Raw genomic sequence first — 72,089 nt, forward strand, 5'->3', positions numbered from 1 at the left:
TGGCATTTGTCTTTCTCTGTCTGACTTATTTCACTTAGCATAATTTCCTCAAGGTCCATGCATGTTTTCCCAAATAGCAGGAGTTCCTTCTTTCTTATGGCTAAATAATCTTCCATTGTAAAAAATATATATATATTTTTATATATTATATAAAAATATATTTTATATATATAAATATATATTTATCACATCTTTGCCCATTGACAGACACTTAAGTTTTCACATCTTGGTTTTTGTGAATAATGCTGCAATCAACATGGGAGTACTGATATCTTTTTGACATCCTGTTTTTATTTCATTTAAATAAATGTCCAGGAGTGGGACTTCTGGATTATGATATTTTTAATTTTTTTGAGGAATCTCCATCCTTGTTTCCATCATGGCTGTACCAGCTTACATTTCTACCAACAGTGCACAGTGTTCCCTTGTCTTTACATCATTATCAACACTTGTTATCTCTTGTCTTTTTGATGATAGTCATTCTAACAAGAAGTACATTAAATGAAAAAGCTTCTGCATAAGTAAAAGAAGTAATTAATAAAATGAGAAAGCAACTTACAGAATGGGAGAAAATATTTGCAAATCATACATCTGACAAGGGGTTAATATTCAAAATATATAAAGAACTCATACAACTCATTAACAAAAAAGCTCAAGCAATCAAATTAAAAAATAAGCAGAGGAACTGAATAGGTATTTTTCCAAAGAAGATATATAAATGGCCAAAAGGTATGTGAGAAGATATTTAATATCACAAGTTATCAGGGAAATGAAAATCAAAAGCACAATGAGATACCACCTGTTAGAATGGTTAGCATAATTTTTTATTAATGCAGGCGGATGACAGAGATCTAAATTAGTAGCCAACTGTGTTTAAGGAGTATGGGTCTATTATAATTAATTGTAGAATCATCATTGTTTTCAAATTAAAGGATATCAGAATTTTATTTTATTTTAACTTATTTTATTTCTTAAAGGATATCAGAAACTTAAAATGTAAAATAAACTGAAGATGCTTACAACTCCTAAAAATCAACATATTTTTGTTTTTATGTGTTCCCTTCTAGTACTTGCCCACATTTATATTTATTTTTAAATTTAGTATGGTAATGTTTTCTATTTTTGTATTATTCTATTATCATTTAATGTTTTATCATGAAAACTAACATATATTCCATGGCACTACATTTCCTTTGAAATTATTAGTTTTAATAACTGCATAAGAATCCACTGGCTTTTAAAAACGATTCCCTAATTGTTCAACATTTAGGTTATTGCTATTTTTTGAGTCTAAAAAATTTACGTAATAAAAACTTCATATTATTACTTTTATATCCCAGCAGTGGGATCCCTGAGTCATCGGATATGAACATTCTTATTCCTCTTGATAGGAATTGCCAAATGGCTCTCCAAAAATATTGTACCAATTTATATTGCCATTAGTGATAAATGAGTTTGACTTTAACCACACTAACATTAATATCCCATTATCATTATCTACCTCTCTTGTTTTCTTCTATAATTGTACATGATAGATTTTAGATATATTTTAGCTCATGTATATCAATAAGTTTTGAAAAAAATATGAACAACTCAAAAGAAATGTAGAATGGAAGTGTTATCTTTCAAAATATTAATCCACTTTTATACAACATATTTTACATAATACCCCTTGATGTTGGATCCATTCTCAATTTTTTTCCTCTAAAAAAGAGTTTATCACTATAACTTAGCTTTTTTCCCCACTGGGTATGGAGCTATGCACTTATATATTATTATTATTTACAATTGCTTGTTAACACACAGTTTATTATTTGACAAAAGATAGAATTTGCTAAACTCTTCCTTTATTGAATTGTTCTAAAAGCATCCATGTCCTATTTGAAATTCAAATAATGCTGACTGTATAGAAAAAAAATTGATCTTGCATATATGATATTCCAGGAAGTGTTATAAAGAACTCATAAATACTCCAAATAAAAATTAAATTATTGATTCATAGAGACAGAGAATTCAGGTTCAAATCAGTTAAAATTTCCAAGGAGCAGGAGGCCCTAATGAAGGAATATATTTCAGTCAACATCAATCCTCTTCTATCTGGGAAATTTGACTTCATTTTCTTAACCTGCAACTTTAAGAGGGAATTGTGAGAGAGTAAGGGGGCATCTCTTTAAGCACCCATATCAACCCAAATAAAACTGGAAATTGCTGGTGTTACAGATGTCATACATAGCTAGATTATCCTAACATCTAAGTCATTGTTGTCATTTATTGTTCTGTAATAAATTACCCCAAAACTTACTGGTAAAAACCAACCATGAATTTTATGGGTCAGTAGTTGGAGAGAACACAATGAGACCAGCATTTTTCCTCTTTGTGATGTCTAGGGTCAGCTGGAAGACTCAAAGGCTAGAATCTGCTATAACTTAAGGTTCATTCACTCCCTTATTTGGTGGTGGATAATGGTTTTTGGCTGGTTCAGTCCCCCAGAGCTAACATCCCAAGAAAAACCCATGTGGATGCAAATCCTCATAAATACCTAGACTTGAAGTCATATGGTCTCACTTCCACTGTATTCTAGTGGTCAGAGTGGACACAAGCCCCCAGTCAGTTTCATGGGAACACAGATGACAGCTCGTGGTGGGAGGACTGCTAAAGTCACTTGGAAAATAAAAGAGTACTGAGGGAGGTAATGTTGCAGTCATTTAGGAAAACACGATATGCTACCCAAATGATATGAAAAATGGATTTGACATACACTATTTTTTTTTCTGAGCCTTTAAAAAACTCAATGTGGAGAAAGTTTTGTATCCTACAGATAACAGTTATAAATGGTCTTAAAAGTGTAAAAAACAACTATTTGAAGAAGGGAATGACACTGGTTGATCCCTGGCCTGAGTGCAGACCCCTATCAGCATCATACCAGATAACTGAAACTCTGGTAGAAAGGTACAGTCTTACTGTCTTGAAAAACCAGGGTTTGGATGACCACAGCAGATTGAAAGTAAGAGATTTTAATCCCAGGAAGATTAAGGAGTCTCAGGAGTCCCTGAGAATTGAAGACTTACATTCTACATATAAACACTTTTCAATTCTCTGGCTAACCTCTGAACTATGTATGTATGGGTAGATGATAAAAAAATCCAGCTAAGGATTTAAAACTGAACAAACAAACAAACACAACACAGATTTCAGCTTCCACTCATCAAAGGGAAGACAGATTTTTTTTTGTTTAATCCAGCTAAACTGTTTGCTAACACAAACCAACCAACCAACCAGCCAGCCAGCCAGCCAACCATCATTCTTTTGAGGAAAATAACAGAATCCAGTGACTCTATAGGTCTGGGCTTCATCCTTTGTGAAATGTAGACACATACCTCTGAAGTCAGGCCGATCTTTCTAGCTGAACTGGTAAAAGTTATAGTGACATACTCTTGGCCCAGGTGCCAAGTTTCAGCAAAATTTGTTTGAAAGCTCTAACTGTATAGAAACATAAATATGTACTCTTTACACATCATAGTTATGCTGTAGGACACCATTATGTGAATTTCTAGGGGAGGCAAAATGAATAAAAAGAACTTGTAACAGTGGTTGCCTTTAGAGGTAGGGTTGGGCACTTCTTGGGAAGGGGCATGTGGGAACTATCTGGGAACTATCTTGTTATATGTCTTGATAGAGGTTTGTGTTAAATAGGTGTATGCATTTTTAAAATAATTCACTAAACATTTAGTGAAGATTTATACACTTTACTGTTATATGATCTTACGTAAAAAATGGAACCATAAAAATGGTAAACTCTAAATAATAAAAAAGAAATATTCAGAGATGAGGTATATTTCAAAATACATAAAAAGTTATCATGGATTGTTGGGTGAATAAAAATGTGAAAAACCAAATATAACAAAGTTAGTTGTGGTATCTGAATAGTTGGATTTGTGCCGGGCTGGGACTCACACAGATTGCCAAATTAGAGGCACTTATTTTAGTCTTGTGCAAGTACATGGTGGGCACCTGAGAGCAAGTGCCTCTTTGAATTTTGTACCCTGGGTGCCTCATTTTTCTCTCTAGTCCCAGCCTATTAATACCTATCCACTATGGCCATACTTATCTCCTTGTTAGTAACTGGACCTAACTTAGGTGGCAGCCATGGAGGAGTGTGCTCAGATCTCCCATCAAGAGAGAACTCACTGTGGGGAGTACAGTTAGCTGAAAATCCTTGACTGCAGGTGTCTTCAGGATCTTCCTCTGCTTTGAGTTGAGGTCTTGTGCTTTCAAGGCAATCCTCAATTAATGACTGGCCATGGTGGTGATAAAAGGGCTGACTATTTCTGGCCTGCGAGGGACTCCTCTATGGACAACCTTTGGGCTCAGTGAGACTTTCATAGACTTGCACTACAGTCTGACTCTTTCCTGCCAATCCCCCTTTCCTTTCCCTTTCCCTGTCACCTGTGTCAGACCCACATCATGGTCTGAAGCCCTTCTTTGCCTACCTTACTCCAGTTTTTTCTCATCTTTTACAGGTTTTGCTCCCAGTGTGTGCACTTTTAGGTCTATCTTAATGTCAGACACCGCAGTGTAATACTTGCCCAAGTTCATGCACATGTTTAGTTCCAGGTCTCTGCCTTCTTGTCTATAGAGCTCACACTTTAAAAAGAGCCAACAGAGGTGCCTGGGTGGTGCAGTTGGTTAAGTGTCCAACTGTTGGTTTAGGCTCGGGTCAAGATCTCAGAGTCATGAGATCCAGTCCCATGTTTCCCTGCTCAATGCTCAGTGAGGAGTCTGCTTAGAGTATTATCTCTTTCCCTCTGCATCTACCCCCTGCATGTGCTCTCTCCCTCTTTCTCTCTCTTTAAAATGAACAAATAAATATTAAAAATATTGCCATTAGTTCTCTGGCTCACCTGGACCCTCAGGCAAGTTTCTTCAGAGCTGAATATGCTGTTTCTGTAAACCAGCTCATGGACCTGGCCTCTGGCCATTGTTAGGCTGCATGTTCCTATTGCATTCTGTATTTGCTACTTCTGAACCTCTTATAGTCCTCTTTTCTCCTTTTAATAGCTAACCACCTTTTACTAGTTAATAATTCTTTGTACTAAAATTTCCATGTTCGGGATCCCTGGGTGGCACAGCGGTTTGGCGCGATCCTGGAGACCCGGGATCGAATCCCATGTCGGGCTCCTGGTGCATGGAGCCTGCTTCTCCCTCTGCCTGTGTCTCTGCCTCTCTCTCTCTCTCTCTGTGTGACTATTAGTAAAAAAAAATTTAAAAAAAAATTAAAATTTCCATGTTCTAATAACTATGTGGCTTCTGGTTTTTGATTGGACATGAGCAACCATAGAATTGATGATGGGAATGGTCTTAGAAGAAAAACCTTTAAATATGGGGTTTTGGAGATTGATCTGGTCATGTCCTTGGGCTTCAGTGCAGTGCTGCACTTTTTGTCAGTAGGAAATGGGATGATAATCCATGACATACAGTAGCGTCACAATTAATGAAGCCATCCATTATCTGTCATTGTGATGAAGTGCCAATTTGAACAAAATGCTTTGGGAGTCCAAGTGGCTGCTGTACTTGACTGTTAGGGCAGCAGAGATGACTATGAGAGCTATGGCATTTTTCTTAAAGAAACTGGAGCACTTGCAGAAAGAAGAAAATGATAAGCTCAGGTCTTTAAGTTCTCTGTTTATGTCATGATCTTGGAATCAGAGAAATTTCATGGCCAAAAATCAAACACAAAATTTAATGATAAGCATTGCAGAATTACAATATCAGTTGAACCAATAAACTCAAGACTTTCTTATCTGAAAGTTAGGGAATTAGCTAGGAAAGAACGAGACCCTGTAAATTAAAATGAGGACATCTGGTTGGAATCAGATAAAATAGTCTTGAATTCCTCAAGTGAAGGGTACAAGAATTTCTTTGCTGGAAGACCCATGACAAACTTACCTTGGGTACAGGTCTTGCAAGGGGGATGTTCATGCTTCTTCACTTGACCTATAAATCGGCCAAATCTCAGTATGCTTCAGAAGTCAGGTACGGTACAGAGTATGATTCAAGAAGAAATAGAATTGCAGAGTTTGTTGATTATAATCCATAATCTGGGGAAAGTATGTGGAAGTGGATTCTAAGGGAGTTAGACCAAAGAATATAGAAATAACACTAGAGGGGTGGGACTAAATACATTGATATGAGTGCAAGTACCGAAATTCTGCGACTGTGCTCATGGAGTTGGAAGTGACTCTAACAATTTCTTTGGTCGATTGACTCAATCCTAAATTCAGTGGTGGCCTGCCTTTAATGAGGCTGAAATACCAGCACTTGTGTGGCATAGTATTAAGAAGGAAAAGGCCCAGATTTCAATCCCTTTACCAAGATGATGACACATACATTAAGGAGGGGATTACTTGCATCCTTGAAAAGTTTTGGGGTTGCTCTTTTTTGTAGCCAAGCATGACCATAGGTAATGTCATTGTTAATGTCATTCCTTGATTTTAATAGAGATGATGGGATGTTAGAGTGTCAGAAGCCAAGTTACCAGTTGAAGAAAGACAAGTAGGCACATTCATTAGCAGGGGCATAGCAGGTCAGCAGGGACATAACATAATCAGAATGTATAGAAAATTGATCACAGTGTTCTTAGGAATGGAATAGATAGGAAGCCTATGAGAATATTGCTTAATTACAACTGAAAACCCTGTAGGACCAGTGATTAAATGCTTGACAAGAGTCATGGCCTTTCCCTAGCTTCCCAGACCTAAACCTGTTCAGAGAACCCAGAGCTTCTTGATTGAAGGGAAAGTCAGGTTTTTTTGAGGAAGAATCCGACAACATTGCCATAGGTATAAACTGTGAATCTAGCTTCAAGCCTATATAGATTTACTAGAACGTCCCTGCACTGGGGAAAAATACCCAGACTTTTGGGAATTGCTAAACACTGATTCTAAACTGTTGCTAATTCCTGGTGACCTCAAACACCACTGTGGCTGTGATCAGGTGACACATGGAGTCAACCCAGGTGTGACTCACAGCATACCGGGCTTGTTCATAGGCCCACCTCATTGTCATTTCACTAGTTTCTGAATGTTTAGTTGGATTAGAAATACATGACACTTGGAAGAAACCCCACATTGGCCTTTGACCAATTAAGTTAGGGCCATCATGGTAGGAAGGGCTAATGGAAACTTCGGAACTTTTCTGCTCACCATGATAGTAAACGAGAACCAATACCACATATTTACGGGATCAAAGACAAAAATGAGAGGGAGTAATACCTATCATATTCTTTTCTAGCTTGCTTGTTTGGCCTATGCAAAAGTTGGGTGAATTTTGAAGAATGATTATGGATTATTGCAAATTTTATTAGGTGGAAACTGCAGTTGTTCAAGATATAGTATCTTTACTGAAAAAAATTAGCATAGTTTTTGCACCTGATATGCAGTTATTGACCTGGTCAATGTTTTTTTTTTTTTCTCCATATTGTAAGGACCATCCCAGGTATTTGCTTTACCCCTTCACTCTTTTGGCTGATTGTGTCAACCTGTCTGCTCTCTGCTGCAATATAGTTTTCAGAAGTCATGATTGCTTTGATATTTGACAAAATGTCACTGTGGTCCACTACACTAGGGACATCATGCTGATTGGATATGATGTGCAACATGTAGTAAAGTACCTTTTAATTTTTCCTTCCATTGTCCTCCACCCATTTTGCCCATCTCCCCACCCACTCCTCTCTGGCAACTATCAGTTTGTTCTCTGTAGTTATAGGTCTGATTCTGCCTTAAAAAAAAATTGAGTATAGTTGACACACAATGTTTTGTTAATTTCAAGTATACAACACAGTAATTCAAGAAATTTATACATTATACTATGCTGGCCAAAAGTGTAGCTACCATCTGCTACAGTATGACACTGTTACAATATCATTGACTATATTCCCTATGCTGTGCCTTTTATTCCTGTGACTTTTTCATTCTGTAACTGGAAGCCTGTATCTTCCACTCTCCTTCACCCATTTTGCCTAATCTTCCACCCACTCACCCCTCTGACAACCATCAGTTTGTTCTCTGTAGCTGTAGGTCTGATTCTGCTTTTTGTTTGTTTATGCATTTGTTCTTTTTTTTAAATTTAACTTATGGGTAAAATCATATGGTATTTGTTTTTCTCAATCTGACTTATTTTACCTAGCAAAATCCCCTTTCGGTCTATCCATGTTGCCACAAATTGCACAATCTTGTCCTTTTTATGGCTGTGTAATATTCCAGTGTGTGTGTGTGTGTGTGTGTGTGTGTACACACATAACATCTTCCTTTTTTTTTTTAAAGATTTTACTTATTTATTCATTAGACACACACACACACACACACACACAGAGAGAGAGAGAGAGAGAGAGACAGGCAGAGGGAGAAGCAGGCTCCATGCAGGAAGCCGGATGTGGGACTCGATCCTGGGTCTCCAGGGTCACACCTCAGGCCAAAGGTGGCGCTAAACCGCTGAGCCACCCGGGCTGCCCCCTATAACATCTTCCTAATCCATTTGTCTATTGATGGACACTTGGGCTGCTTCCATATTTTAGCCATTGTAAATAACGCTGCAATAAACATAAGGGTGCATATATCTTTTTGGGTTAGTATTTTTGTTAGTTAAGTGTTTTTTATGCCTTAAGAAGATATATGTGAGCCAGTAAGTGGGAGATAAATTTTTCAGGAGACCATCATCTTAGTGAAGCTTCTAGAAATCCAGTGTTCAGGAACACATTGAGATATTCTCTTTGAGTTGGAGAACAAGTTGCTGCTCAATCTTGTACCACCTATAAAGAAAAAAAAGGGCATATTTGATGGGCCTCCTTCTTTTTTAAAAAAATATTTATTTTATTTTGGAGAAAAAGAGAGAGCTAGAGAGTATGAGTGAATGAAGGCACAGAAGGAAAGGGAGAGAGAGAATCTCAAGCAGACTCCCCAATGAGCATGGAGCCCGATGACCTCAAGATCATGATCAGAGCCAAAATCAAGAGTCAGATACTTAACCAACTGAGATGCTAGAGTACCTGATAGACCTCTTTCTTTTTATTTTTTTATTTTTTAAAGATTTATTTATTTATTCATGAAAGACACAGAGAGAGAGAGAGAGAGAGAGAGGCAGTGACATCGGCAGAGGGAGAAGTGGACTCCATGCAGGGAGCCCGACGTGGGACTTGATCCAGGGACTCCAGGATCACGCCCTGGGCTGAAGGCAGGTTCTAAACCGCTGAGCCACCCAGGCTGCCCCACCTCTTTCTTTTTATTTTTTATTTTTTTACTCTTTCTTTTTAAATTGAAGTTTTAGATTTAGTTTTATAGAAGACATGAACAGATACTACAGAAAATTCCCTTATACTCTCTAACTCTCTATTCTCCACATCAATATCTTGCATTACTCTGGTACATTTGTTACAATTAATGAACCAATATTAATACATTATTATTAACTAAAGTCCATAATTTATTTGGAGTTTCTCAGTTTTAACTTAAAGTCCTTTTTATGTTCCAGGGTCCCATCAAACATAACACATTAAATTTCATTGTCCCATTTCCTTAGGCTTCTCTTGATTGTGACAATTTCTCAGATTTTCCTTGTTTTTGATGATTTTGACAATTTTGAGGGAAACCGTTTAGATGTTTTGTATAATGTCCCTTAACTTGGATTTGTTTGATGTTTTTCTCATAGTTAGACTGGGGTTAGGGGTTTTGGTGTGGAAGACCACAGAGGTAAAATGCTATTCTTATCACATCAATCATATCAAGGGTATACACCATCAACATGACTTAGCACTGTTGATGTTAATCTTGATCACCTGGCTGAGGTGTTATCAGATTTCTCCACTATAAAGTTACTCCTTTCTCCCCCTTTTGTTTCCCACCTATACTCTTTGAAAGGAATTTACTATCCACAGCCCATACTTAATGGGTGGGGAGTTAGGCTTCTTCTTGAGGATGAAATATCTACATGAATTATTTGGAATTGTTCTACACTGGAGGTTTGTTTATTCTCTCCCATTTATTTTTAAATTGTTAATTACACTACAGATTTATAGTTACTTATTCTATAGTTTGGATTCTAATCCAATTCTATTTTATTTATTTTGAAGCTTAGATTGTTGTGGCTTTGGCCATCGGGAGTTGTTTCATCTGGTTCCTGAGTTCCTTTGACATGCTATGTCAGGTCATCGTGGGGTGGTTTTTTGGTTTTGTTTTTGGAGTATGTCTTTACATTCCGGCCTTGGAAGATGCTCCAGCTTCATTTTGAGATTAATTTTGCTTAGAGCTGTATGTTTGACAATGTGCCTGCCCAACACCTATTAGTATTTTAGTTAAAAACTATAATAGCTACTCTGTGCTAAGTACTTTGTTATCATGCAGGGTGTAATGTTATCTATTTTTGTCTAATAAGTGGATAGTGATCATCCTCTTGGTCATCACTTATATATTTATGGTCCTTTGCTTTTTACAAAGCTTCTCCATCTCCCGTGTACCTTGGCTATTTTCTTAAAATGATGAAAATTCCTGTGATATGTATGTTGGAATTATGATTTCTATTTCATGGATAACGAATCTTATCTTGACTTTTCACAGATTTTTTTTTAAAGGAGAAATTAAACTCTAGTGTGTTGTAATGAGTGCAGCCTCTGCTAAATGTATGCAGTCATTTGTTCAGATTCTCCCTCAAACAATTCTACAGAGTTTTCCTGATTATGGCAACATATGACCACAATGGATTTACGTTTTGTTCCTTTACACATTTATTTTCCACTCCCTTTCCCAATTTAAGCCATGAAAATAATAGAAAATTTCAGTTACATAAAACCTTGGCATATTTCAAATCACTTCAGAATGTAATAATGTAAATTGAAGAAAACTCTATGGAATATATTATAATTGCTCCACATCCCTTCTTGAGCATAAAATTTTCCAGGAAGTGAAATAAAATCCCCATATCACAATATGTAAAATATTTGATGTAAACTGAGAATGTGAATAAAATTGTGAGTTATGGCATCAAGTATGCTTTGACACAATTGTATGGACACTTTAAAGATTTTAGTGCAGTCCTCATCTTGCAAAATATAAACACATCACTTTATGGTGAACTAATGATGCTGCAATGATTTCTTTTCAAATGTCTTACTTTGTAAGGTATAAACTGAGCTTGATTTAATTTTATTATCTTTTTTTAGGGGAATATAGATCCTATAACTTTATGCATAGCTCATATATTTTTATAGGGTTATGTTTGATGGCCTTTGAAATTATTGATCATGATCCTTCTTTAATTAGAGAGAAAGCCTCCCTTTATCTACACTGCACTCTAGTGTTTGCTTGTGAACATCAAGAGAGAGCACTGAGGCATGAGTTTTGTGACTGTGACCTGCACAATTAGTAGTTTAAAAGAATCTTTAGGGGATATTCTGGGAAGAGGGCACAGCTCAACTCCTTAAGCCTCAGCTGAGCTGAGCTGTCCCATTGAGCTATGGATAACAGATGATCACAGTTAGACATTTTAATTGAACTGCTTTTGGCTTTCGTCAGGTTTTATGAGCAAAGGGTCTTACAATTCTCAGAAGTAAAAACTATGTTGTCACCATGTTGTCAGAATGCTGGAATTGAGTTTTACTCTCAAGTGGAAATATGTTTAAACTACAGTTAAGGTTGGTTTGTTTGTCACCTCAAATAGGTTCTTTTGGAGTCCATTGTGTTTTGGAGACTCTATTCATTTTCCCATGCTCATTATTGCTGGATTTAAGGTGAATGGCACCTGTATAAAAATCTACCACTTCATTACCACTACTCATTGTTACAGCAGGGATATGTGCCAGGTGGTTCTTCAAGCTATACAATTTTTGAAACGAAGCTGACACTTTATGCTTCAAACAATTTTCTACTGAAGAATCTGTGACACGTTTGTATTACATGTAGGAATTGCCAAACCTGGAGCTATCAGTCATCCCGTAGTTTGTCACATGTCAATAGATTACCCAGGTCACTGTGATGATAAACCTGGACTACAAATTCTACTTTATTTCCTACCTATCACATTTATGGTTTGTTCAGGAAACAATTAGACATTTTCCCCAGGATCTTATATACATTTTACAATATTTAAGTGACATATAGCAACAGCATTTAGTGTCAGTAGATTGCAGGAGATTAATCAGTTTGTGAAGGTAGCATCTAATCTATTTAAGGGATTTAACTCATCAAAATGTATTGATTGCCAACTATGTGTAATATACCTTCCATGAGGTAGAGGATATGAATGATCTCTGTTCACAAGGGGCCCAGAATCTTATTTAAAAAGGTATTAAATAATGATTCAGGGAGAGATTATTGGTACAATAATAATCGAAGTATGTCTATCTGAAGAGTATTTCCAAATGAGAATCAAAATGGCTTCATGGAGGAGAGAAAGTGCTATTTATAGAGTGTCAACTTTACATAGTTCTCATAAAAATGATATAATGCTGGTATGATCCCCATTTTATAAGAAAGAAAATAAGGCTCAGAGAAGCTAAGTACTTGCCTAATGTCATAGAATAATGACATATTTAAATGGGGGTCACCTCTAATTTCCAAACCTCTTCTTTTTTTTCAATGAATAATTATCAAGCTCCAAAATTAGAGATGCCAAACCAATGTATAAAACTACTATTATCATCTACTTTTTTTTTTACATATGAATAAAATGGTGGCTCAGAATGTGTGAGTGGCCTAGGTCATATTAAATAGACAACAAATGGTGGATCCAGGATTTGTACGTAGGTCCTTTTTAATCCTTTTATCATAGATACTTGTTTTCCTCTTCTTTTTTAAAAATTGTGGTATGGGGGTACCTGAGTGGTTGTTAGTCTGCCTCTGGCTCAGGTCACGATCCGCAGGGAGCCTGCTTCTCCCTCTGCCTATGTTTTTGCCTCTCTCTGTGTGTCTCTCATGAATAAACAAATAAAATCTTAAAAAAAATTTGTGCTATGAACATTTAACATGAAATCTATCCTCTTAACAATTTTTAAGGGCACAATATAGTATTTTTAAAATATGGAATGCTTCACAAATTTGTCTGATATCCTTGTGCAGGGGCCATGCTACTCTCTGTGCCATTCCAATTTTAGTATATGTGCTGCTAAAGGAGCACTACAGTATTGTTAACTACAGGCGCCGTGTTGTACAACAGATGCCTAAATCTTGTTCTGATTTTATACCCATTGAGCAGTAACTCCCCATTCCCACTTTCCCTTTTCCCTTGTAATCACCATTCTACTCTCCATTTCCATGAGTTTGACTATTTTAGATACTTCATGTAAGTGGAATCATGCAGTTTTTGTCCTTCTGCAATTGGTTTTGTTCTCTAGCATAATGTCCTCCAGGTTTATCAATACTGTTGCATATATTAGGATTTTTCTTTAAAGTTGAATAATGTTCCATTTTATGTGTATACAACATTTTCTTTATCCATTCATCTATCAATGGGACATTTAGGTTATCTGCATGTTTTGGCTCTTAAATAATGCTACGATGAACATGGGAGTGTACATATCTCTTTGAGATCCTGATTTAAATTCTCTTGGATAAATACCCATAAGTGGGATTGCTGGATCAGATGATAATTCTATTTTTAATTTTTTGGGTAACTTCATAATGTTTTCCATAGCAGCTACATCATATTACATTTCCACCAATAATATATTATGGATAATTTTAAACACCCATTGTGGAGAGAAAAGTACATGGACCCATTATTCAGGCTTAACATTCATTTGCTCTCAGCCACACTTGTGTTCATTTGCACCACCTTTACTGTCTCTGCCCCCAGAATTCTTTTGAAATAAGTTTCTAGATATCATATTCCATCCATAAATATTTGAGTATGTGTCTCTAACAAAAAAAAACTTTTGTTAAATAATGTAGTCATAGTGCCATGTTCATACATAAAAATTCTGGTAATGTCTTTATATATCATCCAATATCCAGTTAGTATTTTTTCATACATGTTTTATTTGTTTGTTTGTTTAAAGATTTTATGTTGCTGGTTTGTTTGAATTGGCATTCCAACAGGCTGCATGCACTGCATTCTGTTGGGGGATCTCTTAAAAGATTTATTTCATAGGTTAACTTAATTTTTATTTTTTAATATTTACTTGAAGTTGGTTTGTTGAAGAAACTAATCCATCTTGTGAACTTTCTTACTTTTCTAGATACTGCTCATTGTATTCTCATTTAAAACTCAACCCCCCCCCCCAAAAAAAAAAAACAAAAAACAATCCGGCTACTCCCCCAATCTGTTTCTCTGTTCTCCGTGTATTTCCTGTCCCATTGGTTAGATCAAGACTCTTGATCATATTTAGGCTATTCTTTTAGTGTGTGTGTGTGTGTGCAATATTACTTAAGTGGTTTTGTAAATTTCTATCAAGAGATGAATGATGTCTAGTTGTCTTCTGCTGTGATGTTAGTTGCCATTAAGAATCATTTCCCAGGTTCTGAGTTTACTTGGGGGAGTGCAAAATAGTAATATTTCAATTATTTTATTACATCTTTATATACTAGCTGGAATATTTCTGTAGGGAGAATTTCTTTCTCATCAACTTTTTCAATATGCTGAGGTGCATTTTTTACTGGAAAAGTAAGTTATCTGTATGATTCTTTCCCTTTGTTTTCTAGTGTTTAGAATAATACATGGGTTTTCCCAGCACCCTCCAAAGGTCATCATCAACTTTTTCAAAATGATCATTGCAAATTCCTGGATTTTTAACAGATTTGGTTCATCCAAATCCACTGATGTTATTCCTTTTATTGGTGCTGCAAATGACTCATCTTTGAACAGTGGGATCTACTTCAAGATGGTTCATGAATTCTTTTGACATTATTTCAATAATTTTTGATAACTTCCTTGCTTTTTGGAATGGCAAAATATTCAGATTCATTTTACAAATTTCCTGCTCCTGACTTTTATATCTATCTGTTCTATTTTCTCTTATCACGTGATAATTTTATGTGATTGTAGCCTAATATTCCATTGTGTGTACATGTATATGCACATATACACACATATCCTGTCTTTCCTAGATAAATGATGATACAGTGTATATGTACATATTGCTTCTACAGCTTGCTGTTTTCATTTAACAGTGTATCCTGGAGATTACATATGAAAAAGTAATATTTTTTTTTACAGTTCTATAGTGTTCCATTGTAAGTATCTCAGAGTTAATCCAGTTCATTTTGTACTGATGAAAATTTAGGCTGTTTCTGGCTTTTTACCACTTTAAATTTTATAATAAATAGCCATGTATATACATATTTTTTACATTTTATTATTTTATCTTTGAGATAGATTCTTAGAGAAGAGGTAAGCATAAATAATACGTAATTTTGCTAAATAGTGCCAAATTGGCTTCCACAGCATTTGTAACATTTTGCATTCTTTTTAGTGATGTATATGTATTTATTGCCCCTTGGCCTTTCCAACCGAGTATTGGGCAAGCTCTTGCTTTTCTGTCAAATTGATAAATAAGATAAATATATCTGTGTGACATTAATTTATATTTCTCTTAATTATGAGCCTCGCATGTTTGAGAGTACTAAACATATTAAGATCATTATATTTTCTTTTTTAGAAGCTATCTGTTCATATCTCTAGACTTGTTTTAAATAGCATTGTTGACCTTTTAATTTTGCTTATGAAATTGTACTTCTCATGCATTTTTAACCATGTCAAATTTATTATTCTCCTTACTGCTTTAAGATTTTGAATCTGAGGAGACTTTTCTTCACTTCTAGTTATAGAGAAATTTACGAATGTTTGTACTTGTGTAATTTCACTTTTTGACAGTTACATTTCTTTTTTTTGGGGGGGGGATTTTCATCAGTTTGGGGTGTAAAGAATAAATTCCATATTTATTATTTTTCTTATTACTGTGCAGTTATTTTGCACCATTTAAAATGCCCATATTTCCCACTTGATTTGTGAGTCCACTTTCTTTGAATACTCCAAGAAACTGTGTGTGTTTCTTGATTCTTTACTCTTTTTTGGTGATCTACTTGGCTAGTCAAATGCCAATACCACACTGTTTTAATTACAGAGGCCTTAGAAAATGTTTCTATCTGGTTGGGTTAGCAACTCCCTTTCCTCACTATTGCTCTTCCTTTTCAAGTGAATCTAGATCTTTAAACTTTGAATTCAAATTTTTTTCACAAGATCCTACTTCCTTTAGTAGGATGTCACAAAAACAGAATATTTAGATTCTTCTAGAAAGGAAAATAAGTAAGTTTGTGAAAGAATTTGGTGGCAAAACAAGGTCAAATATAATTTAATTTTTAGTTTCTGTTTTAATTAAAAGGATAAGAAGAACCAAGCATAATGAGTTCATTTAGCCTTTTCCCCTTCTATAGGTCCCCTTAGAGAAGTGATGTATTATCCTAAATTAGCAGTCAACATTTCCATAATATGGATCACTTAATTAGCTCTGATAGAATACAGAGAGATGCTTTGTGTTTGAAAACACTTAAAGAATTAAGATTTATTGGTAATAACACACTTCTAATACTTGGTGGTAAAGCTCTCATACTTAGACCTTTTTTTATAAGGTCCAAGGCATGGTGACATGGTTGCTATATTGGAACGTATTGGTGTGTGTGCATGTGTGCGTGTGTGTGTGTGTGTGTTGTGTATGTGGACACACTCTTCAGTAGAATACAGTGGGATTCAATGTTCATATTGTTAGTTTAAAAAAAAATCCCGTGTTATTTCTTAACATGGTAATGTGAAAGGAGAAAACAATAATTATAAGGTGTGTAGATCCCAAAGCCTGACAGTTTTAGCTGCAAAGAATTTTGCTAAGGGAACTATTTGAGCAAAATATTGAGTTTTTCAGATTGAAATTTACTGTCATAGGTGATCCTGTTTTCAAAAGCTTAATTGTACTTCAGTGAAATATCTGATTGATATAACTATTTTTGTAATAAGTGGGAGGAAGCATCCTTGCAGTTTAAAAAATTACAAATGACTACAGCACTTGATGAGAAAAAAAAATTACATCTCCTATTATTTTGGGATTTAATGGTGAAACACAGAACGGAGTAATAATGTTGGCATTTACCAAATTCTTTATGATACCAAAAACTGATTTGTTTTGTTTTTTAAAGTAGGCTCTGGGGCGCTTTGGTGATTCAGTTGGTTAAGCTTCTGACTCTTGATTTTGGCTCAGGTCATGATCTAGGCTCATCAGATCAAGCCCTGTATTGGGGTCCACACTCAGCATGGAATCTGCTTGAGATTCTCTCTCTGCCTCTCCCCCCTACTGATGGTCTCTCTCTTTCTATAATAAATAAATAAATAGATAAATTCTTTAAAACAACAGCAACAACAAAGGAGGCTCCATGCCCAATGCAGGGCTCAAACTCACAACCCTGAGATGAAGAGTTGCATGTTCTATTGACTGAGCCAGCCAGGTTCTCCTGAAAACTGATTATTAAGTGCTCTTACCTGTCCTTACCATGTGCCAAGCACTGGTAATGACACTATGGGTATATGTCAAAGTGAGCTGTGGAGAGAGGGAGAGACAGGTAACAAATGAGCACAATGTGGTGATGCAGGGGAAGTGCAGCATAAGTAGAGGTGAGCTGTGCTTGGTGATATGAAGATCTCAGAGTGAATGCCTGACTTGAAACTTCTAAAGCATTTACTTTTAAAATTCCTTGCACTTAAGAGGCATCGCTAACTTTAATCATCTGGTGCAGTTCTAGCATGACTTTTATTTTTTTTAAATTGTGAGATTATTTTCTTTTTTCTCAAAGTGACACTCATTTCTTTTTTAAAACCTGTTATTGTAACACTAGCAGGTAATGCCTTTTCTTTCCAAAGTAACTCATCTACCTCTGCCCAATCTACTCCCTTTCTTCTCTTTCCTATTTCAGTTAACAGAGTCACCATTTATGACATGGTCTAAACAAGACAATTCAGATTGAACCTACAGCGATTCCTCCTCTGCCTCCTATATTCAAAGGTCTTGAAATCTTGCTAAGTTTCTCTGAAGAATTTGTTCAATATGTCCTCTGCTTTTCAACTCCTGTTTTAGACTCTTAACTTTCATCTGTGTTATTACAATCCATTGAACTGTTCACCCTATTTTCACTGTCTTCAAAATTATCAATTTAAATTGTAGTTGGGGTCAGATCATTCCACAGCCTGAAATATTTTGTAGCGGTTCCAGTAATGTCCTTCAAAATCTGGCAGTCTCCAGCCACTTAACTATATACTTCATGACGACTTCCACTTACCTTTTGCTGCATTCCCAATCTTAGCAGTATGGTTCTGCTTTGCCTGAATGACTTTGCTATTCACTAAACATGCTGTGTATCTTCAGCTCATCATGACTTTTTTTTTTAAAAGATTTTATTTATTTATTCACGAGAGACACAGAGAGAGGGAGAGGCAAAGACTTAGGCAGAGAGAGAAGCAGGCTCCATGCAGGGAGCCCAGTGTGGGACTCGATCCTGGGACTCCAGGATCATGCCCCAGGCCGAAGGCAGGCGCTAAACCGCTGAGCCACCTAGGGATCCCCTCCCTCATCATGACTTTTAAACATTCTCTTTTATGCCTGAAATATCACTTTCTCATAATTCTGCTCCTTAAATGGCTCTTCTTTAGGTCAAACTAAAAGATTTTCCCTATTATTCTCTACTCCCCTTCCTGACTGCCCTCCACCTCCACATATAAGTTAGAATATAAATCTTTATGTGCTCATAGTACTCTGTACATACACATGTCATATTTGTTACACTGGATTATGATTTATGGTATAGATCTAGCTCTTTGTGAAGACTGAGAGAAAGACTGTGGCACACACACACACATTTAAAGATGTAGATATATTATGGTTACTTTGCACTTTGTACTTAGCCAAGTGCTCAGGACATAGTAAGGGCTTAATGGAATGTTTTAAAATGAACCTTAATCTTGTTGGCTACAGGAAAATATTAAGCAAGGGCCACATCATTCATGGTTCCAATGGGAAACAGAGGCATACATGAGTGAAAGTCTAATGAGAATTTAATGAAAAGACTATTTACAAAGTATAGATAAACCAGTTTGGGTTTAGAACTCAGGTACTAGTGAGAGGACCACCATGGTCCTGAAGGAACAAGAGGAAGAACTAGCATTGTTAACAGAGTCTAGTGAAAGCTGGAGATGTGGAGGGATCTCCAGTGGTAGTTGCAAAGGAATATGACCCCTGCTAGAACTATGACCCCCAAAGAGTGTGGCAGTAAAGGAAGATATTTCTGACCTGTCTTCTCTCAGTCTCAGACTTCCTGTTGGCCCCTCATATTGGCTGGATCCGACCAGAAGTCAGAGGGCAGGAGAGCTCAGGTGATGGAGAGGGGATGGGTCAGTCCGTAGAGATACAAAAAACAGAGCCAGGAGGTTTAGAGAGCTGAATGGGTGGTACAATTAAAAAATAACCAGACAAATAAATTGTTCAAAACTTAATATTAAATGAATGGGTACCAACCAGTCTATGAACAAGATGTTTATAATACAGACTTTCAGAAACTAAGTTGCCTGAGAACATATACCATGATTGAAGTCTCTGAATATTTTCCTTATCTGTGTCTTGATGACAACAGCGACAACAAAAATGACAATAGCAATAATAAAAATGACCACTTACTATGCACAGATATTGAGCTAAATACTTCATGTATTTTTTTGTTTGTTCCTCTTAACAGTCCCCAATAATTGACAAATGTGGAATTGTTACAGAAATCAAGTCATTTGCAAGAAGTGTAACTAGTTAGTGGTAGAGTTGACTCCAAAGCCTTTTAATTTTTAAACTATGCTGGTGTAGGGAGACACAGTATTTGGTTTCCATACAAAGCCATAGCATCCCCTAATAGAATTGTGCAAAGTAAAATTGTCCCCAGAGGCAAACTGCATGAAATTGTGGTGAATAGTGTCTGCAAAAAAGACCCAGGAAGAACGCTGCTATTTTTGACTTACATACAAAGCTAGGTTATTTTACTTTCAATGAGGAAAAAGAAAGATAAAAATGCTAATCAAATCTACTGAAGCATTGGGTTACCTGGGAGGGTTTTAATTAGAAAATCTCAGTGCATATGCCTAATGAAACGATAGTACTATAATTGAATATAGAGACCTGTTGGTAATTAAATGATAATGTAGAATAAATCCTTCTCTTAACAGGTTTAATTCTCTTTTACATTATGCATTAGTGGAGCAACATCCCAAATATATTAGTACGTAGCATATATAGGATACTTTCCCTACTTTAACCACTGAAAACTGAAGTACCATAGAACTGTGGGCTTCCTTTCCTTTTTCCTTATTCTTGAGTTGGAACTAGGTAGGTTGTGTTTTGTCTTATTGATAAGAATAATCGAAGCAAAAGCAGATGAATTTGCACTAATTACTTCAGCTCCTGCGGATACGTGTTTTGTTTTCATAGAGGAAATGAGGCTTCACAGAGTCAGGACTGGTCCATGCAGGTCCCTGCTTCGTCGGGGTCCCTTTGGCGGAGCGGAGGCATTGAGAGAATGGAGAGAAGCTAGAGATGGTAGGTCACTCAGAACTCGGGGCAGCTTTGCGACAACCAAAACACCAAACACAGGAGCCCTACGTCACTGGGCAGGGCTCTACACCATGCCTACATCTCTGCCTTGTTTCTGGTCCTGAGCAGCCTACTAATCCAAGGTCTGGGTTAATCTTTTTTTTATAATAAACTTCTGAGTCATTGGCACTTTCAGTTCTTGGGGGAGCTGGAAGAAACTTAGATTTACTGCTTAATTATTTTTCCAGGAAGTAAAAAGCATGGATCATTGCATAGGATGGCTGCCAGCCAGCCAAACAGATGTTTTGCTCAGCCTCTGAATTTTACAGGGGGACATTTTGAGACTCACGCTATTTGTTTGCAGTCCAGTCTATGCTTTTCCACTTAGCTTCTTATTATTTTGTTAATAGTGTGTTTACTTCCATGTTTTATTAGAAAACTGATAGATTGATAATCCTTAGATATATTGGTGCCTAAATTGTGAGAGATGTTGGATTTATTAATTTCAGTATCTAGTTTCTGTTCTTTTAAAAAAATAATTTAAAGGAAAAAAAGACTTTTGTTTAAAGGGTATGATTTTACTTTTTATTTTCAGTATAATGCCCTATTAATTGCTTTGGTATGAAAAGCTCTGGTGAAGTTCATTACAACTGGCACATTTTAAAGAAGAAGATGAATAACTCAAATATTCTGGACTTACGAATGTACCTTTTCTTGATCTGTGCCTCTGTCAAATAATTTTCATTTAATATTCTTTTATATTCTTCTTTCCATTCTGGGGTGGCATAGATACCATGTCTTATGTCTCCTTAGGTGACTATTACCTGAATTTCTAATTAAACATCTTTCCTGGGGCATCTGGGTGGCTCAGTCCATTAGGCATCTGCCTTTGGCTTAGGCCCTGATCCTAGCATCCTGGGATGGAGTCTGGCATTGGGCTCCCTGCTCTCTGGGGAGCCTACTTCTCCCTCTGCCTCTGCCTCTCTCTCTCTCTGTCTCTCATGAGTAGATAAATAAAATCTTAAAAAAAAAAAAAAGAAAAGAAAAGAAAAAAAGAAACATCTTTCCTTTTACAAGGATTTGTTTGGAATGCTAGAAGCTGGAACAGGGAATGGCAGCTCATTTCCTACCACTTGTCATCCTTCCTTATCCTGTCGGTGTGAGTAATCCCATCTCTTCATCTTTCTTTAGCATTTTGTTCCCTAATCATTTTGTAGTCTAGTCTAGTTGGATCCTCACGTAGCAAGAAGAAAACCATTTCAACATTTAGGTCATTTTCATTTAAACTAAAACTTAGACATATTGCTACGTTTTCAAAATGGGCTCTTGTACCCAACAGACTATTTGAACTGCATTGTAATTTCAGCCATGCAGGGGACCACATTTGGAAGCGGTGGAGGAGAGAGTTATCACTATGACAAACGACCAGAAAAATAAACTATGGTGTATGGTACATCCTGCGGGAAGATGCTGTAAAACATGGGGCATTTTACTAAGAAGATACATTGCTACATGACTGTATCTACAACATCCTGAAGTTGCTTTTAAAGGGAAAATAAATCAATTTCTTCTTAAAGTGAAAATAAACCATTTAAAAGATTTTTCCTCTTTTAGGATAACAGACTTCTGGATATTTGGGGAGAAATCTAGAAACTCTGTTCCAGTATATGAATAATTGAGTAACTAATTAGTTCATTCATTTCCTATCAGGATATTTTGGTTTCATGAAGACCATGAAGATGGAAAAGCCAAATCTCCTTATGCCTCTGCACCAAAGTTACTTTTATTTTTTTAATATAGTTTTTTATTGGAGTTCGATTTGCCAACATACAGCATAACACCCAATGCCCATCCCGTCAAATGCTGTTAGCTTACTTTTAAAATAATTTTTTTTTTTTTTTTTTAGGGAAGAAGAGACCTTTCAGGACACCTCTGTACTGAATTTTCTTTTGTGCTCTTTCATCCGGAATACTGATGTTACTGAAGTATTGACTTGAATTGGAGGTCATCTTAGAAGGCACATTGGGACTTTGCAATTTCTTCTATTTCAACCATTCAAAAGTGAAATATGGCTGTATGGTGCAGTTCTAGGGTATCATGTTTGGAGGTTTGAGGGATAATCTTGTATCAAAAGGGCGTTGGTGGAACTGTTGGGGCTCCAATGGCCTTTTATAGGTGGTGCTTGCTGCCATGCCAGGCTCAGGAACTCAGGAGCCATTTCGGGAGCTGTGTCACCAGAATGGAAAGGGGATATGCTGCTAGACATCATTATCTGGCCTGATTTATTTATTTATTTATTTATTTATTTATTTATTTATTTATTTAATTTTTTAATTTATTTTATCTGGCCTGATTTAAAACTGGTCTCTATGTTGACGTATCTGAGTGCTTTCTCATCCCATGGTGTCCATTTCTCACTTTTGCTTCTGTTTAAAGGTGTGTTAAGTAATAAGGTTGTATTGTTGAGACATTTGGGGACATTTTAAGAAAAAAAATTGATTTGTCCTTGATCTCTTCTAAGTATTCAAAATTTCTGAGAGAAGTAGGTTAAATTGTTCTAAGGAGGTAAACCGTGCTCCTTCATTTGTTGTGTTAGGAACAGGTAATGTCTGCAGATCGTGCTGAATTAACAAGACACTGCCCTTCTACGAAGGAATACAGTAGCTGGTTAGTCATGCACAACTGCCTCCTTAATTTACCTTTTTAAAGCAGGAAAAGCAGAAAAGATCTAATGTATTTAAAACCACAAGAGGGTTGGAGGGAGTGAGAATGTAATTTCCCCAGTTGCTGTTTGGCCATTCCTAATCATGAAAATTGCCAGAAAATCCTTAATGGGCACTAGCGGTTTGGAACTTTGAGTTTCACATGCCTCGCAAGACTGAGCTTGCCTCAGCTGAGTCTTGGACTGGGCATGCCTAAGCAGGCTTCCCAGTGATTTTAATGACAACACACGCTCTGTGATGTTTTGAAAAGAAAATGGCCCTTGAGATTGGAAGAATCAGCTGTAGTGGGGAATGACAGAGCACTAAAACCACGTCTGGTTGTCTAAGACACACTTTAGAATCAATTCCCTGTACCATGATTTACCACAGGTAGGAAAGACTCCATCCGAACAATGGTGGTGACACCTGGCAGTTATCTGGCTTCTACAATCTGATGAGGTCATGGTCCAAGTCAGGACTTTATAGTGGAGTGACTGCACTAGCCAATCAAAATGGATATTTAATATGAGCTGGGCAAGTCTTGTGCATGCTGTATATTCCAAGATATGTCTTCTGAATAATCAGATGACTTAAGTTTCTATAAGAACTTTTTGACAATGGTGACTTTAAGCCTGCTTTAAAAAAGATTTTGTTCTCCAAAATGATTATTTGACATCAGAAATTTGTCTGAATTTTTTTTTTTTTTTAGCATTCTAGCCCTTTGAATGCTATTATGCTTCTCCTTATTTGTTCTTCCCTTAGATCTTAGTTTTAACTACACTTTCCACTCTAAAGAAGCAAACTGGCAAGTTTCCTCTGCTTGCACTTATTATGAATAATCCTTAACATTGAATAGGGTTTTTTTGGTAATATGTCTTTTACATAATAATTATGTGCAGGTTAGTGTTATCTTTTGAAACAGCAACTTTAAATGTGAAATGAATATAAAAGAAGAGAGCTTAAGAACAACACATTAGAGGAGGTTTTTTATAGCAATAATAAAATATTGTAAATCAAAATAACAGTTTATTAATATTAATGGGAAATCAGCTGTCAGAGTCAGATCTTTGTTGCAGTGACCCTGAAACCAGATAAGCAGATCAACAATAGCCTGGAGCTCTGGTTCTGAGCCTGTGTACGCTCAAACAGATTCATTCCTTGGTCTGCCCTTTTTCTTCTCTGTTTCACAGAGGAGCTGACTCCTGTAATCTGTACTTTTCAGATCAGAGAACAGGAGGGAAAAAAAAAAAAGTCAAGGTATGTTTTCTCATCTGTCTCTGCCTTCAGTGGCTTCTTTGGCAGTAGCTGAGTCTCCTGCCTGGTTCCGGTTCCCATCAAGTATTCTGGCCCTTAGGCTCCAGTAACAGGCCCTCTTCCCTTTGTCCCTCTAGCCCAGTGGTGCTTAGTGTTTGCAGCTTCCTGCTATTGCCAGTTCCTGGATTTGCTTCCCCAACTCCTACTTGACTTCTCAGTAATTCTAACGCTTTGCAATCAATTCCCTGCATTAAATATCCTTGTGTTTTGAATACCTTGTATTGTCTTCTGTTTTCCTGGTTTGACCTTGACTGCTAGACTAGGCAGGGAATAAGATAAAGGGAAGTTTGGTTGTAGGATTCAAATATTTCATGTTAGCTTTTTCTAGTGAAAACACGGGGCTTAAGAAATACTGTAGCATGTTCAGATTCATTCTGCTTAACTCAGGGTAACTAGAAAACACTGAAATCTTTAAAAATCTTTCTGAAATGTCTCTTTCTTTTCTCCTGCATTAATATATAAGACTGAATTTTGTTTACTCTTTTTTGATGCTTTAGATTCTTATAATGTTTCTCAGGCTATCTAGGACCTAGATATTAACATAGAATCCATAGGTAGTTGGACTAAATAGAATTCATCTTCAGTTTGCAACTTTGAAGCAGTTTTGAAAAACCACCTTTTTATCAACCTTGTGTATATGTGTGTGTTTGTGTATGTGTCTGTTACTTCAAGAAAATATGTCTTATAAAATATATCTAGTCTTTTGATATTTACAAATGTTAAATCAAGTACGCTGAGCATTTTATCTTAAGTAGAGCAGCAATACCAGGTCAGCAAGGTTTTTTATGAGCAAAATTTATTTTTGGATGGCCAAAAACTAGGTCACTGAAAAAGATAGGCTTCAGAAAATTCATTCAGTAGTTCACTGCTTTTTAAATATTTAATGATTACCTGCTATGAGCTAGGCGTTGGAGACACAGTGGTAAACATGACAGATAGTATTCATCTCAGTAAACTTAAGATCTTGTGGAGAAGGCAGACATCCATAGGCAAGCACAATAATGTTCAGAAAGTTATGGGCATGCAGAGCAAGGGAACTTGACCTGGTCCAGATGTTTAAGAAGGTAAAGAAGGGATCAGAAAAAGAAAGATAATGAAGGGGCGCCTGGGTGGCTCAGTCGGTTAAGTATCCAACTCTTGATTTCAGCTCAGGTCATGATCTTGGGATCATGAGATCAAGCCCTGTGTTGGGCTCCAAGCTAAGTGTGGAGCCTATTTGAGATTTTCTCCCTCTCTCCTTCTCCCTCTGCCTCCCTCCCCAAATCCATCTTTCCCCCCACCCCTGCCTCAAAAAAAAAAAAAAAAAAAAAGATAATGAAGACCAAAATTGACTTAAGTTATCAGGTAAGATCCAACTACCCACTTATTCATCCAGTCACTTCAACAAGCATCTGTAAGGTCTCAGGAAGGTAATAATAATGAACAAGGCTCAGCTGCCAGTAGGACTCAAAATGTCAATAAAACCATAAAAGGATGATCTGATAGGTGCACCAAAAGTGGGGTAATGAGTTGGGGTTTATGCCACACCAATAAACTCCTGACAAAAAGGGACTTCTCTGTGGTCCCAAAACAGTCTATACTACTATTGTAACAGTACTATTTGGCCTAAGAAATTTCATTGAAAATGAGCTATATAATATACATACAATGGAATATTATTCGGCCTTAAAAGAAAAAAGGAACTATACGACAACCAAATGCCAAATGTGACAACATGGATGAACCTGGAGGACATTATGCTAAGTGGAATAAGTCAGTCACAGAAGGACAAACATGGAACGATTCCACTTATATGAAGTCTCTAAAATGATGAAACCATAGAAACAGAAAGTAGAATGGTGATTGCCAGGGCCTGGGGAAGAGGGAAATGGGAAGTTACAGTTCAAAAGACATAAAATTTCAGTTAGGAAAGAAGTTCTAAAGATCTGCTGTACAACACTGTCCTGTTGCAGACACTACTCTATCACGTACTTGGCATTTGTTACGAGTGTAGATCTTGTTATACACCACAATTAAAAAAAAGGACAATTTCATTGAGACCATTTTTATTTTACTGATGAAAAAAAAAATGAGGATCAAAGGTGTCAAAAGACTTATCCAAAGTCACTGAACTTGTAAGTGGCAGAGAATCAACAGTACAACAGTGTAGTTAGGAGTCAGTGTGGTCTCCAGCATGTTCCCTAAGCTTCTGGGGTTGTTATGAAGATTAAAACAGAAAATACTTAAATTACTTAACACAGTGTGTGGCATGGACAGCTTCATTAATATTAACTCATACTAGCTAGCTGTCCAGTCTCTAAAGGCTCTATAGATACATTTCATTTGAACCCAAAGACAGTGCTAGGAAAGGGAAGGTGGGTGTCATCATTTTCATTTCAGAGAAAAAGAAACAGATATTAGTGATTTTCCCTAAAATACACATCAGGGATTGAGCCATGATGGAACCAGGGATTTAATGTCCTTCACCTTAAATGTTTCCTCTCTTAAGCAATGAAGCTGCTTCTTATTGCACTATAAGCAGTTATAAAAATCTATACTTTACTAGACTGAATTAGACTTGTTCTCTACAGGATTGTCTCTCTTACCAGGGAGTTTTCTCTCTGAAGCCAGAGATGAGGTTTTATTTATCAGGGGTGTTCTTATAATGCCTATACAGAGCCATAGATATAATAGGTATTCCACAAATACTTGCTGAATCAAATGAAGAAGCAGACAGAGGCAGGCATATATTTGGGTGATACAAAGGAAGTTGCTCCCCTAAGTTTCTGATCAAGTACCCTTCAATTGGCTATGGCCAACTAATGTGTACTAAGAAGCCCTAACTCCTGTCTTTGAGTAATACCCCAAATCCTGGGCAAATTGGGTTCCCTCTAGAAGGTGCTAGGCCCCCTGTGAGCTTGTGGGAGTAGTTCCTTTAAGATTCTTTGGGTTTTGTTTGGTTTTGTTTCTTTTGACTTTACTCTTCTGTGGCTCTGTGTGCTCCTCACATTGAGTCTGGAAGTCTGGGAGGGGGAGTCTGTGGCCTGGATATCAAATTTTCCTTTGTGTTCATTTAGAAGCAGTCATTCTATGATGCCACACTATTTCTACTTTCCCATTCCTGGACCTGTGCACTCATCCTCATTTGTAGGGCGGCCCCTGCTTCTTTGTGGAGTGGGAGGCAGATGTTGCCAAGACCCAAGCTCCAGACTTCTTTCTTTCCCTTGCTCTTAAGTGCTGCCGGTGCTTGGACACATGGAATGCTCTCTGGCTCTGCCCACCCATGAATGAGATCACTAATCAGGACTAACCAGGAGATGATTGTCCTGGAAACAGAAGGTGTTCCTGTAGTCACTAGTGCAAAAATCATGGACCTCAAGCACTGTTATGATTACACAGCCCCTTTTCATTGTGATATAAATAACATTCAATTATGGAAGCCACATGTTACGCTTTGATGGAGCCACTTGTGAAAAGTCAGCAAAGGTAACATCTGTACAAATATTCAATGGGGAAAAAAACAAACAAACAAAAAAAAAACAAAAAAAAAAACAAATATTCAATGGGGCCCTTAACCCGAAGCTTAGATTAATGGCTGTAGGAGATCATATATATGGTAAGTTTATATTTCAGTCATACACCACTAAATTATAATGGGTAGCTAGCAAAAGATATTCTGGATTTCCTTTGAAGTTTGAGAGATGGGGAGAGAGTGAGAGAATGTGTGTGGGTGTATACGTATATGTGTATATTTGTACGTATGTGTGCAACTAGATGTTTTCATAGCAGTGAATTTGGTATTGGCATGTCTGCAAATCTGCCACATTTTAACTCCCTGAGCCAGCAAAGCAATTTCTGGTAATATTACTTTCCCAGTAATACAAAACTTTCAAATGAGTCATATCTAGATTGTAATAAAATATAGAAACCATGAAATATTTCAGCCTTAAAAACAAAATCCAAAGAAAATGAGTCTAATTATTAGCAATGTATTGCAATAAATGAAGAGACTATTTCATGTGTATGGAAATAGAGATGTTTACTGTGTGTTAGGGAAATAAGAGAAATCTGTTTCCTTTCAGATGTTTCATTCCATTTGATAAATGATATCAGAATGGCCTGGTAGCAATAGCATTTGCATATTGACAACCCTTGCTAATGCTGCCTTAATTTAGCTGTCACGCATAATCACATATTCGAATGACTTCTTTGACTAGACCTATTTCTGAGAACATAATTATAGTATATTTTATTTGTGGTAATTACTGCATTCTTTGAGAGCATCTTACATAGTCTATCCTTTGACTTGTTTAGTTTTAAGACATCCTTTTTCATGATTCCTCTTGGAAAATGACTGAACTAGGGCTTTTGTCCAAATGCAAAAAGGGCTTCCAGTTGATAAAAATTACTGAATCCGACCATGCAAGCGGCAGTCTGTAAGATGGCAAGCTTACTGCCCTTGCTCATTTTGCCTTCTGTTCCTCTTTATTGTGGTTCAGATGACACTGATGACTTGTGAACCATTCATTATAAGGACATTCATGGATTCTATGGAAAAATGAATTTTAAAAAATTCTAGAAGAGGAAACAGTGTAGTGACTCCCTTCTGAAATCTCTCCGGAGTCTTTCTGTTTCAGTCTTACCTCTTGATGGAGCGTGACCCTGGAGAGCTCATAATCACAGGTTATAGTGCCAATCAAGGAAGAATGAAGAATGATATGAGTAAGCCAAAAGTTCTTTTTTCCCCTCAGTTTGGCAGATGGAAACCCCTAATAAAGAAGAATAAAGGATTAATAAAAGACAAGACTATGGTAACAGTACCCAAATGTTTTAAGAGTATTTTGCATAGGATTCTTTTTAAAAACACCCTTGCTTTTTCAACCCCCCACTGTCTTCCATGTTTGGTATCTTTCTGGCTCCTGAGTAGAATTCTAGCTTAGTTCAAATGGACTGCCTGTCTGTGAATCGTAGACACCCCAGCCCTTCCCATACCACCTCCTACCTCCCAGTGCCTCATTGTTTTTATTCATTCCAGCTTGATTTATTTTTGCCACCTGGTTCCTGTCTCTGGGATCACTTGTCACAGCTCATGCCTAAGCACATTTTGCTAGTGTGGTGTTGTGGAAAGACCATGAGCTTTGGGATTTGAAATCCCAGCAACTAGTTCCTGGCTGCGTAAGCTCTTTCTGTGTCAGTTTCACTAAATATAAAAAGAGAATATTAATACTTTCCTATTAGGATAAAAGTGAAGAATTCACAAGTTAACCATATACAGTGTTTATTACAGTGGCTGGTACCTAGCACATGCTCAACGCCTATATACTTCTTTCTCCTGACATCCACTCGCAGAGACATGTCTGCTTCCCCTTGCACTGGACAAGTCCACTGCCTTTCCAGGCACTGGACACCTGTTTCTGGCCAATTTGACTCTTTCCCTTTCCTGGCCTTCTCCCTAATGACTGTGGGTTTGTGGGTCATGACATTGTGACAAGGATGACCAGTGCTGCAACCTCCTATCCACACCCTTCATGTTGTCTTGTCCTCCATACTTCTTCCCAACACCTGTCTTCCTGTCACGGGTAAACTACCTGTTAACAGTTATCAGTTACACATCTGTTATCATTGTTAGCAGAAACACTAAAGGAGGAGAGGAAAGAATCAATAAAGATATAAGCTGGGGTTTCTTGGGATCCACTAAATAAGTTAAATCTTCAAAAATGGCATCATCTTAAATTTAACACCACCACCATTTTAACTTTGTACCTTATACTCTTTATTTCCCTCTTTATAAGAGTTGGTACTAATGATACTTTTCTCTTTTGTTTCACCACACCAGGAAATCAGTTGTCATCAATTTCTTTTAATTTGAAGAATCCATTGCCGAAACTTTCTGAGTTTTCTTCTATGGACATACTTTCACTAATTTTGTCAAAATCTGTAATTTAAACTCTGCTTCTGTTTTAAATAGGTAATTTGGACTTTTTCCTACTTAATAGCTGAGTGATTATCACCAAAGAATGGCCATGGTCAAGTTTTCTGCCAGTATCATTCATGTTTTATCTTTTTTTTTTTTTCCATGTTCTATCTTTTATCAGGGATTTTAACTTTTGTAGCTCTCAGTTTTGAAGATTCTAAGAGGTATAGAAGCTCCGGGTGTTGGAAACAAGCTTAACATTCTTAAATAATTGAAATGATATTCTTGTCAAGTGGTCACTTGGCCCAGCTTGAACAATCCCAGTTAGTATAATAATTGAATCTCAAGGCATCAACCCACTCCATATTTAGACAACTTTGACTATTAGAAAGCCAAGCCAGACTGTATTACCCATTTTCTTCTTCCTTAATCTCAAATTTGTCTCTCGGATTCATGTGGAGCAAAGCTGGTTTCTCTACTTCTAAACTCCTTAAGCATTAGAAGGCAGGTGTATTGTTCCCCATATACTCTTCCCACACCCAACATTCCTTAATGGGATAAATATATCCATTCACTCCAGTCACTCATAAAACAAATGTTTTTTTAATACATAAGCTTATCACGTTTGCCATAAAGTTAGGAATTTTTCTTTCTTTGCAGTAATGCCACAGAAATGATAGTCATCAAAGTCATCTCCAATAGATGTCATATGTTAAAAACAAACTACAACAAAAGAGAGTGTTTTAACAAATGTTATGTAAGAAATTGTTCATTTGAAGTAATATCTTTGCATACTCATCTATGTTGTCTTGAACATGTAACGTTGACATAAGGGAACTGCTAACCATATATAGATATATGTGGATGTGGGGGTGAGTGGTATGATTTTGGACATTACTAATGTGTCTGCCTTTCAGAGTCCATGACCTTTGGCCCCGTCAACCTGAGACAGCCCTCTGCCTAATAGAGGAAGAGAATTCATTACAAAAAATGATGAAGAGAAAAACAGACTAATATATAATTCCTGGAATGAAAAGCAGGGATAAGGCAAAATAAAAGCATTTTAACCCAGACTATCATCCTGAGAGATGATTTCCCAAATGCCTTTGTTTTTTCCCTTTTTAACATATCAGGTGCTAAACCCAGAGAATCCCATAGCAGAGAAATATCCTTCCATCCCATGACAGCAAAGTTCTGTTCTTCACAGAGATAGAACGCAGAACAAAAAGCAAAACCAACCTCTTTCCTAGGCCTGGAAGATGATAATGGGAAGGGGACAGAGAGGAAGAGAAGCAAGGAACACATTGGTCAGATGTGTGCCTCCCTACTTCCCCTCTCTGGACTATGGAGTAGATGCAGGAGTCCAGTGGGTCCTGACTCCCTTCTGAGGCTCACAAAGATAGATCTTCAAGTCTTCCTGCACTAAGTAAGCATACTGTCATTCCCCCAATCTTGCAGTGTTGTTGCGGAGCTGGAGCTTTCCTGGGCTTCCCAAGGTGATTGGTCTCTGATCCTTGGAGTAGGTGTGGAGTCTACTGAGGCACAGGGGAGTCTTAACAGCAGACACTGGCCAGGAGCCTCAGGGTTTGGATACAGCAGGTGCCAAAGTGAGACAGGATTGGCCATAGAGTCAACTGGCTATAACTAAATTGGGAGAATAGGACCAGTTTACAGACTCTAGCCATGAATGACAAGACAGACAGCAGCCACATGGACAAGGCAACATCATCTAGGAGACCAGAGCACTGTGCTCAGGACCTCAATGTTTCTCCATTTTACCCCTCCCATACATCCAGCTGCCTTCTTTCAGAGCTAAACAAGGGAGAGCAGAGGAGATCTGAGAACTGAGATTTCCTCCCACTCCTGGGGAGACTATTGTCTTCAGAGACTATGAAAATAATCAAATTAGATCAGGCTTGAAATGGGTTAGAGATGTATTTCAAATTTTTCCCCTAGCTAGGGGATGGGGGCTCATGTGGAAAACCATAAACAAACAACAACAAAACATTTTCTCTGCATACATATCTGACTTGTGTTCATAACAATTTTCAACCGCCATTTTGTATCAACTATCCCTAAAACACCTCTAATCATATCTGAAAGAGGAGAGAGATTGTCATTAGTGATTTATCACCTCAAGCTCACTGATGCCTGAAGTTAATCTCAACTTTCTATTCATGTAGTGGCTTATTTGCACATAGTGTGTTACATTAATTTTTCAGCACACTTTTTATGTATTTTTATTAAAGTATACGTTTCTTTTGACATTTTAAAAGCCTTGTTGGTATTGCAGTAACCGATGCATGCGTTCATTGGTTTGATTCATGCTCGCTTCTTGGCTTTACTGTTTTTGTTTATCTTCAGTGAGAGCAGAGCAGAAAGTCCTGTTTATCCTTTGCTGTTCATTCAATATTCATCTAGGTTTTTACATATTCCCAGAGTGCATTATTCTTTAGGCTTATATGCCACAGAGCTAGGGGACCTGATAAATTTGATAATTTCAATGAAAACAATTTTTAGTATTATACAATGGATTGCAGAGTTAAGGAAAACTAACGGTTTTACTTTAGGATTCTGATTTCAGGTGCTTGATCCTTGGAGTAGAGTTGGATTTGTTGAGATTTATTTTATCCCGAGCTTCTACTTTCTTTGTTTTTTAATTTTTTTAATTTTTATTTTTTTTGAGCTTCTATTTTCCTATAGAGTTATAAGAAGTTTTATTAAAAAAAAAAAAGAAGGTATATTATCCATGGTTGTGTTGTGTGTATATTTTGGGGGAAGGCATAGAGATTATCTCGTGGGATTAAAAAAATTCTGATTTTTTTTACTACAAAAACATTCCGCAATATTTATTGAGCATCTACTCCATACTGTTCCATTGCCTAGTGGCCTTCATTAAGCAGCACTCTGTCCCGTAGAAATTTCAGGTAAAGGAGTCTGGGTTGAATGAATGGGTTAATGCATCGTCTCATTTTACCAAGGAGGCTCCTGGAGACTTTGCCTATACTTAGAGGTATGTCTCCAAGGTTGGGAATTCTGAGACTGAAGGTCTGCAAAGAAACATTTGGGAGAGAAGGCCTTTCAGTGTCCCTTAAACCATAGCGACAGACTGCTTTTCCCTGGAGCAAAGGCAGTAATGAAGGAACAATGCAACCACAGAGAATGGGCACACTGAGATCAGGTGAGTCCTAGTTCTATCAAGTTCTAGGGCCTGTGTGCTCTTGAGTAAATGACATGACCTCTCAAGGTCTTAGTTTCACTTGTCTGCAAATTGAAGAAACAATGGGAATTGACCTATCTCATAGAATTGTGATGATAAATGAAGAGAGCCTTTTGTATACTATAAAGCATTTGCTGTCATAACATTTTTTTTCTTGGCACAGGTAAGCAAGGGCAGAGAGGAGAGGAGGACTGGGAGTGACTGGAGAGGAGAAGTAGTTTTGGTGGAGATCCTAGTTTGGGGAGAAGGGAACTTAAGTCTTTCTAGACCTTGTTCCTACCAGATGAGTATCTCATGGTATAGCCTTAGGCACTTAGGCAACTTCTGCACGACTTGTCTTAGTTCCTCGGCTGCTAAAACAAAATGCCATAGACTGAGAGGCTTATAAACAACAGAAATCTGTTTCTCCCAGCTCTAAAGGCTGTGAGAAACATAGCCTTCCCCTCACCAGGTTCCTCTGAGTCTGGGACCTACTCTCCTTCCTTCCCTCTGACTTACCCTGTTCTGGTATATAGCAAAGTGTACATTTAGCATTTGGTCTATATGGAGTAAGGTAGATGGGAACTGAGCAAATTCTTGGACATTGGAGGTGATCTCCTTCCTGCAGGTGATGTTCTAAAGAGCTACTAGTTATTGCTAGAAGGAAGTCCCATCAGCAAACCAATGAGAAGATCAGTTTACCTGTTATATTCACTCACCAGAGTAGCAACTGAAAGCACGGATATGGTGATTACCTTGTCCCACACAGCTTCTGCTTGCTTGGATATGCCTTTCTGAGTAGCTTTCTAGTTTAGCAATTCCTCCATCCTCTAATTTCTCCAAGGTGTTCATTTTCATCAACTCTCTTCCCCTTGCTTGCCCTTAATTCCCTCTGCAGCCTGGGAGAACATTGTGGAGACTTAAAGGTAAGTCTCAATCTCTCTAATCCTCAGTCTTTCAAAAGTTTGGCCTCACTCCCAAGTTCTTTCCATTTTCTTTTCGGAAATCAAAGCCAAAATGTCTGCTGACTCATTCCGACCTTTTGCCTTGACGTTTCTATTCTGAGACAATCACTACAATGGACTATATGCATGTGTCCTGCCCCAACCTATGCATATATTGAAATTGTAAACCCCAGTGTGAGGGTGTTAGGAAGAGGAGCCTCAGGGAGATGATTAATGATTAGGTCATGAAGGTGGAGTTCCCTTGAATGGGATTTGTGCCCTTATGAAAGAGAGCCCAGAGATCTCCCTTGCCCCCTTCTACAACATGAGGTTATGGTGAAAAGGTGGCCATCTGTGAACCAGGAAGCAGGCTCTCCCTGGACACTGAATCTTATGGTGCCTTGATCTTGAGCTTCCTAGCCTTCAGAGCTGTGAGAAACAGATTTCTGTTGTTTATAAGCCTCTCAGTCTGTGGCATTTTGTTTTAGCAGCCGATGAACTAAGACAAATCATGCAGAAGTTGCCTAAGTGCCTGAGAGGATATGGGGTGTGGGAAAGTTTGAAGGTCAAGTAGGGCAATATACTTGGAAAGATATGTCAATAGTAAAAAAAAATGATCCTAGCATGCACATATTTGGATTGTTTACTGTGACGGATTGGAGGACCTCAGAATAAATTTACATTAATTGTCTCTCCTCTTCTAAGAGATGTTTTTATTGTGTACACCAGAGACAGAATCCAGCCCTTGCCTTCATCAGTGCCTAAGGTCCAGATTTAAACAAAAGCTGCAAAAATTGTATTCAGCAAAAAATCATAAACTTGGTGTAAAGATGATGCCTCTTTTTGGGTTAAGTAGTCTAGAAGATTTTGTTTCAAATTTGTACAAAAGAGCACATCTCTCGAGGCCATTCTAGGTACAATCTGTCCTGGCATACCAAGTAGGGGCAGAAAGACATCTTATTTATTGACTCTCATAGAATTACAACACTTGTTCATTCAACTTTGACTTTGTTACCTTGATTTGGTTCTATCTTTTGGTTTTAGCATGAATAGAAATTAATTAAAAAAAATCTTAATTTAAAACAAATCCAAAATCCCTAAAAATTTATATTCTTTTACTTGCAAAAAATAGTTCAACATCTTGAGTTTGATTTCATCCTCTGTTCCCACATATTTTATCAGCTTTCTTCTCATTATCAATTTCACACTGCAAAGTAGCGTGGGGCTGACAATAACAGATAGGAGAACAGAGATAATTAAAGTAAATTTCTCAACTATACTTAGAAATTAGGGCAAAAAATGTGTGAATAAAAATAGGATACAAAGTGTTTGATGTTTGAAACCAGCCTTTTGTAGTTCAGTGACTCTTAACCCATGTTAGAACTGGTAAACATTGAAGGAAACATTTTATTAAACAATTGAAAAAATTTCAATATATCTTAATACAAATTTTCTTTTCTGTAAAATAAGGCTAAGTACTTATGGACTTTACATAGATCTGAGGATCAAAATTTCTTTTGAACTAGAACAACCTTACACGTATTAATAATTATTGCTTTCGTCCCCTCCCCCTACCAAGACCAAGTTCTGCTCATTCTCTGAAGTTTATTCATTGATTCTGCCCTCAATCACTCAGATTGGCCTAAACTGTAATCTCTTTAAATATCTACTACTTTTTTTTTCAGGAAGTCTTTTCTAGAACTCCTGAAGCTGCCCACATTTGTATAATCTGGTTTTCCAGTGGGATTTCTATTTCTATTCTTTCTAAGTGCATTTTGTAGCATAAGGACAAATCATGGCCTATTGTAAAAATTGCTTGTAAAATTCATGAAATATGTCTTGTCTCAAATTTGAGAAATATTTTAGAGTCATTTGAAATCATTACATCCTCGAACTTCAATATTCTATCAGCAACCTTCTTTCTAAAGTGACCCCATTTGTTATAGCTCTCATATAAGAGTAATCTTCTGTAGGATGAGGCTGATTAGTATACAGGTGGGAAAATCAGTGCCTAGCTCATAATATGGGCTCAATAACCATCTGTTGTATGAATTAAAAGAGTGACTGTGGCCATACTTTGTTTCTGTGAAGACATAGAGCCTAGACCTGCCTCTAAGTCTACATTGTAATACATCAGCTCAAAAATGGCATCCTTTACTTCAAAGCTCTACATTAGTAATCTTAAACTCAAATGCATTTTCATAGCACAGCTTTTAGTTTGAGCCTTCTATAATTATATTTCCCATTTTATTCTGATGTTCACTGTGCTTTTTAAAGGTTTCTTCTGCCCATATCACATTTAGATTCCTCTTTTTGTCCCCAAACAATACCAAACTATTTGGGGACTTAGTTCACCCTGAAAGAAATGTGGAATTGAATGATACAGTGTTGCTTCCTTGATGTGGTGAAGAGAGGTAGGACAAGTTGGTGTTAGCTAAAGTCATTGTGAGTCAGCAGACTCACAATGTCATCTCGAAAATGAAGCCAGAATGATAGAACATCACCATGGTTAGTAAAGTATTCGATAGCAAAGTTCAATGGTTATTTCATGAACTGTGCAGAGCTTCAGACATGAAGACGTTACTATGTCACAGGAAATTCTATTTCCTTCCAGGACCCTTTCACAATAATTCAAATAAGCCTAACCAAAAAGGGATTCATTGCTATTATAATGTGAGTCCGAGAGAAATTTCCATCCAGGCATATGTTTGATTAGATCAGGCTATAAAGATGTTACTAGGGCTTCATCTCACTCAGTATTGCTCAACTTTATTCTGCGTGGAGGTTCATGACACACAATAGGCAAAATAGCTGCCAGATGAGAACTTCAGACTCTCGTCCTCTTAGCAACTTAGAAAGGGAGATTTCCTCCCAAAGTTCATATAGATATCCACAGAGATGACTTATCAGTCTCAGTTTGCATATTTCTACTCCTATGGCCAGGGAAGGTAGGAAGATGTGCTGGAAAGCTTCTCTAGGACATCATGGAATGGGGATGAGTGGTTCCTTCAAGGATGTGACACTGGTGGATAAAAACAATATGCTCACAACACCTAGTTTTAATATCTCTAGAACAGAGCTAAGATCTGTCTCATAGAGCTGTTAGTAAGATTGAGTGATAGAGTGTAGACTTCTTGGCATTTGATTGGCATTCAATAAAGGATAACCATTATTACTATAGGAGCTGTGTTAACTGTGCAACCTTCTTTTATCACTGAATTGTGATCTTTATTGTTATAATCCCATATTACTATTATGTTATCTAAACTTACTTTCCATTGTCAGGGAGGAAATGGTGGGAAGTGCTAATTTTCAGCTTCAAAATATCAAATATTATAATTATTATTTTATGATTTTAAAATGCTTTTATATGCATTATCATTTGAATCTAATCAGTAACGTTGGGAGCTAGGCATGATTATCATCACCACTTTATGAAGAAAGAAATTTAGATTTAGAGAAATTAAATGTCTTGTTCAATACTACACAGTTGGTATGTAGCAAACTCAAGATTCAAGACGAGTTCTTCTGACTCTAAATCTTGTGTTGTTTCTTGTATATTATGTAATCATGAATTTACTTGTAGAAGGTATTAAATTTTCTGTAGAATCAGGGTTTTAATGGAATACTTTGCAATTGAACATTTTTTTAAAGATTCTATTTATTTATTTGAGAGTGAGAGAGAGAGAGCATGAGCACAGTGAAGGATAAAGGGAGAAGCAGACTCTCTGCGAATGTGGGCTTGATCCCGGGACTCCAGGATCATGATCTGAGCCGAAGGCAGATGCTTAACTGACTGAGTCACTGAGGTGTACCGAAATAGAATACATTTTTGTCCAAAAATCAGACAACTTATAGGAAACATTTTACAGAGTATGAGGAACTGTGCTATTATAAAGAATTTTGATTTGAACAATGGGAGTATTCTAAACTAGCATTATGAAAATGGCTGTGCTAATAAGTAGGAAGGTAAAGAAGATAAAATTCATATTTCTCTCAGTTTTGCTGATCTGCAGAAGAGATACCAACTGAAGATCAAACCTCCCAATCCTTAGGTCTCCCGCAGGAGTTACATTTTGCAACTATTATTTTTGTTTTTTGAGGCTGAGCTTTAGAGCAGAAGTTGTGTTTATAAAGAGGTCAGAAAACCACTTGTTAATGATATGCCATGGATCTGTTTTTGTTGTTTAGGAAAAGTAGCAATATCAGTAATTTCTAAACTGGGCCTCTCAATGGTACACAGGATTGGGCCCTTCTTTGGAATCAGGGGGTCACTGAACCCTCATTTGTGAGTTGCTTTTAAGGACTCTTAATTCTAAGTCTGGCATGGGCGTTTAGGGCACCATCAAGCACTCATCCCTTGCCCCAGAGTTTCTTAAATTACCTGTCTGTAAATCTCAACGTGTAGCTGCATTCAGTTACCATGGCAACATACTTGATGTCTGTATATAAGTTTGAGCATATTCAGGTCACTTGAAAACCAAAAGATGTCCCTAAATACATAAATAAAGCAAATGCAAAATGGATGTTTGAGCATTATTATTTATTTATTGTTAGTTTATAGAATATAAAAGAAAAAAATCGATTGACAGCAGGCTTTATGATGTCTGCAGAGATCTGGGCTCAGGTTTACAAGCCTGGAATGAGAGAGCAGATTTTTGACCTCTGAAATGACTAGTAGTTGAATTGGCTACTGCTAGAATAAGAAAAATTCTAGTTGTCTAGAACATTTTGAGTTTATCAGACTTGTAATGACTTATGTTCAATAAGCCAAAGGCAGAAGCATGAACAGGCTGAGGTTTGTGAGCCTGAGGCTTTGGAGACCATAGGACAAGGTCTCTATTTCTGCCATGAAAGTTGATAATGGAGCATTATGTAATGAATGTCTTATGAGGGCACTTGGGTATGGGTGTGCAGGGGGCACGTGCATCTAGATCTGCAGTCACTGCGGATATTGAGAGGAAAGTCACATCTTAAATATACCTTTACACACATGAACATTTTTTATCCCTCTGTATCCTTACTTTCTTTTTAATCAAGAGATAATTTACATACAGTGAAATGCACATGTGATAAATGTAGTTCAGTGATTTCTGACAAATGCATCTACCCATGAACGCTTCACTTCAAACAAAATATAGAACATTTCTATATTTCTAGAAAATTCACTTGTGCGTCTTTCCAGTAAGTATCCCTCTTCTAGAATTTCAAAGAAATGAAATCATACAGAGTTTATTATTTAGATATGGCTTCTTTATCTCAGCAGAAAATTTGAGATTCATCTATGTTTTTCTGTGTATACTTAGCTGCTGAATAGCATTTCATTGTATGGATATATGAAAATTTGATTATTTATTCTTCTGTTGAAGGACGTTAGAGCTGTTCTTTTTTTTTTTAAGATTTTATTTATTCATTTGACAGAGAGAGAGAGAACGCATAAGCAAGGGGAGCAGCAGAGGGAGAGGGAGAAGCAGGCTCTCCGCTGACCAGGGAGCCTAATGCAGGCTCCATCCCAGGACCCTGAGATCATGACCTGAGCTGAAGGTAGACACCCAACTGACTGAGCCACCCAGGCACCCCCATTTGGGTTGTTTAAAATTTGGGACTAACAATAATCAAGTTGCTGGGAAGCATTTATGTTCCAATATTTGTGTGGGAATGTGCTTTTGTTTCTTCTTTCATTCAAGTGACATTGTCAGGCCATAGCAGGTTTTTTTTTTTTTTAAGATTTTATTTATTTATTCATGAGAGACACAGAGAGAAGGCAAAGACGTAAGCAGAGGGAGAAGCAAGCAGGCTCCTTGCAGGGAGCCGAATGAGGGACTTGATCCCAGAACTCCGGATCACGCCCTGAGCTGAAGGCAGATGCTCAACCGCTGAACCACCCAAGCGTCCTGCCATAGCAGTTTCATAGCATAACCATATATGTTTAACTTTATAAGATACCGCCAAAATAAGTTTTGTGAGTTTTCCAAAACGATTCTATCATTTTAGACTATCAACAGCAATATTTAAGAGTTCTGAATGCTTCATACCCTCATCAATATGACATGTCATTCTTTTTAAATTTGCCACAGTAATGAGTGTCCAGTGATGTCTTTGTGCTTTTCATTTGGATTTTCCTGATGACTAATAGTATTGAACACTTTTTTGTATGCTTGTCATTTGTATGTTTTCCTTTATTAGTTGTCTCAATCTTTTCTCAATTTTTATTGGTTTGCTTGCCTATTTTTATAGCATTATAGGAGTTCTTTTTATATTCTGCACACAGATCCCTTCTTCAGATAGGTAAGTTCTTTCAGTCTGTGCTTCCTCTATTCATTTCCTTGACAATGTCTTTTGATGATCAGATTTTTTTAGTTTTGAGAAAGTCCAATTTATTGATTTTTAAATTTGGTTGCTGATTTCTGTGTGCTATTTAAGCAATCTTTGCTGTCCCCCAACTTCTGAAGACATTCTCTCATGTTGTTTTCCAGAATATTAACTCCAATAGAATTTCTATTTGTCCTAATATTGTAGCCCTTAGCTATCCATTTGATAGTTAAGCATTTGATATATGACTAGTGTGTGACCGAGAAATCACATTTTAACTTAAATTTTATTTTGATCAATTTAAATTAGATTTTGCATGGCACATGTGGTTAGTAGCATCATGTTGGATGACATAGTTCTAAAGGCTTTATAGTTTTAACTTCTACATTTATATCTACACTCCATCACAAATTATTAAATTATTAACTTTATTATTTGAAATTGTGGTAGAAATTCATTTTTCTCTTCATTTGTTTATCCAGTTGTTCCAGTACCATTAAATTGTGTTATCAAAAACAATTAGCTGACTCTATATTAGTCTATTTCTGGACACTATTCTGTTCCATTGATTTATTTGTCTCTTTATATTCAAATAAAACACTGACTTAATTTCTGTAAGTTTGTCTTACAATCAGTGTAACTGCATCAAATTATTGTTTAAGGTTGTTTTGGCTTTTCTAGTCTGTTGCAATTTTATATAATTTTTAGAATTTCTTTAGTTTTATAAAAAACGTGGTTTTTTTTTGAATTTTTATTGGGAAGTCTTCATCCATAGACACTGATTTAAAAAAAAAATCTAAGAAGCCACTTTTTATAGCCTCCATTTCAATTGCTCAGTTCATCATTTTATAATCAAGGAGGTATTAAGTAAAATTCTCAAGGCCTTGGCAGGGCTAGGATTTTAACCTAGATTTATCTGATTCCTCAACTTGTACTTTTCATCACAATTTCTCTTGTCCACTTATAAAGAGATAATTTATTGCAAGTGATCAATTTTCTCAGAAGAATAATTTCAAGGGAGATTATATATATGTATATAAACATATGTATGTAAATATATCAAAATATCAGTTATTATTATTCTTGCCATGTGTATAATTTTATCCCACATTCCATATAGTGGCATAATTTAAAATCCTGTTACACAGAAACAATTTGAGCTACACTCATGGTCTTTTATTTTCTCCTCCTATACTTACTTGCAACAGTACATAACTACTTTCACTTTCACCCTCTTCTTTCCTGAATCGATGAATGGATTATCTATCCTGCCTCATTCCTACTCACTTCAACAGAATACACACACACAAAAACTAGATTTCATCAACATTTGAAACTTTTTCTTTTAAATATACACTGTAAAGAATGTAAAAAGGCAAACTGCAGAGTGGAAAAAATATTTGTGAAGTATATATAGAACACAGACTTATATCTAGAATATGCAAAGAACACTTAACTGCTCATTAATATAGGACAAATATTCCGATAAACAAAAGATTTGGGGGATCCCTGGGTGGCTTAGCAGTTTGGTGCCTGCCTTTGGCTCAGGGTGTGACCCTGGAGTCCTGGGATTGGGTCCCGCATCAGGCTCCCTGTGTGGAGCCTGCTTCTCTTTCCCTCCTCCCTCCCTCTCTCTCTCTCTCTCTAGCTCTCTGTCTCTCGTGAATAAATAAAATGTAAAACAAACAAACAACAACAACAAAAAAAACAAAACAAAAGAAAGAACAAAAGATTTGATAGATAAACAAAGAGAAAAAAGGTTTGAACACTTTCCAATAGAATATATATATGATAAATGTGGTATACATAATATATATATTCTATGGTGTGTATGCATATATGTATATAAATTCTATGATATATATAAAATAAGCATTTAAAATGCTCAACAAAGATAGTCATTTGGGAAATGCAAATTAAAACTTTGAGAAAATCTACTACACATGATTAAAATATCTAAAATTAGAAACATTGACTATCGCAAGTGTTGAAGAGGACGTGGAACAGCTGGAACTCTTATACGTATAAAATGACACCACCACCCTGGAAAACAGGCTAGCAATTTCTCAGAAAGTCAAGCATTTACTCAACCATTCCACTCTCAAGAGAAATTCATATACTTGTTCATCAAAGACTTGTATGTGACTATTCAGAACAGCTTTATTAGTACTAGACAAAAAAATGGAAACAATCCCAATGTCCATCAATATGTAAATAAACACATTATGGTATATCATACATTTCCCACTAGTGATTTCATGACCTAAAACTTAGAAAAAACCCAGGCAAACAGACTTATATGACTTGGTCAAAACAAAACTGAAGGTGACAGCTTAAGTTTGGGATATTTCTCCTGCAACTGGCCTGATATGCTCCTACAGCCTGGCAAACTCTTTATGCTCGGAGATGCTGCTTTGGCATCTCCCTTTGGCAATGTTCCCACTCCTGGATTCCATAACAAAGATTATTACTGTCTGCTTTGAATTACTATTTTAGAGCCCATTTATTTTATTGAGTGACTGACAGTTTTGTAACAAAGACTGTATCTTATTTGTTTTTGCCTTCATTTGTCTAAGGAGAATAAATAGATAAATAAAGGTGTGAATACTTCTAGAAAAGATACTCCAATCGTTTTAGAGGTGAGTGTGTAGCTTTGTATAACTGTGATGCTCCTTTTGGCCTGCTTAGATGCATTAAGTTTGGCTCAAATTTTGCAGAAAGCCATGGGTTGAACTTTAAACAAAATATATTCTAGAGTCTAAGAGATTGTTTCCTTGAAACAGGACATCTTGTGAAGGTCAGAGTAATAAAGAATTCTGAAACACAAGAGTGGCCTTGCATACAATCCAGGGGTGATAAATGTCATTAAAAAGCCAACTTGTTCTTACAGCCTGACTCTGTGGGCCATGTCTTATCAATATCCTAGGGCTCTGGTTCTTTTCCAGTGGTACAATGGGTAACTGCTAACATTTGGCTTAATAATTTGATTTCTAACCTATTGAGTCACAGATTATTTTGAGAGTCTGATGAAAACCAGGGAGCTTCTTTTCAGCAGAAGATTCTTCTAGGTATGCCTACAATTTTATACATCTTATTGGGCTTTGTTTTCTACAAACCATCATGATAAGAACTCTGCATCAAATATTAACAGGATAATACCTCATTGGGATAATCAGGAACATTTAGAAGAATTTATTAACAAAGTGTATTGTATTGCAGTGACTGTTGTAACAAATTACCACAAACGTGGTGCTTTGAAACAAGAGGAATTTGTTCTCATAGTTTTCAAGGTCAGAAGTCCAAATCAGTATCTTTAGACTGAAATCAGGGTGCTGGCAAGACTACTTTCTGGGAGCTTTAGGGGAGAATTTATTCCTTGCCTTTTCAAAGGTGGCTGCTGGCATTCCTTGGCATGTGGCTGTATCACTCTTCATGGTCACATTGCCTACTTTTATTCTGTCTGTTATAAGGACATGTTTGAAAGCATGTAGGCCCATCTGGATAATCCAGGATAATCTTTCCATCTCAAGATCCTTCACTTAATCACATTTGCAGGCACTTTTTCCTTATAATACTTATAGGTTTCAGGGATATCTTAGGTAGGCATTATTCAGCCTACTATACAAAGGAACTATTTAAAAAAATAGGCAAGGTCTAGTAGGAGAACCACAGTAGTCCAGAAACCACTGGTAAGGAGTAGAGGCTCTGCTTCAATCCTTAGGCCTGAAGAGGCAACAGGAAATGTGGTCCTGGGACCTGGAAGGACAGAGTCATGAAAAGAAGTTCCTTGAGAGGAACAGAGGGCTCCCTCCCTCCCCCTTCCCCATCATGATTTAAGGAACGCCAGCTTGAGACAAATTTGAAAGGAAAAGGTCAGGGCAGTCACATCCTGATAATGCTCTACCTTGTCTCCTATCTGGTTTCTCATCAGCTTAAGCCAATTGGAAACCAGTAGGTGCAGGTTATTGAATCTACACAGGTTAAGCTCTCACAGAAGAGAGCAGGGTAGAGAAGTGTGGAGAGTAGATCTAGAAGCACAAAGGAAGATACTCATCACTTAGTAATTGGCTCAAAGGGGACCGTCATCCGTGAACAATTTTCAGGCAATTTTTTTCCTTACAGAAGTGTCATTTTTGAGCATTGGAACACTTGAAGAACCAATTATTCCTCTAGGTAGCTCTTCAAATACTTGCCATTGCTAGTAAGACAATCTGGAGTTCTGTGAAAGCAGGGACTTTGCCTATTTAGTTTACTGATCCTGACCTAGTTTTTAATCTATAAATCCATACATTGTCTATTTGTTGAATAAATGGAGCAGAAATATAGTGTACAAATACCTCATGGTCACCCTCCGTATTGCTCCATATTTCCTAGCAGGTGTTTGTTTCTCTTTCTGCACCTTTTGGCCCAATACAGCTGCAGTTGCTCCATGAGACTTTGCTGCTCTACCCTCCAAAGGAGATAGTCCTTTGGTACTGACACAGTTTCCTTCTACACTCATATTCCTCTTGTGGGCCTGGTTCTTTTTTTCATTATTAAAAATATTTATTTATTTATTTATTTATTTATTTATTTATTTATTTATTTATGAGAGACAGAGAGAGAGAGAGAGAGGCAGGCAGAGGGAGAAGCAGGCTCCATGCAGGGAGCCTGACGCGAAACTCGATCCCAGAACCCCAGGATCATGCCCTGGGCCGAAGGCAGATGCTAAGCTGCTGAGCCGCCCAGGGATCCCGGGCTTGCTTCTTTTAGCTCCATTGAGCACAACTGCTTAATTCAGGTAGATTCAGGTGCTTTTAGAAGTGATTTTATTAAGTAAAATCTTTGAAGGAAACAGAAAGAAGGCAACTTTACTTATAGGGCTTTGTGTGACTATCATCCTCTTGGAATCCTACGAGGAACAAATATGGGAATTGGATTTGGTTAGCTTATCAGCAGAATCCTGGGGAGGGGGATTCCTGTGGTCCCACAGTGTGGAAAGGGACATAGGAAAGGAGCTGCCTCTGAAGGTGCGGTGTTACAGAAGCTCACGAGATAGAATCAGCGGGGCACTTGTCTACTGGTAGTCGGGAGCTCCCGAAGGCAATTGTGGGGCTGACAGAAAGCTCAGAGGCCACTGGGTCTCTGTGATGCTGCCAAATGTCCTCAGGTATCTGGGACCATTAGAGCTCAGTGGCTTCCATATCACACACTTTGATTTCCAAGGGGTTGCAGACTCTGAGGTGGAAGATGGGGAACCCCTTCTGGTAAGCTGCACTGCCATCACCATCAAGATAAAGATCTTCAGACTATTGAAGACTTTTTGACAGAGCCTCTTTCTAACTGCCTGGTCTCCTCCAGTCTATCATCTCCCTTGCTTGTAATGTACTCCTCAAAATAAGGCCAATTGTTTTATGTCATTCAGCATCTGTGTATTAATGTTGCCTAACCCTTCTGCCTCAGATGGGGTAGCTGTCTATTTAACTGGGATGATGATATAACATCCAAGACATTTGGGCAAACACATCTTATTTCTTGACCTAAATTGACTAATAAACTTCCATTTTTATATATTAGGGAGTAGTGTATTGCAACAGACCCACACATCCCTAATGATACGCATCTGAGTTTCACCTAACACTGAAACTCCTAACACTGAAACTTACCCCATTCTTAAACATAATCCATCTTTCTGAGGATTATCACCTCTCATAAATTTTAATATCATCCACAACCTAACATGGTACCTATCCTTATTTCTGACCCTCACCTAAATCCTAATCTCAACCTGATCCTGAGTAAGTAAATGAATTAAGGCAGAAATGAGTGAACTGATCATCAAGCATAAAATTCTACATGGACTGTGACCATCATTCCCAGAGGGACCTCTTAGCTGGGCTCATAGATGTAGATTTTGGCCACAAGTTTTTGAAGGACAAAAGGAGGGACTTAGTATTCAATGCAATGATTTCCAGATTTAAAAGAATGTTTTTCTCCAAGAAGGCCAATGAAGGGTCAGGGCAGCAATACATTCCTTAAACAGAAAAGTAGTCTTGTAGACAAATCCAGGATGATAAATGCCACTCAGAGGTTAACTTAATTACTCTTCCAGTCTGACCTTGACATCTTTTCCTGCCCAGTATTGCCCTTGATTCAAGAGGACTTGTTTTTCCCACTTGGTGTTTGGCATACAAAATACACGCATAAATTGCTAAACTAGAAGCTAAATTCCAGTATTCTAGGGCTTTTTGAATTTGGTAATTGTTTTTTAAAATCTGAGGAAAGTCACTTTCTCCCCAGAAAAATGCACATAAATACACATACACACAATTTTGCCTACCATTTCAAGGATTTTAGTGATCCAAGGACCTCATATTTAGAAGCCATGAATTAGAGATATTATCTCCTTAGGTAACCGGCCCCAGAGAGTCTATTAATAGAACATTCTCCAGGCCAGTTCTTCTTGTTCTGAAAATGTCAGTCCTGGGCCTGCTTTCATTCGCTGAATGTTCTTAGTCTCTTATATCTGTGGTCACCTAGGCACCAGGTCTACTAGATAATCTATAGCAGAAACGTCATGAACAATTTAGACCATACTTATTTGAGGCTCTCCACTAGGCTTAGCTCTGCAAAGGGACATTAGATTTGCTTTCCAGAAACAGATGTTGCATGGGTGAGATAAATAAATCAGTAGGTGGCCAGATTCTTGCAGCTGCTAAGCACCTCATATCCGTGTGGACTTGTAGGCCGCTTTCTGTCCTCATATACAGATATACACCCACTACGAGGTGCTCATACTTGAACAAAAATACTTTAGATTCATTTATGCTGTGTCATGCACTCTACCAGAATAAAGTAGTAGTTACACTTATGTTATGGCTTAGAAAACTGAAGTATTGATCATACAGCAAATTTCCCAAAACTGCACCACAAATTTATGAGAGCTAAGATTAAGACTCTGCTTCCTGGCATCTCAGAATCATTACCTTTTACTAGTGGTCCTAGCTGTGATCTGGGCCTCTGGTCCTTGACTGCCCAGCCCACGTTAGTCCCCAAGGGCACCACAATTCCTCACCATCATGTCGTCTGAGAGAGAACATCTCAGCAATGCTCCCTCTAGCCCCACCTCATGAGTCTGGCTCCTTTACTTCCACTGGGCAGTTGCTCAAGTAAACAAGTTTCAAACTCCATTAGTTTTCTTGCATAATTACAATATTTTCCCTTTCTTTGGAGCTCAGGAGCAGAGCTATACTCTTCAGTTTGTACCTTACAGTGTGCCTCATCACTGCTGGCCTCTGCAGCTCCACGTCTATTTTCACGCCCTCATCTTTCCTCCTAGGAAACTATTCTATTTAGTACACATCTATTTTTTGTTTGTTTGTTTGTTTATATGTGTTTTATAAAATGTGTATTGTTTTGTGCATTTGTTTTTAATTTATGTGAGTAGTATCGTGTTATTATTGGGCTAAGTTAAAGTAATTTAGTGGCAATGACAGATAACCTCCCAAATTTTAGTGACTGAACACCATAAAATTTCTTGTTCACACAAGGGTATAATGGAGATGTTGCTTATTGGGTGGTTCTCCTCCAAGTAATGATTCAGGAATCCAGCTTCCTTCCTTCTTACAGCTCCACCATCTAGAACAGGCTCCCAATGTTATGTGGAGGGCTGCCTCATTTGAGACAGCTAGAAAGGGAAAAGAGCATGAAGGATCACCAAGTGTAGATATATTGTCTGCAATCCACCTGCTTTCCCTCAGAGTTTCAGGTACAAGTGCTCATAAAGGACTTTCACTCATGACTTTCACTTTCACTCATGACTTGTCTTTAAACATTAATTCATTCAACAAATATTGCTCTGCGCTCATCTCTTAGCCAAGTCCTGTACGAAGTTCCTTTGAGGAGAAAAAAGGACGTATGTGGCAACTGTACATATAAAAAAGCAAAAGCAAGGCAAAGGAAAACAAAAAACAGCAAAACAACAAACCAAAACAACAAAATCATGGTTTAATGAAGATGTCACAAAAATGCTGCCTAACCTTAAAAGAGGGTGTGACTAATTTTGATGAGTCAGAGAAAGGTTGATATTTATCGTATTTAATTGAGGAGGAAGGAGGGAAGGACATTGCAGAAATAAAGAATAATGCTTCCAAAAGCTGGAAAAAGCAGAGCAAGTAATTGGGCGTGGCTACAGCATTTGGGGGCAGCCAGCAAATGTTCAGGACCTTAATGCCAGGTTAGCAGTCTGGACTTTATCCAGTCTGGAATCACATTCAGGCTTTAGAAACACCATAAGGGTTCAAGTACAGTTTTCCAATTGAGTTGAACTTTTTATATTGCAATTTCCTCATTTGTAAAATTCCTTTGATGGTAATTCCTGATTTCCATCTGGCAGTCTCATTGTGAAGCTCAAATAAAAGGACATAACGTTTTCTTGTACAGTTTAAAGTTGTTTACAGCTAAGAATTTTGATTATAGTTTGTATCCCTCATTGGGAAATATGCTACCCTGGTGAGCCTTTGGCTACTCTTAGAAAATCTTACATATTTTATTAATTTTTATCATATTACATTTTCATATCTTTTTTCTCTTAGCTCTATAACTCCCATATTCTGCAGCATGAGACAGCAGATATAGCGTGTATCAATATATGTCTTCATTTGTTAAGTATCCTTTAAAATAATTGATAGGGGCCCTACCGATAGATAAACATAGTCTTTGGGACTTGGTGATTAGTAAAACAAAAATAAAGAAAAAAATAATTCTGCTAATTGAGAGGATACCTTAACAATAGGAACTCAGTGGCTGTGTCATGGGTTTGAGCCAGAGCACACAGGACCTCCATCTTCACAAGATTTGTTGGGGCCAGCAGAGGATCCCAGAAAGACCACAAGGTAGAAATGAAGAAATATATGGATAAAAAGTAGAGGGTTGGAAAGATGGGATACAGGCAGAAAAGAGATCCCAGCTGCTTTGAGGATTACAGAGGTCAGAGGGTACATTTTATAGTCTTACTTCCTACAAGAGTCATTCAGGGGGCTACAGGCAAGCCCTGGAAAGCTTGGTGAGCATTATGAAGTCCTGACTCTGGGGAGCATAAAACTGTCGGGCGTGGACCACAGGGAAACAAGGCTGGGTCTGGCCCTTGGGAAAAGCTCCATGATGGGAACAGGAAAGGAGCCCAGATGCTAGAGTGAGCATGAAGCTAGAGCAGTCCTAGCAGACCCTGTGGTGGAAACAGTTGTCCATTCAGACCAAACACGATGGTCACAGAACTAGAAGCAGCCCCAAGTCTGTTGGGGTGTTCAGCCTTCTTGGTTGTAAGGTCGGTGCTTAGTTAGCAAGCTTCCTTGCAACCACTCCATATTTAGTGCTCAGAAGATGAAGATTTTATGAGAAATTGAAGTCATCTATGGGAATCAGTTCACAAAGTCCACATAAGCCTCACGGTGAGGCACTGAGGCTCTGAACCAAGCCGGTATGGACTATGAGATTGAACTTTGACGTTGGGCTGCTCACTTCGTCTCTTCACAATTTGTGCGTGGCACTTAAATATTATTTTCTCAATTAGATTGCCTACACTCAGTGCCCCAATTCTGTCTCATTCACTTAGTAACTAACTCATTACCATCTGGCTTCTATTTTAGCAACTGGGTTCGAACTTTACTCTGTAAGTTCCCTTCAGCTTCCAAATTGTGAATATTTTTCTGGATATTCTGTCCCAGTTGACATTGCTACTCACCTTCCTTGTATCTTTTTGACCTTCTGTAAGTTTTCTTTCCTCCACTTTTCCCCTTAGATCTTGGGAAGGTTCTTCCATCAAACAATGCTCTGTCTTAGGTGATTGCCTAAGTCCTCGAGACTTAACTATCATCTACCTACTGACAGCTTTCAAGTTGGCCTAAAGTTTCTAAAGATCCTCATATCTGTGTATTTATAGGCTGCCTGGATGCCTATAATGTAATGATTACTACCAAAAACAGCATTCTGCTCTTTAAGCTGTTTTCCTACAAAAGTTTTACCTCATTGACAATATTATAACCACCTAGTTACCCATGTTATGGGCGTGTTGGCCAGGTATCCCAAATTCCTTACCTTTTTTCACTTCTCCAGTTCAACATACAGTCAAGCCCTACTGAATTTAAATCCTAAATAGTTTGTGACTTTGTTTCTTCCTATACATCATTTTTAACACTTCCCCAATTGAATGACAGTCTATCTTTTGAGTCCAAGCTTTAGCCATTACGCTATGCTGTGTTCTCAAAGTTCATTTTGTAAAATTAAAGATACACACACAGAGCATGTTATATGTTATTCAAGGTTAAAATACATCTTTCTAGCTGTATGAAACATGGAAATATGTATACTGAATTTATGATAATGGTTGCCTAAAAAGGGGGAGCAGTACTTAGGATCACACAATAAGTGGGACTTTGTTTTTTTTTTTTTTAATTTTTATTTATTTATGATAGTCACAGAGAGAGAGAGAGAGGGACAGAGACATAGGCAGAGGAAGAAGCAGGCTCCATGCACCAGGAGCCTGATGTGGGATTTGATCCTGGGTCTCCAGGATCGCGCCCTGGGCCAAAGGCAGGCGCCAAACCGCTGCGCCACCCAGGGATCCCTAAGTGGGACTTTGAATGTATTTGTTGTTTTGTTCTATTAAAAAGAAACTTGAACCCATATGGCAAAAACAATTGTCAGTTGTACATAGTGCAACTTACGTAGTGCTTGCTTAAGTTTTCATCAAATAGTTGTAGTTCTGAAATTTCTTTAAAAATATTGGCTTTTAAGTAGGTTGTGGTGCAAGTGAATGGAGTATAATGGTGGTGATTTTGTTAAAAATTCTATAAAGTACAAAAAATACACAGTAATATGTTAGTGGTATGTTATTTTTGGATGGTAGTATTTTACAGGTAGGTATTTTTTCCCTTTATGCCTTGAATAATAATAATTACAAAATTAGGTAAAATTATTTTTAAAATGGTGATTATATTTCCACAAAACATGTAAGTAGTAAATCCAGGAAGTCTAATGAGAGTATACAATCTTAAATGCATCCTTTTACCACCTCCTTAACAAAAGGCTTCTGAATCTTTTCTGTCTTCATTCCCACAACCTTTTCCCTAGTTCAGACTTTAATAACCTCTCTCCTGAAGAGTAACAATAGCCGTGTAACCAGCTTCCCCATTTCTACTTCATTCTCTCTAATCGACTCTGCACACACTTGCTAAGTTGTCTTTCTGAAGAGCCAGTCTCTCTGCGCCACTTGACTTCCAATAATCTTCAAGAGAAGTTTCAAATTTATCAGAAGGTATGTGAGCACCTCCTTCGTCTTATTTTTGTGTTAAGCTCTCGGCTTCTATCTCTTGCAACCTTTCCACCTAGACTCTTTTCTCTAGACTTAGCAGTTCTCCTGGAGCACAATGATATGAGAGAATTGCTGCCTCTCCTTTTAATGTACTTGTTTCCTTCCCCGACCTCCACCCAACGCCCCACCCCTTCAGCCTGGCCAATTCCTGGTCATCTTTTATAGATTAGTTCTTTTATGGAAAGCATTTACTGAGCAGTCTCGGTCATTCTTAGCTAAGATAGTGGCAACTCTTCTGTTATCCTGCAGCCCCTATCCACACTCCTATGCTTTATCCCTCTGGGATTAATTATGGATTTTTTTCTGTCTCTTTGACCTATCCTAGTACTTGAGTGTCTAATGCTGAGGTCGTATTTAGCATTTTTTTGAATGAATGATTATGTTTTGCTTTCTGTTACCCTCCTTAGCCTGGACAGAAAAGAAGACAGCCCTCTGAACCCTAGGTGCAGGGATACTGGGCAAACTTGCTGGGAAGACCTTCCTGAATAGAGAAAGCCAGCTTTGGATGACTCAGCTTCTGACTGCTCAGACCCTTCTGACTTCTCCAGTACATGAGAGAAGTGACCTACATTCAGAATCACTTTATAATTCAAGAATTAAACTCAAATGTGTAATAGGAAAAGAAATTATCTCAGCATAGGGAAACATCAGTTTTCAGAAAACCGAGATAACAAAAATGAAGGATCGAAGAAGCAAGAACTGCTGACAACAACAGCGGAGAAAGTAGGACAGTTTAGACAAAGTTTCTTGGAAGGAAAGAACATTCAGTGAATCTGGAATTTTCTATCTTTCCCACATAGCTCTTTATCTGAAAATGACACTTTTGACTATCACAGAATGGTCCCTAGTGACCAGTAATCAATAGCCTAGTCACCACCATGGACACCAAACCCAAGGTTGGGAGAGGCAAGGGTCCCCAGCAAATATCCAGGAGCTGAATACATTTTAAATTTTAGTCTCAGGTTATTGTTGCATTCATTCAGACTTTCCTCCTTCAAGAAGCATTTGTTTTAAACCTCACTCTTTGTCAAATCTCAGGCTAGGCTTTAGAGATTTAAGTACAATCATGTGTCAGTCTCTGCCACAGAGTTTACTTCTCCCAACTTTTTAAAGTATCGCAGAAAAAGCACATAACACAACATTCACCCTTCCAACAATTTCCAAGAATTGAGTACAGTACAATATTGTGGACCATATGCACATTGTGTAAGAGATGCCCAGGAACCACCCACCTCTACTACCATGCTGCATGATTGAAACTCTACACCCACCCAACAAAAATTCCCCAACTGCCCCTACCCCTGTTCTCTTGCACTCCATTCTACCTTCTGTTTGATTATTTTAGATACCTCGTATAAGTGGTATCATGCAGTACTTGTCCTTCTGTAACTGGCCTGTTTCACTTAGCGTAGTGTCTTCCAGGTTCGTCCATATTGTAGCATATGACAGGACTTTCTTTCTTTCTTTTTTTTTTAAGGCTGAATAATACTCCATTGCATATATGTGTGTGTGTGTGTTTGTGTGTGTGTGTGTGTATATATATATATATAAAATATATAAAATGTTTATATATACAAAACATTTTATATATTTTATATATAAAATTTTATATATACGTAAAATGTTTCCATCCATTGATGGATATTTAAATTCTTCTACTTCTTGCTTATTGTGAATAAGCAATGCTACAATGAACATAGCTATGCAACTATCTCTTTGAGATATTGTTTTCAATTCTTTTGGATATATACCCTAAGGTGAGAATGATAGATCATATAGAAATTCTATTTTTAATATTTTGAGGAAACTCCATACTATTTGCTATAATGAGTGAACCATTTTACATTCCTACCAAAAGACATAATTTCTCTACATCCTCTTCAACCACCAACACTTCCTTTTTTTTTTTTTTTTTTTTTGGATAATAACCATTCTGGAAGGTAAGAGGTAAGAAGTGTCTCATTGTGGTTTTGATTTGCATTTTTTCTAATCATTTGTGATGTCGAGCATATTTTTACACGCTAGTGATGGCCATTTGTATATCTCCTTGGAAAAGTATCCTTTGTATATGAGAAGTATTTCAATATTTTATATACACAAGTAGTTTTTTTTTTTTTTTACCACAATTCTATGAGGTAGGTGCTTTTATTATTCCTGTTTTTTTGGGTAAAGAAACTGAGGCACAAATAAGTTAAGTAATACATTCTTTTAACATTACAACTACCCTATGATAATAGTTACCTATTGACAGTAACTAAGGCAGGTATTATTACCACAATTAAAGTTAAAAAACCCAAGCCAAAGAGTCCTTAAATGACTTGCCTATGGCCATGGCGCATAAATCCTCCTTCCATGGTATTGTGATCAATAATGGATAGAATCTAAAACTTTCAAGTGCTTTCACTTTGTATAGATCCTTCTTCCGAAGATCTTTTTAGGCACAGATATCTCTGCAGAAAAGACAAAGATTACACTGAGCATTAGCAAAGTAAGTACACTACTGATCTATTGATTTATAGAAAGAGATATATATGTACATTCTTCATGAAACAAAAGAGGACTTGAACTGATATACTAAGACTTTGTGTCAGCTTCAAGATCCCCCAGGCCGTAATACCCATGCTGTGGACAACTTTTGCTGTGGCTGTCTTCTCTATAGGAAGGGATCTAAGAGCATATTCATGGCTACCCCAGCTCCTGGGCAAAACTTCTGGATGATGAAATCTAATCCTGTGGTGGGCATGAGGCAGGAATCTAGACTTAGATTAACAGACTCCTGACAGGGACTAATGTGAAGATTCAAGCAATATTCCAAAGGAAATGGTCCAGGGTTGTACTCTTTGATTTAGTATGGTAGGTTGGGTTTAATCACAGAAGCAAGACCTAGTGAAATGTGAGCACAATGCTGGAGCAGGCCAGCAGCCATATGATCTTTATACTCTGCTATTGCTCTGGGGTTCTTTACATTCCCCATTATGGTGATGAGCTGGTCCTACGGGAGTCCTAAATGGCCTCAGATGGGGCGATCAAAGGGCCTCTCCCCGCGGAGCCAGGGGCAATGGTATTAACTCTACCCAGTAGTTTAGGGGCTGCAAGGGAATGTGCTGGGAGTTTAGTTGTCAGGAGTCAGGTTTTCAAATGAAGGGTATTGGTTCAAAACCTGGAGAGTTCTTCTCATAAAATTTGGAATTGGCGCCTGTATATGGAGGGCAGAAAGAGACTGAAGAAAGAGTCAAGCTATTCCAGATCTGTAGACAGCAGTTTTAATAGGCGAAGGAACTTGCATACAAGGCTTGTCTTTGGTGGCCACAAGATGAGTAGATCTCAGTACTTATCCAGCAAAATCTTAAGAGTTTATATAGAGGCCTCAATGGGTGGGGTTCAGTCATATATCTAATCCAGATGGTCTCAATAACACATTCCTCTCTTAAGGCTTGCTTCTAGTGCTGAAACAGTGGGCAGATCATACATGCCAAGAACAAAGAGCTTCTGATTGCCAGGGGTCTAGCTCACAGGTCAACTGGTGGTCACATCCTTTCAGTGACTTCCTTGAAAGAGATAATAAGTGAGAATAGTTAGGTTGCATATGAACAAAGAAGTAAACATACACTGGTGCCTTATTCATTTTTAAGATCTGACTCTCAGCTGCTCTCTGACCATTTAGTTCTTGATTATTTTGAGTCTCATCTCTATGTGCTATGGTGAGCCTGGGGGACCACAGGCTGCATCTGGCATTTCTTTATATCTCATCCACCACTCAGAATAGAGCTTTGTTTTTCATGTTCAAACATGATGTTTTTGATTTCATTTTTGATCTCCCTTTCCATGTAGTGCCAATACAAGGGCTATTTACAACTTAATAGGATGTTTTCCCTTTGGACATGAAGAGATTGGTTAATTGAGCTGTTGCGTGTCTCTCTTAATCTCCTTGATCTGTAATATTTGGTGTAGAATTATATATACCTTTCCAAAGAAGAGGCTCTACTCCCTGTCTTGATTTCCCTACCTCCCACTTACGTTTTACTCTTCAGCCTTTGGTTGCCATCCCAGCCACTCCACTGAAACTGTTCTAAGGTTATCAGTGACCAAGTATTTACAAAACTAAAATGGCATTTTTGGTATTTATTCACTTGGTATCTTTGTTTCAGTGATGCTGTCAATCACTCCAAATTACTCTCCTGGCTTGTAAGATCCCAGATGTTCCTTATATTGTAGCTGCTCCCTGCCAGGCTTCTCTTTCTCCTCCACATTCCTTTTAAAATGTTGGGAAAATTCTTTCCTCTTTGCATGCCTTTCCTGACTAATCTTATCTATTTCAATATTCTCCTAAACTTTGTTGATCTCCATATTTACATCTTGTAGACCAAATATGTCTAATAAAATTTAAACTTCTGTATCCAATGGCTGCCTGTATATGACCTCCTGCCTATGCAAGAGGCAATTAAAATTCAGGATTTCTGAACTGAACTTACATCTGTGGTCACCTTCCATATTCTCTGTGTCCCCTGGAGGCAATAACCTATGTAGTCACTCAAGCTAGCAACCTTGTTTTTGTCTTCTTTCTTGTCTTCCACATTCAGACATGCAATCCTGTCCATTCTTTCTGTAACTAGTTTTTGAATTTGTTCTCTATGCTCTATTCCAACTACTAACTACTACCTTGTCTCTTAATAGTCTTAGTAGTCTAATTAGTTACCATTCCTTATCTCTTGCCTGGTTTGGTAAAAAACTTTTGGTCTTTGAACCAGTCCCTTCTTCACACTCCCATTGGGACCACTTACATGTAACATGTAACTCTTCTGCTTAATGCTCTTCAAAGATGTCCATTACCAATAACATAATGCCCAATTTTCTTAGCACAATACATGCATCTCTTCATGATCTGACTTCTACCTAGATTTCCAGCAACAAATATCACCAATCTCCATGTTAGGATTTACTCTTTAGCGATATCGATTTGCCTGAGGTCACCCAGTCTGCCATGTTCTTTTTCCTTTTCAAACTTATATTCACCTTGTCATCTCTACCTGTCCTTTTCCCTTTGTTTTCAACCTATCTCTCTCATAACCTTGCATTTTTAATTCTAATATCACCTCATTCAAGAGCATCTCTTTACTCAACTTCTTCCTCCATGACTACCATCATTGTTTGTCTTCTGTGATCCACTAATACTCTCTGTGCATATATATGTTATTGCAGTAGCTATGAGCTAGCCTGGTACAGGGTACGTATCAATAAGTATGTGTGGAATTGAATTGGCATTGCTTATTCTCCTTAATTTCTCCTTGGGATATTGGTAGCCTGCGCCTGGCTGAAACTGGATTCAAATATCAACAATTGGGCCTCTTCCACTCTGAATGTGCCATGTCCACCCCAATGATGTGGATCTTTCTCGGAGCTTCTTACTCCTCCACAAGTGCTGGTCCTCGTGGAACCCTTTCTAGAGGCTTTTAACTTTGTGAGCAGTATGTTGAGTGCCCATTCCTGGTCATCTCTTCTCAGGGTGCAGAGTTGTGGGCGACATCTATCTGTACATTGGCTTGGTTGGTTAGTCCATTTTTTTTTTCTACTTTTTCTGAACTTGTGAAAAGGACTGGTCCCTAATCTCTGTTCTTTGAGAGTTCATGGCAGTCACTTTCTGCCCATGTCAGCAAGAGATATATATTACGCTACCTGGCTGCCATAACAAAATACTACAGACTGTAGGGCTTAGACAACAGAAGTTTATTTTCTCACAGTTCTGGAGACTGGAAAGTACAAGATCAAGGTGCCAATAGGGTTCTATTTCTGGCAAGGATCCTTTTTCTGGCTCAGAGACAGCTGCTTTGTCCTCACATTATCTTTCCTCTGAGCTTGTGTGTGTGTGTGTGTGTGTGTGTGTGTGAGAGAGAGAGAGAGAGAGAGAGGCTGAGAGAGAGAGCGTGTGAGAGAGTGCTTTCTTGGTGTCTCTTCTTATAAGGACAGTAATCCTATCAGATCAAGGCCCCACTCTTTTGACCTCATTTAACCTTTTTTACTTCCTTGGAAGCTCCACCTCCAAATACAGGCACATTGGCCTGTATTTGGTTAGGGCTTTCACATTTAGTTGAAGGTGAGGGACACAAACATTCCATCTATAATATGACCAATATTCAGAAGTCTGTTCAACGGTAATCATAAAGAGGAGCTGCCTTGATAGCTGACCTGTGAATGTTACCCAAAATAAAAACTGAAGCCAGAGCTAGAGACAAGGCAGTCCTAAGCATGTAGAATGGTGAATCATGAATTTAACTATTAATAGGAGCAGGGCAGGGGAGAAGAAGATACAATTTGGATTTCATAACATATATAAACTCATATTTCTGTTCCAGCTTTGTTAATTATGACTGGGCTGGCCTATCTACTACAATGTAGGTGTGGAAATTGAAAGTATATCTTTTTAATGGATGGCATGAGAACATCCTCATGTCTATACCTACTATACCAGTCAAACTGATCATTCAGTTCAATTTCTTTAATATGTGACTAGATTAATAAATAAGAGCATGAAATCAGTATATTTGTGCTGAGAAACCAAACCCAAGCAATGAATCTAAAAGAAAGTATCAACCAGGATGTCCGAAGTCTGACTTGGGGATAAAAAAGGATTCCAAGAAAAAAAATGGATGAAGTACATACAATCAAGAAAGAATATCACTTTATTTCACTTATGTTTGGAAATTGTAGCAGTAGGTGTGACCTTTTTTTTTTTTTACCTAACTTTTTAAAATTTTGTTTTGTCTTTTCTTTGATTTAATTAGAATAAAGATATTTATGATAACAGCTCTGTGGACATTATTTTTTTTTAATTTATTTTTTATTGGTGTTCAATTTACTAACATACAGAATAACCCCCAGTGCCCGTCACCCATTCACTCCCACCCCCCGCCCTCCTCCCCTTCTACCACCCCTAGTTCGTTTCCCAGAGTTAGCAGTCTTTACGTTCTGTCTCCCTTTCTGATATTTCCCACACATTTCTTCTCCCTTCCCTTATATTCCCTTTCACTATTATTTATATTCCTCAAATGAATGAGAACATATAATGTTTGTCCTTCTCTGACTGACTTACTTCACTCAGCATAATACCCTCCAGTTCCATCCACGTTGAAGCAAATGGTGGGTATTTGAATTTCTAATAGCTGAGTAATATTCCATTGTATACATAAACCACATCTTCTTTATCCATTCATCTTTCGTTGGACACCGAGGCTCCTTCCACAGTTTGGCTATCGTGGCCATTGCTGCTATAAACATCGGGGTGCAGGTGTCCCGGCGTTTCATTGCATTTGTATCTTTGGGGTAAATCCCCAACAGTGCAATTGCTGGGTCGTAGGGCAGGTATATTTTTAACTCTTGGAGGAACCTCCACACAGTTTTTCAGAGTGGCTGCACCAGTTCACATTCCCACCAACAGTGTATGAGGGTTCCCTTTTCTCCGCATCCTCTCCAACATTTGTTGTTTCCTGCCTTGTTAATTTTCCCCATTCTCACCGGTGTGAGGTGGTATCTCATTGTGGTTTTGATTTGTATTTCCCTGATGGCAAGTGATGCAGAGCATTTTCTCATGTGCATGTTGGCCATGTCTATGTCTTCCTCTGTGAGATTTCTGTTCATGTCTTTTGCCCATTTCATGATTGGATTGTTTGTTTCTTTGGTGTTGAGTTTAATAAGTTCTTTATAGATCTTGGAAACTAGCCCTTTATCTGATATGTCATTTGCAAATATCTTCTCCCATTCTGTAGGTTGTCTTTGAGTTTTGTTGACTGTATCCTTTGCTGTGCAAAAGCTTCTTATCTTGATGAAGTCCCAATAGTTCATTTTTGCTTTTGTTTCTTTTGCCTTCGTGGATGTATCTTGCAAGAAGTTACTACGGCCGAGTTCAAAAAGGGTGTTGCCTGTGTTCTTCTCTAGGATTTTGATGGATTCTTGTCTCACATTTAGATCTTTCATCCATTTTGAGTTTATCTTTGTGTATGGTGAAAGAGAGTGGTCTAGTTTCATTCTTCTGCATGTGGATGTCCAATTTTCCCAGCACCATTTATTGAAGAGACTGTCTTTCTTCCAATGGATAGTCTTTCCTCCTTTATCGAATATTAGTTGCCCATAAAGTTCAGGGTCCATTTCTGGATTCTCTATTCTGTTCCACTGATCTATGTGTCTGTTTTTGTGCCAGTACCACACTGTCTTGATGACCACAGCTTTGTAGTACAACCTGAAGTCTGGCATTGTGATGCCCCCAGACATGGTTTTCTTTTTTAAAATTCCCCTGGCTATTCGGGGTCTTTTCTGATTCCACACAAATCTTAAAATAATTTGTTCTAACTCTCTGAAGAAAGTCCATGGTATTTTGATAGGGATTGCATTAAACGTGTATATTGCCCTTGGTAACATTGACATTTTCACAATATTAATTCTGCCAATCCATGAGCATGGAATATTTTTCCATCTCTTTGTGTCTTCCTCAATTTCTTTCAGAAATGTTCTATAGTTTTGAGGGCACAGATCCTTTACCTCTTTGGTTAGGTTTATTCCTAGGTATCTTATGCTTTTGGGTGCAATTGTAAATGGGATTGACTCCTTAATTTCTCTTTCTTCAGTCTCATTGTTAGTGTATAGAAATGCCACTGATTTCTGGGCATTGATTTTGTATCCTGCCACGCTACCGAATTGCTGTATGAGTTCTAGCAATCTTGGGGTGGAGGCTTTGGGGTTTTCTATGTAGAGTATCATGTCATCGGTGAAGAGGGTGAGTTTGACTTCTTCTTTGCCAATTTGAATGCCTTTAATGTCTTTTTGTTGATTGCTGAGGCTAGGACTTCCAGTACTATGTTGAATAGCAGTGGTGAGAGTGGACATCCCTGTCTTGTTCCTGATCTTAGGGGAAAGGCTCCCAGTGCTTCCCCATTGAGAATGATATTTGCTGTGGGCTTTTCATAGATGGCTTTTAAGATGTCGAGGAATGTTCCCTCTATCCCTACACTCTGAAGAGTTTTGATCAGGAATGGATGCTGTATTTTGTGTGGACATTATTTTAACGATTGGAATTCATGCTTCAATTCTCATACAAAATCAGGTCCTTTGTTCCTATGTTTTCAGTTGTAATATCAGTGTGGACAATTATAATAAAGATGCAAGTAGTGTCTACCATTCTGGACATTTACATCAATGTATAAAATTCTTTTTTTTAAAAAAAGATTTTATTTATTTATTCATACAGAAAGAGGCAGAGACACAGACAGAGGGAGAAGCAGGCTCCATGCAGGGAGTCCGATGTGGGACTTGATCCCTGGATCCCGAGATCACAACCTGAGCCGAAGGCAGACGCTTAACCCCTGAGCCACCCAGGTGTCCCAAATGTAGAAAATTCTATTGGAGTGTACTGCTATAAAGAAAGTAATGCTGCCCCCTGTGTGTTAGAAGGTCTGGGTCTATTTCTCAGTTCTATAACTTCATAGCTTTAGCAACATTGGACTTCATCTCTATAAATCTCAGTTTCTTCATCTAAAAAATGGAAATAATAATGATAACCTTCTTCAGAAGGTTTGGAAAACTGAAGAAGTCAACAAAAGTGAGTGGCATGTTTCGAATGCTTGATCAATCACATTATTCTGTGGTGAAAAGCACATTCCAGCTCTGGAGCGAGACCATGTAAGTTAGAATCTTGGTCTTAATACTACCACTTATTGGCTCTGTGACCTTCACCAAATTACTTAATGTCTCTGTGTTTCAATTCCCTCATCTGTAAGATGAAGAGTATAATTGTAACAATCTTTAGGGTTTTTAAGACGAATGAATATCTGAATACAGGTAAAGCTCCTAGAACATAGTAAGTACTCAATGAATATTAAGAAGGACAAAGCAATGATGAGTTCAAAATATATGAGAATATTCTTGACATCCAGAACATTTAGAATTGGGATTTTAACCTACAGTATTTGTTTTTTAAAGATTTGTATTTATTCATGAGAGACAGAAAGAGAGAGGCAGAGACACAGGTAGAGAGAGAAACAGGCTCCATGCAGGGAGCCTGATGTGGGACTGGATCCCAGGACTCTGGGACCATGTCCTGGGCAGAAGGCAGGTGCTCAACCACTGAGCCACTTAGGTGTCCCTTAACCTACAGTATTTTTAGATGGACTTTAGGGAACCTATGTATTCTGAGTTTAAATGAACTTAAATGTACATGTATTATGTGAATTTTTCTGGATTTCCGATGTTCATCCATTTCTTGATGTGAGACCAAGAAAAGAAGTAAGGGCTGTTTAGAAGGACTTTTTTTGTTAGATCTGAGGGGATCCTTTATCCAGTGTCGATCTGGTCTCAGCAACTCACTCTCCTTGATAATTTTCCTGACAGTGGAGTTTATACTCAGAGTGGGTTCTGAGGAATATAAACAATTTACTTACCCACAAATTAGAAATTTTACTTCCCATTTCTGAGCTTCAGTTTTTTCATCTGTAAACTGGGGATGTAGACATGATAACTGCTGAATAACACTGGAAATCTAACATACTATGATCTCAACACAAATGAAGTGCTGTTACTAAAATGGTCACTATATCAAGGACATTGAATATGTTTTAAGTAAAAGCTCAGCCAATATTGCTTTATTAAGTCCCTTTATCATTAAATAGAAAATCTAGAGCAAGAAGGCCCTGAAACATAGCAGGTCTTTGAGCAGAGAAGCATTGCTTGCTGCTTAGCAACCTCCCAGGCTGCCGAGTGCAAATAGCAACCTGCAGGACAGCTGAGCAGTTTCTAGAGGAAAAACCAGGCAGCTCAGGTTTTTTTTTTTTTTTTTTTTCTGTAGAAGGGATGCTTTAGGATACAATAAAGTATTGCCTAGACAATGCAGCTGAGTTTTGGTCATGGGTAAAAATCTCTGTTAGTCACAGTGTGAGGATGTAGTGAACTGAAGTGTGACATCCTTTTTAGCACAAATGAATTTGGAAGAATTTGAGTCTGACATTTATGGTAAACAAAGACAGCTCTGCTGCTGATAACCAGCCTTAAATGTTTACACATATGTGATTTTAATGTTTTTTTCACAAAGTATTTGTATATAGCAGCAACCATTATTTTTAAGCCCCAAGATCTATAAAGTAGATAATTTTTAAATGATAGTTTAAATAGAAAATCCTTTAAAGACACATCCGAAGTCATTTTGTTGAAAAATGAAATATTTCAATTTATTCTTTTTCTTCATACCTGTATATGCCTATATTATCTTTTCTCCATATCACAATATGCTTCCTTAAGAAACCATTTTTATTTTTTTGTTCCTGCTAACAATTCTAAATGTCTGTAAGTAAAATTCCATCATAGGGTAAAGATGCAGAGAATCTAATAATTTTCTAATCTGGATGAAATTTGTAAACCACCTATCATCTGCCAGTCTCTTAGTGGCAGAGTAGAGATTACATATATACTATATAAATTTATTATATATAAAATGTATATATAAGTTCACATATATCTGTGCACATATAATATATATAAATTTATATATATAATATATAAATATGCATATATACATATACAATATATTATACAATATAAATATACAAATATATATATACATAATTATACACACACATATATATACATAAATATGAAGGAAAAGGAAGGAAGATTTCATGTCTTGGAATTTTTCTGATTATCCAGTTTATTTGGGATCACTCTCACGTTCTCATCGTGATTTCATTCTCCGACGATATTACTGACCCAAATATTTCTAAGTGACAGATTGTTCTGTCTCAGATGTGAAATGTAAATTGCTTTCCCTCTGTGTGAGTCAGGAGTCACACAAAGTCTTTTCCAAAACTCTGATTAAGACCATAGTTGTCATTCATCTCTGACTTGTATGTAGTATGTGTTTGCCTTTCATTTGACCTCTATTTCTGTTAGATCCAGGATTTCACTTTTTTCTCAATATCACTAATAATATCCTTAGTTTATTGGTGAATATCAAACATAAACCAACCACAGGGGCCAGAGGAAACAGAGGATATGCCCTGAGTTACCTGATGCTCCAGGAGTAGCACATATTTCCCCAGGCTTTCTGGGGTGGAGACAGAAAAGGTAGAGTCAGTCTTCAACAACATAAGGAGTGCACAGAAGTTAGAAGAGTCCCAAATGAAAAATGGGTCCCAAATAAAAAATAAAACTGTTAATTTTTTCCCCTTGCCTCTACTCAAGAGAGTGGGTCAGGTGGAAGGAGGGACTTGAATATAAAGATTTTGGATAGTTTTCTAAGTACTATACAAACTAATTTTCCTTTCCATCTAGGGATTCATAATACCCCTCACTCCTCTCCAGCAGGACATGCAGCATTCTGTAGGGCACATTACCAGAGGGGCACATCAGTGACGTAGATGTGCCTCATCACTTCAGCATTGCATAGATCATAGCAAGCAGAGAATAATGCAGATCAGGACGTGAGAATTTAAGGATTTCATGATGAACAAGAAGAGAAGAAGAAACAAAAATTCTTTTCAAGAAGCACAACAGCACTGCTTCACTTAAATGAACCAGCATGGGTCAGCTTGGGACACCGATTAGCATAGGACCTGAAAGCAGATCAAAACAATGACTCAGAGCAAGAGAGAAGAGAAGGAAGGAGACCATGACTAGGCTTAGATTTAGAGAAGAATGGATGTTAGCTACCCCTGGTGAACAGAGAGTAATTGAAGACAGGTCATAATACTGAGTAAATGCTTCTCAAGTAATTATTTTCCTCTCTCTCTCTCTTTTTTTTTTTTAATTTTCCTCTCTTTTTAAAATAAAATTTCAAATAGAAAATTCTATGTATACTATCAAATTCCTCGTTCTATTCTTTCCCTTGCTCCTTTCCTAGGAGGAGAAACATTGATTTGATAGGCATAGTCCAAGAAATTATTTGAATTATACTTAGGAGGTAGAATCACTGTAGTAAAATGCAAATGATTTAGGGAAACTGGTGGCTCCCTGTGGCCCAGTCTGGTTTGCCATAGTTACTGTCTCTTGGATTTCAGGGGTAAGTTCCACCTAACAACTGTTCTTTTGAACAGTTAGACATAGGTTTGTTTATATATGACAAGTGATTACATTAGAATTGGGGATAAGATCACAATGCTCTTATCTTATGACCAGGGAACCCCAAAATGTAGGAATATGATCCCAGACATACCAAGGCCTCCCCATAAGGTCTCTGAGAGAAATATTTGGCAAAGAAAGTTGGTATAAGAGTCAATTGTTAGGTGGAAATTTACCTGAAATCCAAATGGTCCACATGCAAGGTTGGGTCCTAAGTCTAGGGGAGTCGGGGTCAGGACTATGGAGGACCCCTGGGCTGGGCCTTGCATCCAGATTCATGGCTGTAGGCCAGAAGGCTGGTGCTGCCGGGGGGCCAGCCTGGTGCTGGGGTCAGCTGGGAGGGAGCTTTGGTCCCAGGGAGCTGCCTGGTGCCTGGTGGTGGCACTGGGTTGTGGGGGCCCAGAGCTGGAGTCTGCAAGAGCCCTCCCTGAGGTTGGACTACAGGAATCACCTGGGGTCCAGTGAACCAGTCAGCGCTGGGGTCTCTGGGGAAGTGGGTCCTCACTTCACTTTCCTTCCCCCACAGGGAGGGTTTCTCTGTTCACACTGGGGTGCATGCTGCTGGCGGAGGAATGCCAGGAGTAATGTGAAACTGCCTCTTCTATCTGCTCCATGAGTCTTTTCTTACACACACTATTCAAGTGCTATAAACCCTCACCTGGAATCCTTAGCTTCTGTAGTTATTTTCAAGAGTGAAGAGTTGTTCTAACTGATGTTTCTGGGCAGAGAAGAGCACTGGATATTCCTTTTCTGCCATCTTGAATCTTGCTCATGTCACATCCCCCACACCAGTTTTCGATGAGTTTTTCTAATCCAAGTGTGGTTATTTCTCAGCGTGGTTTTAATTTTTGCATTACCCTAATGGCTAATGATGATAAACATCTTTTTATATGCTTATTTGCCACTCACCTCTGCTCATGTGTTATGCCCATTTTCTAACTGAAAAGTTTTTAATTGTTGAGTTTTGAGAGTTCTTTTTGTATTCTAGATACAAGTCTTTTTATAGGTATCAGATATGTGGATTGCAAATATTTTCTCCCAGTCTGTAGCTTATCTTTTTATTCTCTAATATCCATTTGCTGAAAAGTGTACCCTTCCTCCATGAATTTTCTAGCTTTTATGTCCAAATTCAGTTGGGAATGTTTGTGGAGATCTATTTTGGGTTCTTTATTCCATTGATTTACATTCCTCCATACTGTCTTGGCTACTGTAGCTATGTAGTAAGTCATCTATAGAATTATTTCTCCAACTTTCTTCTTTTTCAAAATTGTTTGTTATTCTAGTTTGTTAGTCTATTGTTAGCCTTTCCATATAAACTTTAGAGTAAGATTTTCTAGATGTACAAAGATCTTGGGATTCTGTAGAACTTCATTTAAACCTATGTATTGATTTGGGGACAATTTTCATGTTTGCTTTATTGAATCTTCCAATCCATGTACACAACGTGCTGATTTACTTAAAGCTTTGCTTTCTTGCCTCAGGATATTATAATTTTTAGCATGCAGATCTTGCATATACTTTTTTCATATCCTCTTTTTAGGCTTTACTATATACTATTTACTATTTCCTTTTGGGAGAGTGATAATAAATGGCATCGTATTTTAAATTTTGGTCTCAACGTATTTGTTGCTTGTAACAAGCAACATAGAACAAGCAATCATAGGAATATGATTGATATGAATGTGTCAATCTTGCATTCTGTAACCTTGACAAATTTTAAGATTTTTTTTTCCTTTTTATGATAGATTCATCAATATTTTCTATGTAGATATTCATAGCATCTGCAAATAGAGACTGTATTTCTTCTTTTCCCATCTCTATGCCTTTTGTTTAGGAAAGAGTATTTTTGCTCTACGAGGCACAACAATCCCTTCTCATAACAGCTACTCCCGGTAGATAGATATTAAGAGTGTTCCCGGGTTGACTAGGAAGACCTTTAGCCTCTTTTTTTTTTTTTTTTACTGCATTAAAAAAAAATCAATTTCCACAAAAAGCTTGAATTGAAGGACAAACGACAGCCGTTTGCTTCTTCTCACATATTTATGAAGGCAGATTTCTTACTCTGTTAAAAAGGAATCCCGTCATGAGTACTGGCCTACCCTGGCTCTGAAGACTTGACCCAAATCCTGGATTAGTCCTTGGTTAATGAGGGCCAAGCTCCATTCAAACCAGTGTCTAGGGCTAGGATTAAGACAGCTTTGCTGTACTGGATACCTGCTGTGCTGCTTCTATGAAACTTTCTCTGATCCTTCCATGTAGAATTATTCCATCCTTTGTGAATTCCCATAAAAATATATACCCTTTTGAGAGCCTTTCATCACTTCTTTCCTCTGTCTGTCTTTCTGTCTGTGGAGGCAGATACTTCTCTAACCCTTACTTTTTTTCATTGAGGTTATAAGAAAGGGTTCTGTATCATTCCTGGTTTGTTTTGAAATTTCTGCTGAGACAGAAGCCTGCCTCAGATGCCATAATCCTTGGTTGAGGCCATATACCTGGGTGAGCCCTCTTTGTTACTTTCCCCTCATTGATGTCTGTATGAAGTCCCTGGCTTGTATATGAAAGCCAGTGATGCTTTCATGACTGCCACATGACTGCCCTAGAATCAAGACTATTTTTCGCATCTGCCTATCATCCCCCATCAGACTCATGAGGCAATGCCTCCACCATAAGATTTGGGACTCTCAGATATATCAACTAACCCATATCAGCTCAATGGATACTGCAATTTGAACCAGTTGACTTCTTTTTTAGAAATCAATCTGTCTTGATATTTACATGTTTTTCTACTTCTCCATAGTTTGCCTATCTCAACAAGGAAAAGAATATCTTTGTGTTAAAAAACATTCTGGGGTTATGGTGGTTCATTATCCATACTCTATTAAGGCAAAACTTTATTTAAGTCAACTAAAATTTATTTAAATTAATTTATTCTGTCCACCTGGATGTGACATTTCAAGTAATTTCAGATGGCCACCTGCTGGATGGAAATAAAATTTCCTTTTTCAAAAAATATTATACAACCCACTATGTACCCATTGATGTGATGGGTACTTAAGCAAAGAGATGTGTTAGACATGGTTTCAGGCCTCTTGGAAAGTATAATCTGCTTGAGGACATGACATGCAAAAATGCTCAATTCATCCTTGCTCTATGATTAAAACTAGCTGTGATTCATGGCCTGAAGTTGCCTTCTTCATAGTTAGCTTTTCTAGAATGTTTCTTTTGGGTTAGTTTCCTAACCTGTTGTTTAATGATTGTTCCAATTTGCCTTGTATGTATCAAATGGGTCACTTCTTCATGTGTGATATAGTCCAGTCTAATAAGCAAGCAGGTGTTGAGGGATGTTGGGATTGCCCTGTCAGTCATGATCTCTGTAGTTGCTTCACTCTTACTCATGATCAACCTATCAATGCTTTCACTGAAAAGCCAACATGAAAAACGACTGCTGTGTGAGTTCCTTAATGCTATGTTACCACACATCACCTGCAAGTAGGTTCGCTACAGAAATGCTTGTTACCTGGAAGTCATTTCAGTTTGCTATGCGCTCTGGGTCAAACCAGGGGTGACTCTCCCTTCCAATACCTTGCAAACTTCAAATCACATTTTACTTTCATTTACTGAATATAAGATTTTGTCCTGAGGGCCATATAAATGTATCCTTCCCTCAAGGTACTTAGAGCTTTGGAAAAGATACAAAAAAAAAAAATATACACAATCAACAGTACTGCAAGATACCATGTTGTAAGTGCCATCAAAGAGATGCCAGCAAAGACCTCAAAGTACCTGAAAAGAGAAAGATTAATTCTGGGCTATTATGTTAATTCTGAGCTGATATGTTATAGTCTGAGTAGGATGGTTACAGGTAAATTTTCTGGAGAGGGCTTTCCAAAATAGAGAGTAAAAGCATAGCAGTAAGAGAAAAGGAAGATGATGAGTAATCTATATTGGATGGATTTGAGTGGCAATAGGACACTGGACATTTATATAAGAGTTAATGTTTAGGAAAAAAAATGGACATTACTGTGTGGTGAATCAAATGTTCTTATACAAGGGATGTAATTACAAGGTTGTTGATAAACAGAAAAAGAGAGTTCATTTGGGATCTGCTGTTTACTGACGTGGGAGGTAACAGAAGCTTTCTCTAGGTCAGTTGTTGTGAACATGGACAGGTGAGATGAGTAGATCAGCACTGAAGACTTTGAGCATAATGGGATCCCTCAGGGGTTTTTAAATTTTGCTTTGCTTTGTTTTTTGATGCTTGGTGTCTAAAGGACCGCTTGTAGGAGTTAGATCATCACTGTTCAGTAGAAATGTAATTAAAGTCATAAATTCAAACTGTATATGTGATAAAAAAATTTAATAGCCACACTGACAAAAAAAGAAACGTGTAAATTTAATTTTAATAATTTTAACTCATATCAAAAATATTATCGGTATTCAATATTGTAATCAATATAACAATATTGATGAGTATTTTCATCTTTTTTTTTTCTTACCCAAGTCTATGAAACCAGCATATACTTTATACTTCAATTTGGACGAGGCATATTTCAAGTGTTCATTAATGACTTGAGCTAGCTAGTAGGTACTGTATTGGACAGCACAGACTCGAGCAGCACAGACATGACTTATCTACTTACTACTAATCTACTTTTGCTAATCTACTATCTACTTAAATAAACTTTACTAATCTCCTTATCCCATTGAAACATATTAGCCTCTTTCAGGGACTTTGAGCTCCTAGGAAGGTTGCATGGTTTTACTGATGTTAAAGCTCTACGGCATGGGCATGGTGTAGTTTCTAACAGAAGTCAAGTCCTCAAAGAATGATTGTTACACAGATGAAGCAGAGAATGCTGATTTGGAAGCCGAGATGTGGATATAGGTAGGTGTGGGAAGAAAAGGCAAGGTTTATACTTCCTAGCCTGACTCATCCTGACTTAGAAAACTGAATACCCCGCTGAAGCAAAGGTGACTAAAAAAAGTGAAAGGTATTTCTTTCATCCCCATATTTATATCAAATATTCACAGACAAAGAATTGGTGTGGACACACTTGCTTGGAGCCACTGATGAAAAGTTCACTAAAAAATTTAGCATTAAAATTTTTTTTAAATTTAGCATTAAATTTTTTTTAAAAAATTAAAAAACAGCATTTTCACTATGCCAAAAAAAGGCCTCATGGTTGAAATATCTCTATTAAAAGTGGCATTTATCTCTTTTCATTTTTGGAATGTTTCCCTTTCATGTCATACAAGGGCATATCCTTTTTCTTTTCCCTATTGCATTAATCATATTTTTTTATTTTCATTATATTATGATGTTTTGCCATCTTAAAAAAGCTTGCTGGCTGGGGAGTGATTGCCCCTCCCAGGGCTAGCCAATTCTTAAGAGATAACAGAGCCCACCCCACCCCTCCCCAGGCAGTGTGCCTTTCAAATGCAAATCAGCCAATCTGGCCATTTATTCACCCAACAACTTCTATTAATCTACACATCAAGCCAATATTTCTCCTGCCCTAAATCATCCCAGGGTCAGGTACCAGGCAGCTAGAAACTGTTTCTGCAGTTTAAATACTCCAGAATTATTCAAAATAGCTAATCCTATATTGTTCCCCTTGTCCTGCCTTGTCTTTCCTGTGGAAACACCAAAAAGAAGGCTACAGCTGAGGCTTTCCCCTTGCCCCTGCTTCCACCTCCTGACCAAACCCTGGTTCTTCCCATGTGGCCCTGCATGACATGGTGCCTCCTTCTCTAGAGAAATGTAAGTACTACATTCTTCTTTCAGTACCATTGGCCTCTGTAGTGTTACTCAGTCACCTCCATAAATTAAAATGCCAAGATCAAAAATGAGACACATACACGACTGCTTCTCTCAGTTATTTTATATTTCAGTCATTTTGGATACATATTCTTATCGGAACGTAAATTTAGAACCCAGGCTAAAAGGAATGCCAGAGGATTTAAATTTGCACTTGCACAGTGAACCCAAAACCAGCAGGGAATAGGGTAGGTGAGCAGAGGAGGGTTGTGGGTAATGAGCAAAAAAAGGAAACACTGTTCAAACATTCTTCTAAAGTACATTATGAAGGCATCAAATCCCTGGAATGTTGTTTATGTATTGAGTGCATGCTGGCTATTTTTCCTATCCCCGCTCGTTTAATCATCTTCAGTACATAGAAGGGACACAAAAATGTAAATGATTTTCTCAAGGTCAACTAGGTGTGTCTGAATTCAAGCCCAGATCCTTCCTAGACCCCAACTCATTCTCTCATTGCTGCCTCATATTCTCCCCTTCTGAGAGATCAGAAGTCAGGAATTAAGGAGTCGACCTAGACATGCTGGGGAGGGGGGGTGCTGTTGCTTTCATGACTTTATTCTGAATGCCTGATGCATGGCATGTTTTAGATACAGTACTCAGAAGCCAAGAGTCACAGGTTTTATTTAGCAACAAAACAGGGTAAGAAGTATCGTGGTTTAGATTCACGTGGAAGACAATGATGGACACCGAGAGCCAAGAGGTATTGTGTGGTCTGGGAAGGGAAGCACTTTAGGCTCCTGAGATCCAGCTGGAACGCTGGTGACAATTGGAAGAATTCTGTACAGAGGAGAGGGAATCAAATAGCCACCAAGACAAATTGAGAAGAAAAGGGAGTGGCAAGTTTCAGCTTTTTTTTTTTTTTAAGGGCAATTTAT

The 72,089-nt window shown here is 37.6% G+C and overlaps 2 long non-coding RNA genes and 1 other non-coding gene across 8 annotated transcripts in view; all 3 read right to left on the bottom strand.

The window, feature by feature from the left end:
* Positions 1-8,391: 8,391 nt before the first annotated feature.
* Positions 8,392-29,357, bottom strand: LOC144300190 (uncharacterized). The gene is made up of 3 exons (XR_013366778.1): positions 29,229-29,357; positions 19,310-19,456; positions 8,392-8,806 (listed from the first exon to the last, which is right to left on the bottom strand). It is a non-coding gene; the product is annotated as an uncharacterized LOC144300190 (long non-coding RNA).
* Positions 13,059-13,161, bottom strand: LOC144300702 (U6 spliceosomal RNA). The gene has a single exon (XR_013367507.1). It is a non-coding gene; the product is annotated as a U6 spliceosomal RNA (small nuclear RNA).
* Positions 29,358-54,556: 25,199 nt separating the features above from the next.
* LOC144300457 (uncharacterized) overlaps positions 54,557-72,089 on the bottom strand; it is a 92,520-nt gene continuing 74,987 nt past the window's right edge. For 2 of the 6 annotated variants that reach the window (XR_013367101.1, XR_013367098.1), the window contains one exon: positions 54,557-54,754. This is a non-coding gene — a long non-coding RNA (uncharacterized LOC144300457). Of the gene's footprint in view, positions 54,755-54,953; positions 55,853-72,089 lie in introns of those variants that run through there. The other 4 variants (XR_013367096.1, XR_013367099.1, XR_013367100.1 and 1 more) reach the window with 3 other exon arrangements.

This window comes from Canis aureus, chromosome 28, assembly GCF_053574225.1.
Source record: "Canis aureus isolate CA01 chromosome 28, VMU_Caureus_v.1.0, whole genome shotgun sequence".
NCBI lineage: Eukaryota > Metazoa > Chordata > Mammalia > Carnivora > Canidae > Canis > Canis aureus.